The following is a 71020-nucleotide window of genomic DNA, read 5'->3' as shown; positions in this document are numbered from 1 at the left end:
AAGCAAGTGACCCCCTCCACAATAGGGCATATTAAGTACGGTTCTGCTACCCTTTAGTTATACAATAAGGATAACAACATTTCATTACTCCTGCATTCAACCTACAGTGGATTTTAACCCAAAATAGCTGAAATTGATCACTTTAAAAAAGCAGGCCTGTCTGCTGATCATCTAAGCAGAGTAGGTGTGTTCATGCAAATCTAATAGCAACAGACCCGAGGTGTCAGCAGGCAGGATTGAACCCGGGACTTCTGAAGCTTAGTGCATAAGCCTCTACTGCATGAGCTAAAAGTCACATGGCATTTAGCCAATGCTGTAGCAGACTCAACAATCTCTAGCTGGGCTAGGTGCCACTTGAGAGGGACAGTGCCATACCAAGCAGGCATGTGTTACACAAATACAGTCTGGTCCTGAGGTCTTTCCCAGGGCCGGCTCCAGACCCCAGCGTGACAAGCATGCGCGTGGGGCGGCACTTGCCGGCAGGGGCGGCAGATTGGGCCGGCGGACCTGCCGCAGTCACGCCTGCGGGAGGTCCACCGGAGCCCTGGGACGACCGGACCTGCCGCAGGCATGACTGCGGAGGGGGCGCTCCTCCCGCGGCTCCAGTGGACCTCCCGCAGGCGTCACTGCGGACGGTTCGCTGGTCGCGTGGGTCGGCTGGACCTCCCGCAGGCATGACTGCGGCAGCTCAACCAGCCGTCGGACCAGCGAACCGCCCGCAGCTGCGGGAGGTCCAGCCGAGCCGCGGACCCTCACCAGTCAAGCCCGCGGGAGGTCCGCTGCTTCCGGGGCTCCGGGGCGCCTCCCGCGCATGACTGCTTGGGGCGGCGGAATATGTAGAGCCGGCCCTGGTCTTTCCTCCCAATTCATCAATAGATGTCTGGGGAGAGGTCGGTCAGATGCTGGCTGATAGATATGCTAAGGCAGTCTGACACCCATTTTGAGAGTTTTTGTGTTGGATTTATTAGCAAAAGATACAAATAGTTTTGGTGATTTATAAAATGTTTTTGTCCTATTGAGGTACTACAAGATAGCTATTCAATCATCCAAAGTGTGGAGTTTAGCCTCTGCCGAGGACGAGTGAGGTCTTGGAAAGAACACAGGTAACTGAATACATTGATTTAAGTGAAAGTCTGAGACCACTTCAGACAGAAGTTTAAGATGAGGGTGAAAAGTAACTACTTATGGAAGGTGGCATAAATAGTCCTGCCATCAGTGCTTGGATTTTTCTCATTCTGAGAGTAGAGGTAGTAGCTGAATAGATAAAAATGCTGTCTTAATAGACAAATGATACACAGAACATGAGGGCATGTATTCAAACAGAGGTTCCATCAGAGATAGGACTATGCTTAAGTCCCAAGAAGGGGAAAAATTCTTTTCTGGAAGAAAATAAGGCATTAGCCCCTTCAAAATTTTGGTTACTCTAGGATGGGATGATAGAAATAGATGTGTCCACAGGGTAAGAAGCTGTGATGTTTTGGGGTTCACCTAGGCCAGTAAGGGGTCAGGTCACCATGTGCCTTGTAACCCTGGGTGTCTTGTGGCTGTGCTGTTTTAGGCTAGAGCTCTGACCCCAACAGCATCCCAGCAGTTCCCTGTGCTGAGTCTGCCCTGGCCCAGGCTGGCTGTCCTGCATCCCGCAGGGACTCAAGGCAACTGGTGCTGCAGACACTGCAGCCATGCCGCCCAGTGCTCTGGGGCTGGGGACGGTGCCGCCCGGCGCTCTGGGGCTGGCCACCCGGCACACTGGGGCTGGGAGTGCTGTGCTGGGGCCGAGGGCTGCAGGAGGGGTGCTCTGGGCTCCTGCAGGGGTGTGAGGGGGGGAGAGGGAGGGGGGGGGCCTCTGGCACAAGAAGAGAGGCCAGCAGCTAGCTCCTCCAATGGCTGGGTCACTGGCTGTACAAGCTTACACAGCACTGATGATTTATAATGAAAGCAAAATGAGTTTATTACAAAAGAACTTGGAACCAGTGATACCAAGTAAAAGGGAAAAAAGTAAAAATGGTTACACGCAAACAAACGTGAAAACACACATCTAAAAGAGTCTTTGTTCAAGAGGATTTCTTTCACCCACAGTTGCCTTTCCAGCTCTTACTGGCCAGGATCCATCACAGTGATCAAATTGCCTGATTCTTTTGTCTCCTAAAATGAAGGATAATCCACAGGTTCTTTGCCCCTCTCTTTCATAAGCCATGACTGTGCTGCTTCCGCCGCCCTGATGACTGCTACAGTGCAAATTGATCTGTTCCTGCAACCTCTGATATGCAAATGAATAACAAATTGACTTTGATTTCACCTGGATGGAGGTGTCAGTCTTTCCTTTGTCTGGGAAAAACCTGTTTACCAGACTTGTCTGGTTTAACACATTTCAGGCCATGTCTACACTGGCACTTTCCTCGTTAAAACTTTTGTTGCTCAGGGGTGTGAAAAAACAACTCTGAACAACACACGTTTTAACAATGAAAAACACCAGTGTGGACAATACTTCCAGCAACAAAGCTACCACCCCTTGCTCGAGGTGGTTTTATTTTGTCACTAGGAGAGCTCTCTCCCAGCGATAAAGAGCGGCTATACAGTGCGCCTTACAATGGTGCAGCTGCAGCGGCACAGCTGTGCCATTGTAAAGTGCACAGTGTAGACATAGCCTTAGTTCCATATTTCCAGCACAACTGTACAGTCCTATGTGGTTTACTGTGCATACACCATGCAAGAATATTAATGATCCATGTGTTATTAGTTTTCCAGTGATACCTTACATAACACCTATTGGATACAGATTATGACATTAGTGAGTTGGGGTATACTGGACTGGTTTGGTCAGCTGAAATTCACTGCTAGATAACAGGGAGCCCCTTGCCCTCTAGCACTGGAATGCTGTTAGGAACACAGAAGTCCATATTGAAAATTGTTTCCACGTGGCTTTGTAAATAAACCTTGTTGATTGTTTCAGCTCTCAATGAGAATGTTCTGCACCTCTTCAGAGCAACAGCTATCTTCCAGGCTTAACCAGCTAGTGTCCAAGCTGTGAGATGTAGAAACACTGGGCCCAGGGTGTAGAATCAGACCTTGATCCTGTGATATAATGTCTGGAGTAACCAGTAGCTTGAATTGTGATTGACCTGATAGCTGTACCATGTCTGAATACCAAGGTTGTTGTGTCCATGTGTGATGGGGCATCCACCCCACACTGGAGCCCTGGGGAGGCTGCACGGAAATCAGCCAATAGGAGAAGGGCTGCGAGAAGCAACCAATCAGGGCCAGGCAAACCCATATAAGAAGAGCTGCAGGGCAGAGCAGGTTGCTCCCTGGAGCTTGAGGAGGGAGAACTGGCTGCCTTGCAGGAGGAAGAAAGTTAGCACCTTGGACAGAACAGTTCTGGGCAGGATCAGGGGAGTGACAGCAAGCTCCTGGCTGACTGCTGACATGCTGAGGCCCTGAGATAAGGGTGGAGATGATGCTGGAGCTGCGGGGAAGTGGCCCAAAGAAGTAGATTGAGAGGTTGGAGGGGACACAGTGCATGGCTGCCATCTACAGGGTCCCTGGGCCAGGACTCGGAGTAGTGAGCAGGACTGGGTCATCGTCCCCACCCCAGTCACCACTGAGGAAGTGACTGGACAGTTGGACTGCAGTACTGTCCTCCGGAAGTGGGGAGCAGAGTGTGTGGCACAGCCTGAGAGCTGTGTCCTGAAGAGGACACCGTGGCTTTTGGAGTGACACAGGTCCAGGAGCAGAAGTGACAAAGGGTGAGGCACCACCTGAAGAGGGCACATTGGCTAGCAGTGCTGATGCCTGGGATGGCCAGAAGGAGGTGCCAAAGTAGTGAGTCGCACCCCGTCACACCATGCCAGTCTTATTTTTCTGAGTGCTCTAGGGATTAGGAGAAACAAGAAGAGAAGATTCCTGTCTCAACAAATCACAAATGCATCTGAAAAGAAACTTGGACTCATTCCTTCCATGGAGCAAAAAATGTGACATTTGTTGTTTACATTGGTTGCAAAGAGGTCTATGATGCGGTGGGGCCCACTTCTGAAAGGGGATGATCTTGTTCGTCCTTGTCTGTTTATGTAGTGCATTGCTGTAGTATTGTTTGTCAAAACTTGAACAGTGATGCCCTGAATCAGAGGTTAAAATGCCCTGCAAGCTAGATGAATGTTTCTGACTTCTGGTGTGTCTATATGTAGTTGGGATTCCATCAGGGACCTGGGTATGCAGGTGAGCCAGATGTGCTCCCCAGCCCTCTTTGTAGGCATCTGTCACCAGGATGTTTGTGGGAGTTGGAGAGGCAAACATCACTCCCGACAGACATTCTGAGGATCATTCCACCAGAGTAGTGATGAAAGGACATTCCTGGGAACAATTACTGGCAAATCCATGCTTTGTTTGGCTCATTGACTGACTTCAGCCAGCCTTGGAAAGGAAGAAGATGCAATCTGGCACATGGCATCACATAAGTGCAAGAGCCCATATGACCCAACACATTGAGACAGACCTTCACTGATGTAATTGGATGAGTCTAAAGCTCCAGTATAACTCATGGTGTCAAATCTGTTGCAAAGAAGGTGTGCACTTGCTGACCTTGCATCTAAAAGTGCTCCAGAGAACTCTATTGATTGAGTGGAAGTAAGGACTGAGAGCGGCTAGCTTCAGCTCCATCCTGCTCCCCACCCAGGCCCAGCTGCCAGGGGCAGTGGCCAAACAAGCTGGGGGGGGGGGAGCGCAGTGGGAGGAGGACAGAGGCCTCCACCTTGCAGGTAACGTGGAGCGGGGAGAGTGCAGAGGCCTTGGGCTGAGCACAGGACGAGGGAGGAGACACATGGGGCAGTCACATGTCCTCCCTTTTAGATTGTGCTCCCCAGTACGGGGAGGCACAAGTTGTCTAAGGCCTGATCTACACTGGTGGGGGGGTGTCGAACTAAGGTACGCAAGTTCAGCTACGCGAATAGCGTAGCTGAAGTCGAACTACCTTAGTTTGAACTACTTACCCATCCTCATGGCGCGGGATCGACATCCGCGGCTCCCCCGTCGACTCCGCCACCGCCGTTCGCGGTAGTGGAGTTCCGGAGTCGACGGGAGCGCGTTCGGAGTTCGATATATCATGTCTAGATGAGACGCAATATATCGAACTCCGAGAAGTCGATTGCTACCCGCCGATCCGGGCAGGTAGTATGGACGTACCCTAAGACTTGGTGAATTCTCTTGGAACTGTAGAAAGGCCAAAGGGTAACAGTCTGAATGGCTAACGAGTGTCTTTCACTATGAATCTTAGGTTCTTCCTTGGGACAGAAGGATGGAAATATAGAAGTACACATCCTGCAAGTCAAGAGTTGCAAACCAATCCATGGGACCCAGGGAGGGGATTATAGAAGCAAGTGTACCCATTGTGAACCAAAACAAATGAATGCCCCAGCAACAGGCATGCTCACCTCAGGTTCCCCTTCAGTGGTTCCCAGGAATATTCCACAAATGCTTTGCAAGTACAAATAGCCCTTGCAAGGTGATTTACTCCACACCTATCTTCAGAGCCAGTAACCACCCCAAACACACCAAGAAATCGGTTATCTACAGCAATAGTTCTCGACCAGGGACACGTGTACCCCTGGGAGTACACACAGGGCCTCCAGGGGGTACTCAACTCATCTAGATTGGTGTTTCTCAACCTGGGGATTGTGACCCCAGGGGAATCACAGGACGGGTTTAGAGGGTCACAAGTGCAGGGCTGCATTAGGGGCTGGCAAGCAGGGAACCTGCAAGGGGCCCCATGCCACAGGGAGCCCTGCAGAGCTAAGTTACATGCTTCAGCCCTGGGCAGTGGGGCTTCAGCCCTGCCGCCTGGGGCTCTTGCTTCAGACAAGGCTCACAAGTAAAAAACAGGCTCAAGTATCATGCTGAAGTATAAGTACAATAGTTATATTCCAATTGATTTTTTTATAATTATATGGTAAAAATGAGAAAGTAAGCATTTTTTCAGTAATAGTGCGCTGTGACACTTTTGTATTTTTATGTCTGATTTTGTAAGCAAGTAGTTTTTAAGTGAGGTGAAACTTGGGGTACACAGGGCAAATCAGACTCCTGAAAGGGGTACAGTAGTCTGGAAAAGTTGAGAACCACTGATCTATAGCCAGGCACTCAGATACAACAGAATATCTACCAAGGAGAAAGTCTGGGATATACATTTTAACACACTTAAAACCACTTTCACCAAACAAGGACAGTCCCCTGGAAAAGTAGATCACGTCATGGAATGGGCCATCCAAATATCCCAAGAGTCCCTGCTTCAATACAGAAATAAACCCAACCTCCAACGACACACCCCTAGTTGTAACCTAGCACCCCACGCTGGAACCCACCCGGGGTATCATCAAACAATTACAACCCATACTCAAAGGGGACCACATCCTGAAAGAAATCTTTCTTGAACCCCCCCCCCTTCTGGCCTTCAAACTGCCCCCCAATCTCTCCAAACTCATCAACAGAAGCAAGCTCCCCACAGTCCAGGCCCCCATCAATTCAAAGTGGCACCAGACCTTGCTAGAGCAACAGATGCAGAACCTGTAGACATATCCCCACTGCTACAATGATTGACACCCGCCACAACACACCTTTCAAGATCCCTGGGGCCTACACATGCCTATCACACCATGTGGTGTACCTCATCCAATGCAGTAAATGCCCCGATAACAACTACGTGGGTGATACCAGACAATCACTATGCTCGCAAATGAATGTACACAGGAAAATGATAAAAGACAAAAACACCATAGCACCTGTGGGTGAATACTTTTCACAAAGCGATCACGCTGCATCTGACCTCTCAATCCTCATCCTCAAAGGAAACCCGCACAACACTTTCAAAAGATGAGCCTGGGAGCTTAAATGCATAACTTTGCTAGACACCAAAAATCATGGACTGGATAGATACGCTGGCTTTATGGCTTATTACAACAATCTATTAGCCACTAAACCTCCCACTCCAGCTTAATTTTTTTTTCTTTGACTGGAGAGGTGTTAATGGGCCACATCACCTTGAATGATCCCTTGAAATCTGCTAATTATTTCTGTTAAACAATCTGTTCCATGTTGTGTTTATTTAGCTGTAACACCCTGAGTACATTTCCCAGACCTGAAGAAGAGCTCCATGTGAAAGCTTGCCTCTCTCACCAACAGAAGTTGGTTCAATAAAAGATATTACCTCACCCACCTTGTCTCTTTACTATGCCTGGAACCAACATGGCTACAATACTGCATGTAACTATAGAGTGTCAGCCAGTCATTGATGGTTAGTTGTGTGGCAGTTGAGGATAGTTCATGTTATTCATTTATTTATTTTAATTAAGATGATTTGGATATATCAGGTTCCATTAAATTACACAATAGTCGATCAATGTGTAACCAATTGATCTTATTTTTGTTATTCTGATCTCCCCCCTCCAATGCCTTCCTTTTATTTATCACAGACACTTGTTAAATTTGGTCTCAAATTAAACAAATCAGGGGACTGTACCTATGATTTATACAGCACCAAACATAACAAGGCTTCAATCTTGACTGGAGCTTCTGGGCACTAAGGCAATATAAACAATTACTGCTCTTAACAGTGCTCAGAACATATTCAAATCTTTGTTAGATGTAGGATCTAAAAAAAAGTAAAGTAAAACAAAAACGGTTGCCCTCTTGTTATATGCATTCCTTTTTTTATAGGCAGGCTGGGTTTTCGGTTTGTTTCTTGAACAAAGTTGAAGTGCAGAGAGCAAATGTAGTGAAGTATTCTGATTTAACTGTCATTGCCAAAAAATTCAGTATTCCAATTTATAATATTTTAAATGTGATTAATGCTCCGGTTAGTGATAGAGAATAAACTCGGGTCAATACACTGAAGCATTTGTGGTGTGCAGAAAATTGCTCTGACATTTACTAATGTGATTTAGGTTTCATTTTTCTATAGTTTTGAATCAAAAAGTAACTCCTAATACAGCTTCCAGACGTACAAAGCAGTCAGCACATTAAGGGGAAGTGTAGGGAGCCAGGACTTCTTTGATTTTTTAAATGCAGTTATGTTTAGACTAAAAAAGTTCAAGGCTTGTATAACGAGTCTTTTATTCTATCTGAAAAAAATAAGAAAGAGGGTGAACGAGATGAAGGGGAAACAAGAAAGCAAGCATCAATACAAAACCAGCTACAGCAGAAAGGAACATTTTATCTTGTGAGATTCTAAACCATGACTCACCTTTGGTGCCAGTCCTCTAAGTTTTTGCTAATACCAGAGGCTAGTATTGGCAAGGAGTTTTACTAATAAACACAGCCAAACAAAGAGCAGCTTGACACCTTCAAAGCACTATTGAGCACAGCAACTAGTGCCAGTGAACGGATGTGTGGCTTTATGAGATGGTCTGGTGAGAGTGGGTGGTCAGACTTCAAAGAGAAATTTGATTCCTCATTCCATTCAGCTCCTGCAGTCTTCAGTGCTTTGTAGAAAGCTAGGGTTTGCTTTTTTAGTTTTACTTAAGAAGTTGAATTGGGAACATTTAAACAATTCCTGATTTAGTTTTGTACTCAACTAAAAGGTGGCCTGGCTGCCTATGAAGCACTGGTGAGTTCGGTGACTATAAAAGAGGAAGGACCTGCATTTCCCTGTGAAGCAACTGACCAAATTTCAAACTAAAACCACACAATGAGATCTCAACTGTCTCTTCCCACTCAGCCCAGGAGTGCTTTCCAAATGGTCAGGCTCCTTGTAAATTTAAAAGGATAGTATAAAACTACAGATCATATGCAGTTGTTTTTCTTACCAAATTTACTAACATCACCTTAAAAGTATTACAAGTCGGAGAATTAAAAAACTATTTAATTTATTTTTTGCCATTTGCTGGTTTACTTTTTACATTTCACCACTAAGTTAGCTCCAAAACTAGATGATTTCCAGTTAGTTTATATATCCTACAGCATTATTTTGTATTGCAACTTTTTGGTAAACTTCATCCCAAAACTCTCTAAAAAGATAAATAAAAAAAGGAAAGTAAAATAGAGTATACAGAAAATACATTGTTGCAAAACTAACTGAAGGACTGCTAATTTAGCAGGTTGTATCACACAAGAGTTATTACACTATTCTTTTTTTAAAGTCTTGGCCTTTGAAATTTATATCACATGTGACCTAGGAGCGAATTGTAATGCACTTTTAAAGTGTTCTATCATGGAGATTCACTTTGCGTAAACTTAAAAAAATAGAGAGCAGCATCATGATGTATTGCAGGGGGCTCGCAGATTATAAAACCAGATGGGATTATTATCATTATCTAGTCCAGGGGTGGGCAAACTTTTAGGCCCAAGGGCCACATTTGGATCTGGAAATTGTATGGCGGGCCCCGAAATTGGGGTTGGGGTGCAGGATGGGGTGAGGGCTCTGGCTGGAGGTGTGGTCTCTTGGATGGGGCTGAGGGATTTCAGGTGCAGGAGGGTGCTTTGGGCACGGACTGAGGAGTTCAGAGGATGAGAGGGGAAATGAGGGCTGGGGCCGGGGGATGGGGCATGGGAGAGGGTCAGGGGTGCAGGCTCCGGGTGGCGCTTACCTCAAGCAGCTCCCGGAAGCAGCGGCATGTCCCTTCTCTGGCTCCTACACAGAGGCACGGCCAGGTGGTTCTGCAAACTGCCCCATCCGCAGGTGCTGCCCCTGCAGCTCCCATTGGCCCCAGAACCCAGCCAATGGGAGCTGCAGAGGCAGTGCATGGAGCCCCCTGGCTGCCTCTAAATGTTGGAGTTGGAGGGCAACATACCACTGCTTCTGGTAGCTGTGGCTCATGCGGAGCGAGCCCCAACCCTGCTCCCCGGCTGGAGTGCAGGAGCAGGGCAAGCCCCAGACCCCACTCCCCAGTGGGAACTCGAGGGCCAGATTAAATTGGCTGACGGGCCGGATGTGTCCCAGGGGCCATAGTTTGTCCACCCCTGATCCAGTGTGACCTACCTAATATAGGCCAAGTGTTCTCCACCTTTCTCTTTCTGAGCCCCACCCCACCCCCCCACAATGTGCTAGAAAATCTCCAGGGCCTAGTGTGTGTGTGGTGTGGGGGGGTTGGGGAGCTTGGGGCTTTAGCCCTGAAGGGTGCCGGGCCGGGAGGGGTGGCACCATAGGTGTAGTTTGACTTCTATTTTGTAGGGTCAAATCTGCATGGTGGGCCCCAGCGAGGGACCACCAGCTCCACCCCCTGACTAACCTCAGCAGGCCACCCAGCTTGTCTGGGTTGGGGTGGGGAGGAGGGCTGCAAGCAAAAATTATATCTCAAAGTGGGGGGTGCTCAGCTCCAAGTTTGAAAACTGCTCAGGGTTCAGGAAAGGGGTAGCTAGGGGCTGTGCACAGTGAGGAGTGTAGCTCAGGGTGCGGGTAGCTAGGGGCTGTGCACAGTAAGGGGTGTAGCTCAGGGTGCAGGGAGGGGGTAGCTGGGGCTGTGCAGGCAGTGGGTAGCTGGGGCTGTGTGCAAGGAGAGGGTAGCTAGGGGCTGTGCACAATAAGGGGTGTAGTTCAGGGTGTAGGGAGAGGGTAGCTAGGGGCTGTGCAGTGAGGGGTGTAGCTCAGGGTGCAGGGAGGGGGTAGCTGGGGCTGTGCACAGTGAGGGGGTGTAGTTCAGGGTGCAGGGAGAGGGTAGCTAGGGGCTGTGCATAGTGAGAGGGTGTAGTTCAGGGTGTAGGGAGGGGGTGGCTGGGGCTGTGCACAGTGAGGGGGTGTAGCTCAGGGTGCAGGGAGGGGGTAGCTGGGGCTGTGCACAGTGAGGGGTGTAGCTCAGGGTGCAGGGAGGGGGTAGCTAGGAGCTGTGTGCAGGCAGAGGGGTAGCTCAGGGTGCAGGCAGTGGGTAGCCGGGGCTGTGTGCAGGCAGAGGGTAGCTCAGGGTGCAGGCAGTGGGTAGCCGGGGCTGTGTGCAAGCAGGGGAGTAGCTCGGGGTGCAGGCAGTGGGTAGCTGGGGCTGTCCGGGCTCGGTGGCCCTGCCCAGGCATGCCGGCAGGAGCTCAACTGGAGCAGGAAGAGGGTACCCGCCGCGACTGGGAAGGCTGCGCTCTGCTTGGGGCAGCCCGATTTCTAGAGCCGCCCCTGCAGGCAGGGGAATAGCTAGGGGCTGTGTGATTTGAGGGAGCCTTTCACAGTGAGGTAGGTTTTCCAGACCTTGAATAATTCTTGTAGCTCTTTTCTGAAGCCTCTCCAGAAAGGATGTTGAAAAATTGAAGCGTGGACACCAGACATGGACACAGTATTCCAGTAATAGTCTAACTAATGCCATAATACTACCTCCCTACCGCTATTTGATATTCCCCTGATTATATATCCAAGGATCATGTCGTCATCTTAGCTACAGCATTGCACTAGGAGCTCATGTTCAACTGGTTGTGTCATGGCGGGGGTCTAAAATATGGCTCTACTATTGACTTGCTGAGATTCTGTCTTGAGCAAGTCACTTATTTTACAGATGGAGAATCAGACACAGAAAGTAAGAATACATACAATACCTCAAAAGGTGTGACTATTAATTCGTTAACATTTGTACAGTGCTTTGAGAATGCAGTGTAATACAAATCCAAAGTATTTACTATACTCAACATTTTAGTGCTTTTTTAGTCCTTTTTCTATTTTTTTAAATGAGTATTACAAGAAAAGAAAAGCATCTCAAGTCAAACTACTGACATGTACTTGTGCACTGACAGAACACTACACCGATATGACACTATGTGAGTACATATTTACTGTACTCTAAAGGAGGCCTTTGATTAGGACCAGAGAGAAGAAGAATGGTCCAGTGGTTAGGATAAATTCTGCTCCACCACACGTTTACAGTTAACTTGGGCAAGTCACTTTGTTTCTCTATCCTTCATTTCCCCACCTACAAAATGGGGATAATAATAGTTCTCTCTCTCACAGAAGTGTTGTCAGGACAAACACACTGGGGACTGTGAGGTGCTCAGATACTGACAATAGGGGAAATAAAGCCAACTAAGTATTAACAAAAAAATCAACTCAGGAGCTCCTATTGTACAATATAATCTTTTATTACTAACAAAGATAGTAAAAACAAAACTATTAAAAATATATATAAAGTTTTCAGTTTACAAACAGAACAAGAGAATAAAGAATATTTAGTGTGTTTCTTCACAGAGGGTATTTCAGATTTTTCTCATTCTCTATCTCAGCAGCAAGAATATTGTGTGCTAAAAATAAAAAGGGAACACTAAAAAAAGAACATCCCTTATTTAAGGCAATAAATTACAAATTATAAAATGCAGAAGACACAATATAACATAAACACGTTCAAATTTCAATATACGTTGGATGTAACAAGTAACTTTGGTTTATCAGAACTACAATTTCTTATTCAATGAGTATTTACATGACCTTTCTGTTATGCCATTTTGCTTGAGTGTTCAAACCACTCCCCCAAAAATCTGTTCAAAGTGGAATGTAACAGCCTCACTGTACATTATCAAAGTGGATATGTCACACTAAGAGCCCTCCTGTTAACAGTACGGCAAAATGCAGAAGAGCCCTATAGAATGTATCAACATTAGTGTTACAGATGGAAGGTGAAATCCTGGCTCCACTGAAACAGCAAAACTCCCACTGACTTCATTGGAGACAGAATTTCACCCAAAGGGCTCTGTCCTGCAACCTTTATCCACACCAGTCATCTTACTCATGTGCATTGTCCCACTGAAAACAACAGGACTACCTACGGTAGTAAGGACTACTCTGAGCTGGGGACTTGGGCCCGAATACCAAAAAAATCTAAAGAAAACGTGGCATTTCTATATATACAAACATTAAAGCATGAAAAAAATTATGGCATGTGGAAAATGCATTATTGTCCTGTTTTAAGTGAAAACCTCATCTGATGGATTTGCACGTTAATATTCAAAAGTTGCTTTTTCTGCAAGATCATACTTCTCTACAGAGAATCTTTAATATTGGATTTTTAGAAAAATGAGCATTAGAACATGCTGTCCTTGTATACTTAGAGCTTTGTTGTGCCTCCTCACTGGGGGTGAGTGGAACACCACTCCAGCAGAAACTCTGGGAAGCATCCTTTCTGAAGTGGAGCTGCACCTCCTGCACCATTCCTGTACAGAATGCACAAAGGATGCATCTTTTTGAGGAGAACGGTCAGTGAAACAAATCTCTCCCACTCCTGCTATCCCTTAGCTCAGCCCTTGTGTAGTGATAGCAGAGATTTTTGAACTACTCTATTCTGTTTTCTCAGCACAGCCCTGGGTGGGCATCATTTTGCCACCATTAGCTGAAAATAGGGGGGGAAATTAGGTAGGATTAACTAAATTGGCAGGGAAATATAGTGGCAACAGCAGACCATAATATTGAGGTTAATAAACTGACAATTGGAATGTGCTCATGCGAACTGAAATCTGGGGGTGGGTCTGACCCGGCACCGGATGCCTTGCAGAGGAAGAGGAAGTCCCGTCCTCCCCAGCTCAGCCAGGCCTAGCACGGTAGGAGCCATGACCGTGTCTTCCACAGTCCTGCTCCCACCCCACAGTGATTTACCTCTCTGCCGGCTGCCCAGGGCACCTGAAACATACTCCTGGGAGGGCTACATGACTGCTTTCGTGGCTTCCCTTTGCTTACCAGTCAGAAAGTCATTTTTCTGTGGGGAAACAAAGAAATCTGCAGAGGACATAAATTCTGCGCATGCACAGTGGCGCAGAATTCCCCCAGGAGTAATTATTGTATTAGGGAATATAATTTAGGATAAATAAAAAATACTTTGTTTTAGAAAAGGTATTGCCTGTGTGTCAATTAGTTAGAATGGAAGGCCGTATCCATGTCCTCCCAGAGATAACAGGTCTAAGCTATTCTGGGGAGTTTCTTGAAGAGAACCTGGTGAACCCAAGTAGTTCCTCTAGGGCAGGCCCACTTTTTACCTTGCAGAAATAGAGTAACAGGTTAGTAGGTTACCTTAGGGGTCACCAAATGAAATTAATAGGCAGCAGGTTTAAAACAAATAAAAGGAAGTTCTTCACGCAGTGCACAGTCAACTTGTGGAACTCCTTACCTGAGGAGGTTGTGAAGGCTAGGACTATAACAGCATTTAAAAGAGAACTGGATAAATTCATGGTGGTTAAGTCCATAAATGGCTATTAGCCAGGATGGGTAAGGAATGGTGTCCCTAGCCTCTGTTTGTCAGACGATGGAGATGGATGGCAGGAGAGAGATCACTTGATCATTGCCTGTTAGGTTCACTCCCTCTGGGGCACCTGGCATTGGCCACTGTCAGTAGACAGGATACTGGGCTAGATGGACCTTTGGTCTGACCCGGTACAGCCGTTCTTATGTTCTTTTGTTCTTATGTTGAAAGGAACTCTGGTAAACTTGGGAATGGGAAAATAGATGGGTACCCTGGGTCTGTTTTGGGGGTAACAGTAGGTGTGCAAAAGTAAAAGTGTCTCTCCTTTCTCATTTGTGGAAGGACCAGACACAATCTTGCTCTAGATGTGGAGGTTATATTAATGCTTATATTATCCCGTAATGACTATTGCTCAGAAGGAAATGATGTCTCTTATCAGCACAATATTTTTGATCTTATTGGTATGAGAAGGAAGCACCTTAATTATCAGATTTGTGCAACATAAACAAAACAGTAGTTCTTAATGTTGAGTTTATAAAAATAAGTTATTTACAAGATTCATTTTTAACTACAAAATAAATCACTATAATTCCAGAGTCCTTTTCAGATTCAGTGTAGAAACAACCATAATACAGTGCTAAGATTAGTACATCATGAGACATTTACACATTAAAGATATCCATAGATTTGTGTAACTTCTACTTATTCTAAAGGACACAGCTGTTTAAGATGTAGTTACTTTAAAAAGAAATGTTAATAGGAAGACTGAAAGATGCCAGTGAAGCAAATTAAATTTTTATGTTTCAAAATAACGCAACCATCTTCCATCAATTATTTTACTGTTATTTAACAGCATGTTCATGTATTGGAAGAGAAAAAGATTTATTTCTCTCATTTCTTTTTCTCTTAAATTACTGCTGACCTGCCCAGTTGAGTGCTATTAGAACTTCAGTTTCCATTACTCTCTTATGAGGTTAAATACAGTGGTTATTGCTAGACCAGCCCACTATGTAGTGTAACTTTTAAGTGCAAAACAAGGGATATGTATGTGGTATTTTTACAAGGCACAGAGCATCAGTAATCTCCAGTGTAATACAAACCCATAACAGTTTCATAAACTGAAATCATTCATATAGAAATTGTAATCTTTCAAGGATTTGAACTGTTTCCAGAATCCTGATCTTTTCTAGTGTCTGAAGCTGAGTGGACAAGCATTGATATGGAGCCGCTGGTACTGCCTGGTTGTGAAACACTGGGTAGCTGTGAATTACTGACTTGTAGTGGATGAGTTTCAGTAAAATCACTTTTAGGAGATACCCTATATGTAATTAAAAACAAAAACAAAACACACTGAAACAATTTTAAGCATATAATGTTTTAGACTGAAACACAAACACATTTAGCAACAAAATGGTAATATACATTGAACTTACAACACTCCTTTTAAAAGACAATAATACAGTTCTGAATACTCTTTCCTTAGCCATTTAATAGGCCTTTGTGTTCCTGAGTCCAGATGGTCATCACTAATGTTTTTTATGCCAGCCACCCATCCAAAGAAGCTGTATGGCAGCCACAGACATCTTGGCAAACATTGGATAGGGAATGCTTTTCAAAGCCTTGCAGTGCTGTTCCTTTATTTGTCTTAGAGGTCACTATTCAGCGATATAAGTAGGGTTCTACCAAATTCATAGTCCATTCTGGTCAATTTCATGGCCATAGGATTTGAAATTTGGTAAATTTCACATTTTCAGATGCTTACATTTCGCAGTGTTGTAACTATGGGGGTCCCAACCCAAAATGGGGTTGTGGGAGGTCATAAAGCTGTTGTAGGGGAGTCATAGGATTGCCACCCTCACTTCTGCGCTGCCTTCAGCAACCACAGAGCTTCCTGCAGCCGCAGGAGTCTTCCAAAGGTGGAGGTGGGTCTGATCTCCCCCTTGCTGCTGGGAGTGTCCCAGCCAGGGACTCCTAGCTGCGAGTCCCGGCCGGGCTGAAAAGGGACAGGACTTGTCCTTCCTCTGCATAGTCGCTCTCGGTGGGGGATCAGACCAACCTCCACAAATCTCCTCTGGCTGCAGGAACCTCCGGGGCTACTACCCAGTCCCAGAGCTTCCTGCAGCAGGGGGAGACACTCAGAGGTGGGTCTGATCTCCTCCCAAGAGCGGTTGTGCAGGGGAAGGACAAGTCCTGTCCCTTTTCAGCCCAGCCGGGACTCACAGCTAGGAGCCGCTGGCTGGGGTGCTTCCAGCAGCCCGGGGGAGATCAGATTTCAAGGGGAAGGGATTAGCTCACGGTCCGGGACACGTTTTTCATGGCCGTGAAATTGGTGGGGCCCTAAATATAAGGCAGATCCTATCCCAAGATAATAGCTCTAGTGCGTCAAACCTCTGCCCGAAACCGCCCCCCAAACCATCTATCCTCCTATAGAAACACATCATCGGCATGGCCAGGTGGCAGGCCGTTCATAAGAATTACTTTTTCCTTGCAGCTATTGTTAGTTATTGGACAATCTGTCTTCAAAGGAAAAGGACACAAAAATATACCATAGTATTGGTAGTATGAACATACACCAGAAAACTGAAGTCCAAAATTAGATAAAAAATACGAATCTTACCTTCCTTCACACATTCTTTTCACACTCTCAGATAAGCTAATCATATCAACTGTGTTGTCTGCCTTGCTGCTCTTTTCCACCTGTTCCATAGCCAGTTTAGAAGTAGATAATATTTGTAGGACATGTTCACCACCAGCATTCTCCCCCTCCTCCACTTTCTGGGTGGATGTTCCATCTGCCTCCAGCTCCTTCTCAGAAGTTTCTCGAGGGGTTTTAATTTCTGTGAAGTTCTCTTGGCTTAAGTAATCAAGGTTAGTAATAGCCACTGCAGAAGTTCCATGATTTGTTGTAGCACCTGTACTAGTCCCCATAGACTTAGAAATAACCTTCAGTTTGTGTGAACTGGACTTGTAGTGCTTCTTTTTATGTTTAACTTTAGAATTGTGCTTCAAGAAAAATTCACATGATTCTTGCAACACTCTTCGGCTCTCACTGATTGGACTGAAAAACAAAAGCATATGACTAGTTCATCAAAGATCATTTAGACTCAGCGGAAGATTGCTTCTTATTCCAAAATGTGAAGGAAGTAACAAAGGGGGTGGCTCTAATGCAACAAACCTGGCGCTAATGTTAACCAATTCTGATGATTGGGAGGAAATCTGGGGTGTGTGGCTACTAGGTAATTATATATGTGGAGCAATTAAATTTACAGAAACAGAGCAAAATCCTACATGCCTCATTCTTGCAAATAGTTCCAATAACTTGAATGAGATTAACCACGTGAGAAAGGAGAGCAGGATTAGCTCATAGGTAGCTATGTCACCAAATTAAGTTTTCCTAAAGCAAACTTTGTTAAAAGTGAAATAAAAATGGTAAATATTATGAAATGGGCAACATTTTTAAAATCACTTAGCTGAAAGAAGTTTACAGCTGAACCATAAGAAAGACTTATACAGGAAATGGAAAAGTAGGGAGATGGAAATGAAGCTATAAGCTCACCATCCTGGAATGCAGACTTAACATAAAAGGAGCTAAAGAAAACCAAAGTAATGTGGGCTGGGCAAGTCCACAGAAATAAAGAGTTCTAAAAATACATTCGCAGTTTAGGAAGAATATAGGAAATCTAAAGAAAAATAAATCAGGGGAAAAGAAAAGGATACAATAATTACAAGGGATGAGACCTACACTTATAGTCTGCTTATACTGAAAAGGATATGGCCCATGCATCTCCTACAAAAGAGAACTCTAGGTAAGTTTAAATAAAGGAATGGAATTACTCTTGTGCAGAAGGGGACAGAAGATGACACAGTGGTCTGAAACAATAGAAGAAAAAATTGAGGTAGGACATTAGAAATAGTAAGAGAATTAGGGCAGCAGAGTAAGCTACTAAGAAAAATGGTAGAGGGACTATCACCGCAAGATAAGGTTAAAGCATTAGTGAAAATGATGTAAGCAGCAGACCTGGAAAATGAAAGGAGTCAGAGTTGATGGGCCAAGCGGTCTTCCCTAATTTAAGTGAAAGCTACAGCCATGTTAGTCAGTGTTGAAAGCAGCAAATCCCTTTTGCTCAATTTAAAGGACCAAATCAGTAGGAAAGTATGTTTTCTACATTATTAGGGCCTAATCATGTAGTCATTGCACAGATAAAACTTGAATTGACTCCAGTGGGAATTTTACTTATGTCCAACTGCAGGATTGGGCCCTGAGTAAACAACAATATTTTTTCTATATTACCTGACATATATTTAAAGGGACACATTACAAATACATTTTTTTAAAGCTTATCAGTACCACATACAAAGAGTTGCTCTTACTCTCTCTTGCGATTTCTGTTGAAGAAACTGGCCCATTCAGAACAGGTCTTTTTACTTCCTACCCAGAATACTGGAGAGATGCCAACAATTAACGTCATCAGGTACTTCATGAGAAACAAAAATATTTCTGGTCTAGCTAATGCCTTTGCCTGGAAGATAACAAAGTTTAATAAACAAACACGCACACCCAGACACACGCACACTTTGACTCTTGACAAAGTGCAGAAAATGAACAGAAAGCATGTACAAGAGCATACTGAAGTACTTTCCATTTTACACCAACTATGCTATACTGCATTCAGACGCACTATGGACTGAACTAAAACATGCACAGTCAAGTCAGATCTGGTTAATCTTTGCTTATGGAGATGTAGCTGAAGATGTGGACAGGAGGTGAGGCATAAGGGGAGAATTTTTAAAAAACTGGAAGAAATGATTATTTGGAGGGGGGAACAGTATTATTAAGCAGTTTCTCCAGCGACACACTGCATATTTGGGAGCTTCCTCTGGATACAGAGGAGATGATGGAGTGGATGAGTTAGAGTTAATTACATGAATCAGGATCTTCAGAGAGCCTCAGGACAGTATACAGAGGTGAAAGTAAGCCAGTCCAGTTCGGTCCGGTGTACTGGCAAGAGATGGCACACAGCCAACTGTACCAGCAGGGGGCAGCTTCCCCAGGCCAGCAATCTAAAAGGGCCCTGGGCTCCTGGCAGCAGCTGGAGCCCCATGCCCTTTAAATCACCACCGGAGCCCTGGGGCTCCCAGCCGCCGCCACAGCTACCACTACCATGGGGCTCCGGCAGTGATTTAAAGGGCCCGGGGCTCCCGGCCCCTGCTACCACAGCCGGAGCCCCGGGCCCTTTAAATTGCTGCCAGAGCCCCGGGGTAGTGGTGGTGATTTAAAGAGGCCGGTGATTTAAAGGCCCTGCCTCTTCCGCCTGAGGCCCTGCCCTTTCCAGTTGAGGTCTCCCACCCTTGCTCAGGACCCTGGCCCTGCGTAGACAAGGGAAATGCGGTGGATCTAATATATCTTGATTTCAGTAAGGCGTTTGATACGGTACCGCATGAGGAATTACTGGTTAAATTGGAAAAGATGGGGATCGAAATGAAAATCCAGAGGTGGATAAGGAGCTGGTTAAAGGGGAGACTGCAGAGGGTCGTATTGAAGGGTGATCTGTCAGGTTGGAGGGGGGTTACCAGTGGAGTTCCTCAAGGTTCGGTTTTGGGTCCGATTTTATTTAATCTATTTATCGCTGACCTCGGAACCAAAAGTAGGAGTGGGCTGATAAAGTTTGCAGATGACACCAAGTTGGGAGGTATTGCCAATTCGGAAAAGGATCGGGATATCCTCCAGGGAGATTTGGATGACCTTGTAAACTGGAGTATTAGTAACAGGATGAAATTCAATAATGAGAAGTGTAAGGTTATGCATTTAGGGATGACTAACAAGAATTTTAGTTATAAGCTGGGGACGCACCAGTTGGAAGTAACGGAGGAGGAGAAGGACCTAGGAGTCCTGGTTGATCGTAGGATGACTATGAGTAGGCAATGTGATGTGGCGTTAAAAAGCTAATGCGGTCTTGGGATGCATTAGGCGAGGTATTTCTAGTAGAGATAAGGAGGTGCTAGTCCCGTTATATAAGGCGCTGGTGAGACCTCATTTGGAGTATTGTGTGCAGTTTTGGTCTCCCATGTTTAAGAAGGATGAATTCAAACTGGAACGGGTACAAAGAAGGGCCACTAGAATGATCCGAGGAATGGAAAGCCTGTCGTATGGAAGGAGACTTGAGGAGCTCGGTTTGTTTTCCTTAACCAAAAGGAGGATAAGAGGAGATATGATTGCACTCTTTAAATATATCAGAGGGATAAATATCAGGGAAGGAGAGGAATTATTTCAGCTCAGTGCTAATGTGGACACGAGGACAAACGGATATAAATTGTCAGTCAGGAAATTTAGGCTTGAAATTAGACGAAGGTTTCTAACCATCAGAGGAGTGCAATTCTGGAACAGCCTACCGAGGGAAACAGTGGGGGCGAAGGACCTCCATCACTTTAAGATTAAGCTGGATAAGTTTATGGAGGGGATGGTATGATAGGATAACGGGTTTAGTCAATAGGTCAATAACGTGCCACACTGGTAATTAGTACAAAGGGTCAACGTTGGGATATTGTTAGCCTTTTCCAGAGGGTCTGGCTGGAGAGTCTTGCCCACATGCTCGGGGTTCAGCTGATCGCCATATTTGGGGTCGGGAAGGAATTTTCCTCCAGGGTAGATTGGCAGTGGTCCTGGAGGTTTTTCGCCTTCCTCCGAAGCATGGGGCAGGGGTCGCTTGCTGGTGGATTATCTGCTACTTGAAATCTTTAAATCATGATTTGGAGCATTCAACAGCAGAGTCAAGGGAGAGAATTAGTTCAGGAGTGGGTGGATCGGCTTATGTGGCCTGCATCTTGCAGGAGGTCAGACTAGATGATCATAATGGTCCCGTCTGATCTTGAATTCTATGATTCTACCGGTAAGTCCCTTCAGTTACTTTCACCCCTGACCATATACCAGCGTTTTCTGCCATTTATTGCAACATTAATCCACCTGTGTGCAGAACAGGGTCACAGTTGCTGAGACATTTAACTCATTAAGTGGTTATTTAACTTCCTCTCCCATACCCCAAATTTAATTTATGTTTTCTTGATTAATCCACTTGTCTCTGTATCCTGGCCTTCAAAGCACTAGTCACTCTTTTTGTTAGTTAGGAACCAATAATTGTTGAAGCTGAAGCTTTTGGTTTTGTTTTGAACTAATCAGAGTAAAAATAGAAGCCACTCTGTAATTAATAGGCTTTTGTCACTGGAAAACAACAAGTACAACACAAAGGAACAGATCCAATTGTAATATTTTTTGGTGTAATATTTGATTGCATATGTTTGTTCTGTTGCTATTTACTCTCTCCAATAAGCTAAATAATCCTTGATAATTATGTCATTAATTTCTTATTACCTGTGCTGCTATATTTAAGCATTGCAAGGCAAATTTGTTAAAGAAGGAATAGATACCTCAGCTCTGAACTTCCTTACTTTGGAAGGTTTAAGTTTAAGTTGACAAGGGGCTCAATGCTTTATCCTCTGAAGACAGTGGATATTTTGTCACTGACTTTAAATGGGAGCAAGAATAAGAATTAAGGACCCAGTCCTATGAGGGGCTGTACTCAACTCTTATTGACTTCAATATGAGTAGACGGTACTCAGAAACTTGCAGGATCAGGGCCTAACGTTCTAAGAATTTTGTGTTTATTTTCCTTGTTTTTATGGTAGCTCATTACGGTATAAACATTAATGGTGGGGTGCAAGGCAACTGAAGTTTGTAACTTGACATGAAAAACTAACAGTTTTCTTACTGATATTTCCTTCTTAAACACCAGCTCATAAATAGAGAGGCATAAACCCAAAATTACTTGACATGATAGAATTTTATGCATTAGAAACAAAATAAATCCGTAGAGAGTACTGCATATGTGCAGTTGGTATGCACATTAAAGTCTTTCTGAAGACAATTTTAAAATCAAAAGTCAAATTTTAAACCTGAACATCTCAGCAATTTAAGATATATGTTTTCAAAATTTCTAAAACTTAAGTCCACATAACCAAAAATCAGCTAGCACATATGTAGTCATAGTTGTGAGAAATAGAGTGAAAAGCTCAGTATTTTGTACTTGTACAATTTAAGAAAAGACAAAACTGATTTTAATCAAATGTGGCTCTGACCAAAATGTTCTAATTCGAATGGTTAGTTGCTTAAATCCATATTTAGGTACATATTTCAAGGCAGCCTCATTTTCAGAAATGCTGAGTAACTTTAGGCACCTAAATTAGAAAATTTGGGGCAGTAGTTTTTAGGAATAGCTGCTATTATGCAGAAAGTTTCTACCATGAACAATTTTTTTATAATTAAGTTCAAATAACTTAAAATTTTAAAATTTAAACTCATTACTCTAAAAAGATTTTAAGTGCTAAGTGCCACCAACCTGATTAGCTGGAGATTTCAACATAAATATTGGTTGTCAGTTTATTTAAATGTTAACTGGTCTATGAATTTTATATTTTGTGTATTTCATTGGCTTTCTTAACCTACAGTCTACCCACTAAATGTTGTTACAAATATCATAATGCATCTCAGTGTCTTTTTTATGTTAACACAATATGAATTATACAAAACATTACTCCTTACCTGGTAAGGACAGGGAATATGGTACTGATCACAATGGTCAAAGACCCAAGTGGTCTCCCAGATTCTCCTATACATCTGCTCATAAACATAACAGCCAAGAAGTGCCACCAGTGGTACCAGGTATAAGCCACTAAAGACTCCAATTCGAATCATAAATTTCTTTAGCTTCTCTTGGTTTCTGCCATCATGCTGTATGACTTGCCGCACATGATTTAAAGAAATAATTCCAGCTAAAAGGAGAGAGAGACCAACAAAAACACAAAAGCACAAAGGCAAAAGGACAAAGTATCGAGATGCATCCAGGTCATAGAGACCAACAAAGCAAACTCCACTGATATTGTCCCCTTCAACTTTGTTCATTGCAAGAAGCATAATGGTGAGAAAACCAGGTATGCCCCATGCAACTGCATGGAACCACATTGCCTTTTGTTCAATAGCTTCACAGCTCCATTTTCTTCCTGCTGCTAGGAACCAAGTGATCGTAAGAATCACCCACCATATCGTTCCTGCCATAGTGAAAAAATACAAAACCATAAAAAGGACAGTGCAGGCTTTGTTTTGAGAGCCAAGAACGACTGTTTCACCAATTTCTAACTTTTCATCTGCCTTGTTACAAGCAGTTCTATTTCCCAGCAAAAAGCCAAAGAAGTACATCAGAGACACTATACTGTAACAGACTGAATAATATATGATTGGCCTCTCTGGGTATCTGAACCTTTTAACATCAATCAGAAAAGTTAAGAATGTGAAGAGAGTAGCACAAAGGCAAAAAATTGAAACTATTCCAATGAAGCTTTTGGCAACATCCAGCTCATAATTTTTGAAGTACATATTGGGACATGGGGGTGCACACTGATCAATTCCCAAAAACTTGTAGCCTTGTCCATTGGAGGTCTGCAGATGCCGTGGACACCAAAATCCATAGTCCCTTCGAGCCTGCCCTGGGGTCTTCTGTGTTCCATGGACCTTTGTGGTTACAGCAGCAGTGACAGGAGCAGTTTCATCACAATCCTCAAGTCTACACAGATTAAGAAAAGTGCATGAACATTAATACTCTTCCACTATCAAGTGTTCCCTTATTTTACTGCTATTCTTCCTAAGTGTGAAAAAAACTGTTTCCGAGTAATATATTTTTATACATGATCCAAAACTTAGCTTAGGAGATCAAAATCAGGTGGCACTTAGAAAAAACTTTTAGCAGAGTCAAATAAAATCTTTAATGTTAAGTTTAGAAGAACAGTTGAACACAAGCTAACTATTCTTTAGAAAACCTTGGTTTTGTATTCAGTTGGTTATGAACAGGGCCGCCCCTGGAATTGTGCCGTCCCAAGCATGTGCTTGGTTTGATGGTGCCTAAAGCTGGTCCTGGTTATGAAACACTTCAGATTCTTAAATTTAAAAAAAGACATTTTTCAGTTGTTTCTTTACTGGTCTTATTCCACATCAAAATTGTTTATATATATATATGTAAACTCATGAAAAACACCCATCATAGATTTTTATATCTGGTTGACAAATTATTGATTGAGATTCACAAGCTCCAATCTGAATATAGGAGTAGAATATTGAACATCTGGGATATACAGATGGAAATATTATTGCTTTTATTGGACCAGCCCAATGTTTAACTGCTGACAACAGTGGTTTGATTGTGTTTCAAATCACCTGCTCTCAGAAAGCTCTCTTCCCATGATACCCAGTGGCTCCACACTTCTTCCTGCTCTTGTTCTCAGCTCTGTAAGGCCCCTTCCTGTGCTAATTAATTTGAAATCGAGAGATCAAGACTATGAGATCAAAGAAGGAATAAACAATTCAGGCTAGTGGGAATTTAGAACATTCTGTAGAAATCCCACAATAACAGCAGTGTAAATCCATTCAAAAAGGAAAAGACTCATTATTAGAAATGGAGAGATGACCTTTTTAACATTAACTCTGCCTTCACTAATGGATTTGCTTGGTTTTATATCAGTTGATAACACTTTACCTCAGGGGAAAAATATTTACAGAAGCAGTCAAACTGTGAGGACTGTCTGTCATAGAACTCATAAGGACTTTGATATTCATAATACATTACTGGAAATTACCTAACTGAAAGAAACAGGAAAAATAAAAGGAGAGCTAGTATAAAAGTTGAACACAATTGTAATTATTTTTTCTTCTAACTTTAAAAAAAGTTAATTTAAATATAGCTTGTGACATTTAGAATTTGATTGGACAAAATAACTTAATCTGTTTTATAATGACTATTTCTCCATTAGCAGGTGATGGACATTATGTTTTGGCTAGATTACGCAATCTTTACTCGAGTAGGAACACACTTATTCAGAATGGGTCTACTCATGTGTGCCACTACTCACCAATGAGTCTGAGTTCCACAATTTATCCATGAGAGTGAGATTAGATTAAGAGTGCCTCTGTAAAAATGACATGGTGGAGTTCCATGATCATGATTTCTCAGTGATTTCCATAACAAATGTGCTCAGTTTAAAAGTAGAAAGGGTTTTTTCCCCGAAATGCCAGATGGACAAACTCAACTTGGGCTCTTTGTTTCATCACCACCATTAATAAAGGTTCTTTTGGACAAATTAGATTGGCCTGAGAATTAGAATCATAGATTATTAGGGTTGGAAGGGACCTCAGGAGATCATCTAGTCCAAACCCCTGCTCAAAGCAGGACCAATCCCCAAATCCCCCCCTCAAGGATTGAACTCTACAACCCTGGGTTTAGCAGGCTGATGCTCAAACCACTGAGTTCTCCCTCCCTCCTGTAGAGACTGAGTCCTTTTTAACCATACAGCGGACACCAGTACAAGCTTATCTCACCAACATACCAACTTGCTTTATCCTTGTTCTGGTGGAGTCATCTCTAAGGAGTCAGGAGTGTCTATCTTAGGGTTCTCATTAGTGCCTGTCTTTCTTAATACTCTCTAGGCTCATTCAGTCTTTGGCCTTTCTGAGGCTGCCAACAACAGTGCCAGTTACTGCTGACTCCAAGGGTATTTTTTGTGCTATGGACTCTGTGGTAAGAACTGGACAGAATGTGTCACTTCACATATGAGCAGTAGAAAGTGTTAATTTTAAGTCACTATTGTCAGTAATAAAATAATTTAGAGATGCAATGGTTCCTGGAAAAAACTGAATATTTGATTTTAAAATATAATTTAGAAAATATACTGAACCTCTGAATAAGATTCTAAGATGGCTAATTCTACAGAACAATTCTGAGAGAGGTTTGTAGTTCTGCAGAGAGGCAGGGGTGAGAGTGTGAAATGCTGCAGAGCCTGAATATCCCATGGGCCTCCATACCATGTTTCCATGCTACTGCTCAACCTGTCTCCTGCCCTTGGATCCATACTATCACAGACTCTCTTCCCTGTGGCTATGCACAGTAAAGAGGAGACTTATCATAGTCTACAAGTGCCTAAATGGGGAAGAGATTTCTGATAATAGATGGCCCTTTAATCTAGTAGAAAAAGGCATAACGAGCCAATGACTGGAAACTGAATCTAGATAATTCAGACTTAGAAATAAAATATGCACCTTATTTAACAGTAAGAGTAATTAACCATTGGAACATCTTACCTAAGGATGTGGTGCATTCTCAATCACTTGAAGTCTTAAATCAAAACTGGATACCTTTCAAAAACACATTCTATAGTTGCCAAAAGAAATTACTGGGTGAGGTTCAATTTCCTGTACTATGCAGGAGTTCAGACTAAATGATAATAATTCCTTCAGGCCCTAAAATCTATGAATTTATGATTTTCTCTCTGGGGGCTAAAAGAAACAGACAAAGATAAGATTTTTGTGAAATACTGAATATTGGCATGCAGCATAGATAAAGTAATGGGAGGTTTAATTTGTTCAGCTAAGTGGTTAAGATTAAAATAAAAGCCTTCTGGTACTTAGTGATGTATAGACAGAGTGATTTATATTTCATAGTACTGTATAGTTACTCTTTGGGGGCTGTAATACTTTGGTCTAATTTCAGTTGTTGGGTTTAGTGTGTGTATGTGTGTGCTGGGTGGTGTTGATGATCTGGGATATAAGGAGGTTAAGCCTGGGGAGTTCTGCACCACTGCATATGTGCAGAATTTATGTCCCCCGCAGATTTCTTTGCTTCCCTGCAGAAAAGTTATTTTCTAACAGGGAAGCAAAGGGAAGCTGCAAGAGTGGTCACATGCCCCTCTCCAGCAGAGCGGGCGCGTCGTTTCAGGCACCCAGAGCAGCTGGCTAAGAGGTAAATCACTGCAGGGGGTGGGGCTGGGTACTCCCCAGCCAGTGACTCCTACCCTACGCTGGGCCCAGTTGCTAATCCCAGCTGGGCTGGGGAAGGATGGGACTTCTTCTTCTCCTGCAAGGAGCAGCCAGAACCGGGTCAAACTCACCTCCAAAAACCTCCCCTGGCTGCAGAAAACTCCTTACACACACCCTATTTCCTGCCACATTGCTCCTCAGCTGTGTGGGTAGAGATCACTACCCACACAGCTATGGGAGCTACTCCCACTGCCCACAACCTGTGCATCTAGCCCCCACCATACACAGACTCCTGTCAAGCCTCACCACACCCCCCCCCCATCCAAATCCCCACCCTTCCAAGCCCCATCCCCTCCACACCCAGACACTCCCTGCTAAACTTCAACCACCTTCACCTGGACCCCTCTGCAGAGTTCAATTACTTCTGAACCTGGAACCCGTGCCCAACAAGCCCCTGTGCATCCAATCCCCCCCACACCTAGACTCCCCCAGAGCTGCCCACACACAAACTGCCCCACATAGAACCCTCTCAACCCACACCTGGATTCCCCCCACATTTGGATTGGCCAGGCTGAACCTGCCTGCCCCATACCTGGTGCATCTGGCATGGAGAGGCAGGGCCCTGTGGTGTTTCTGGGGCAGAACTGGCCCTTGTTTTGTGCCAGGGTCAGGTGCTGCCTCCTGCTGAGTCTGTGTCCTGGGGGAGGGGCTGCAGTGTGATCTTCCACCTCCATGCAACCAGTGACCTGTGCTCCCCACTGCCATGTTGCAGCCTCCATATTTATTTATTGACAAATGCAATTTGCAGAATTTTATCAAATTTTAAAATATTGTGCGCAGAATTTTTAATTTTTTTTGGGTGCAGAATTCCCTCAGGAGTAAGTAGGTCACACTGGATGATATGGTGGTCCCTTTTGACCTTAAACTCTATAATTCTTCATAAAACCTCTGAAGTAGGTAAGTACTATTATCCCATTTTACAGATAAGGAAGCAGACAGAAATATATGTTTTAAGCATGCTGTACTGAGAGAAAATCACTAACAGGAAATCCAGGAGATCAGTTTAATAAAGTGTGAAGAGAAATTTCTCTCTTGCTCAGGTAACCTCTCAGGGTCCCCACTGATGTGGGGACTACTCTGAAGCAGATATTAACACATTCTCTGTCTTAGACTTTCAGTTCAGCTGTTGGTCAAATCTGGAGTGTTTGAAAATGTCATCTTCATTGCCTGTCAGATTAAAAGGTACTACACCTGTTACATTCCAGTTCCTCCGGCCAGGTGATCCCAAAAGTGTCTAACAACTGTTTACAGTCGGAGTACACTCTCTCACAAAGTCTTCGACAAGGGTGAATCACATGAATTTGCTTCACGCAGGCAGGCACAAATGCTTTACACAGAAATGTGTGGAAATCTGGAGAACAGTTGAGATTCACCAGAGGAAGAAAAGGCTTTACAAAAAAAAAAAGAATGATTTTGATTAGAAATTTTTAAAAGAAACGGATCAACAAATTTAAAAACCATGGACTTAACAGAGACATTGGTTTTATGGATTTGTAACACACCTTACAGCAGGGGTAGTCAAATATTTTTTGTGAAGGTCCAAATTTCTTGGTCAAGATATAGTCAAGGCCCGGACTTCAGTGGGAAGGGCTCCAGCCTGGCAGAGCTCCATTTAGGGAAGGCAGATGGGGGGGCACACCCCCACCCCGAGTTATGTGTCAGCCCTGGCTGCCTGCCGTGGCTCCCTCTGTCAGCCCTGGGCACTGGCCAGGGCTCCATTTAGGGAGGGTGGGGGGGCATCTGCCCCCCTCAGTTACATGTCTGTCCTGGGCACCTTCTGGGGCAGTGGGAGCCCTGGCCACCCAGGGGTGACACGAAACCGGCGGGGGGGGGGGGCAGGTGCAGCCCCTGCCCTCCCTAAATGGCACCCCCTTTGACCAGGGGCACACAAAGCACGGTTGCCACAGTTGGGCTAAACTACAGGCAAGACTGAGCTGCAGTTGTGCCTTCTGGCCACTTGAGCACGCTGTGGCCCCTGTGGAGCAGGCAGTCGGGTGCCTTCACTCCTGCTCCACAGTCACATGCGGTGGTGGCCAAAGGAGGGTGGAAGTGGCAGCAGCAAGGTGAGTGTTGGTGCAGGCTCCTCCACCTTACCCTGCAGCCCCAGCTGTCCCAAGCGCAAGCACACAGCCAGTCACTCTTCTACCCACACTACTCCCCCCCCCCGCCCCCCAGAGTTGCACAGTTCAGTTAAAAGCCTTTGGCAGTCTGGATTTGGCCTGCAGTCCACCTATTGACTACTCCTGCCCTACGGCCTGCTAACCCTTAATTGTCCACTTCATTTTAAGTGGTCTCCTACAGAATGTGTGAACCCCTTGTGTTTAACAATCTGTCCCACCTTGTATTTTAGCTCAGACACGCAGGTTACCTTTTCCAGACCTGAAGAAGAGCTATGTGTAGCTTGAAAGCTTATCCCTTCCACCAACAGAAGTTGGCCTAATAAAATATATTACCTCACCTACTTGGACTCTCTCATATCCTGGAACCAACATGGCTACAACAATACTGCAAATAATTTTAATCACTATGGTTCACATTATACTTTCATGTGGATTTGAAAAGATATTATGAAAAAAGATTACTTGTTTGACAGTTATAAAAAAGGATTGTAACTAGTGATCTGAATGACTGGAACAAAGGACTTCGGAGTTCTATTAACATTGCTAACCGTAACTCTATTCTGGAATCTTAGCCCAGTGGCAACCTCTCTAATTCAATTTCCCCATCTGTGAAATGAGGATAGTACTATACCCCTACAAGTGTTTTCTAAGACTAAGATTTTCAAAATTAGGATCCTAATTTCATAGTTAGGCACCTAAATAAGTGGCCTGGTTTTAAGAACTGCTGACAACCTAGCAGCTCCCATTTACTTAAAAATCTTGGCCATGATATATCACATCATGGGATCTGAATGTCTGAGAATTGTTATGATTAATGTAATTAAGTAACATTATTGATTTTCTATATAATATATTCCAAAACTCAAAAACAGGCCAGCGTTCCTCTGTCAAAGCGTTCCGAGTTTATATCTTCACTACATAAAGTAAGACATTGAATTACTGGTAACCACTTTTACCTAGCAACTACTAGCATAAAATTAAATACAACTTTAGTAATAGCTTAATGCACTGTTTTCAGGCAGATGGGCCTAGCAGATGAAAAAATAACTTCTTATTTTTGTTATACCAAATTGATTACTAGGTAAAAACATGGTTTAACTTAGACTGCAGACACATCCACTAGTTACTGCTAATTCTGAGGGTCTATTTGCCATTATACTGACAATATATACCAAGTAACATACCTAAACTAGGACAGCTACTTGATTAAATACATCTGTTTTTGTGTTACTGTAAAAAAACAAAAACAAAACAAAAAAAACACACCCTCCAAGATTCAGGTAATATTTGTACTAAGTTATGTCTCCAACTAATAGTCAAATATATATAGCAGGAAAGTTGAAATAATATATGACCCATATGAAAATCTGTAGATAAATCGGATGAATATGAGGAGTTCTCACAGTGGAGCAGAATTTATGGTATAAGCAAATGTGGACAGAAAGGAAAAATTGTTACCTAGCTATTTCTTTCCAATTAATGGCTATGTCTCCTAATCCTTATTATACCTTTTGGCAGCTAGAAACAATTCTAAAGCTGTCAGTCAGTGATTAGGATAGGGAGAAGTCAATTTTTGACTCTGCAATGGAAACAAACATTCACAAGCTGCTTTTCAAACCAAGATGCTTTAACATTCAACAGTAAAGATCACCTGAGGGAGAATGGGATTGGTGGACATGCTATTTAAGATAAAATAAATTGACAAATAAATACATTTTTTTCTCAGGGAAAGGTAATAATTGGAGATATACCAATCTCCTAGAACTGGAAGGGACCTTGAAAGGTCATCGAGTCCAGCCCCCTGCCTTCACTAGCAGGACCAATTTTCTGCCCCAGATCCCTAAGTGGCCCCCTCAAGGATTGAACTCACAACCCTGGGTTTAACACAAAACTATATGTCCAACAATCTTCATAGTACATAAGTAATAAAATTTAGAGGTGTGTTTGGGATGGGGAAGATAAAGTAAGAATAACAGAGAAGCCCCTCATTAAAAATAAAAAATGTTAAGCTGGCACTATGCCATGGAACAGTCTGGCTGTGCGCTTCATCTGCAGATTCCATTACAGAAAATAATGCTTTATGAAAGTATGTGCACTTGACCAGCTGTCTTTGCAATTGTCTTCTGTTGAAACCCTAAGACTTGAGCACTTTCTGCTGAGGAGGCAGGCACAACTCTGGTAAAATGTGCAGCAAGCAAAAAACCCCAGAATATCCAATAGCTTGGTGGAATGCTAGAAACCCAGGTTCAAATCCCTGCTCCAGATCAGTGTCTCCCACCTCCTAGGTGAGTATCCTAACCACCAGGCTATTGGATTTTCCGGGGTTTCTCTTAATTTTGTCGAAAACTTCGAAAGATCTTGATTTTGTCCCAATACAAGGGACAGAGAAAAATCATTTCTCATCCAGCTCCAGCTGGGCTCCTGGCTCCTGGCTCCGAGGGCAGAGCCAGAAATGAGGTTCAGGGTGCGGGAGGGGGTTCCAGGCAGGGGCAGGGGGTTGGAATCGGGAGGGGGTGAGGGCTCCAGCTGGGGGTATGACCAGGGATGAGGGGTTTGGAGTGCAGGAGGGGCCGGGCTCAGACTGAGGGGTTGGTGTGCGGGCTCCGGGAGGGAGTTAGGGTGCGGGAGGGGGGTTCCGACCTGGGGCAGGGGGTTGGAGTGCAGGAGAGGATAGAAACATAGAATCATAGGACTGGAAGGGACCTTGAGAGGTCATCTAGTCCAATCCCCTGCACTTATGGCAGGATGTGGGCTCTGGAAGGGCGGTGCTTACCTTAGGCGGCTCCTGGAAGCAGCCGCCATGTCTGGCTCCTAAGTGGAGTGGCCAGGGGGCTCTGCATGCTACCTGTGCTCACAGGCACCACCCCCATAGCTCCCATAGGCTGTGGTTCCCAGCCAATGGGAGCTGCGGAGCTGGCACTCAGGGCAGGGGCAGAGTCCCCGTGGCCACCCCTGCGCCTAGGAGCTGGACATGCCAGCCACTTCCGGGAGCCACACAGAGCCAAGGCAGGCAGGGAGCCTGCCTTAGCCCCTCTGCGCCGCCAACCAGCCTTTTAGCGGCCCGGTCAGCAGTGCTGACCAGAGCTGTCAAGGTCCCTTTTCGACTGGGTGTTCCAGTTTAAAACCAGACACCTCGCAACCCTAAAGTGCCACCATTTTAATTACACTCTATTCCAAGGGCTCCCTGCAATCCTCTGACTCCCTCCCTCCTTCCCTCATGCCACAGACTCTGTCATCTCCCCATTCCAGAGACTGTGTGTATCTCCATAACCCCCCTCCCATACCAAGATCCCCCATTCTCCACCCTGTCAGGGGCGCTAAGTGCCCTCCCATTTCACCCCCTGCAACATGCCAGAGGCTGTTTGCATGTTCCTATCAGGGCCTGTAATGTGAGCAGTCTGACCCATGGTCAGAGCCTCAAGGAGAGTCAGAGTCGTGGTCAGGAGTCATGCCAAGGGTCAAACGGAAGTCAGTAACTGAAGTTAGGGAAAGGAAACAGGAACAATCAGGCAAGGTAACAGGAACCAGGCAAGGAGAAAGGAACTTGGTGTCAGGGATCTGGTCAGCAGTAGGCGTAGCAACTACTTGCTCAGACAAGGAGCATAGCAGGAACAGGAATCTTTACGCTAAGAGGTGTCCAATCAGCAGTCTGCTGCTAGTCAGTCAATCCCATTGAATCAACAGTTGCAGCCCACTTGCAGGTTATCAGCTACAGTTTGCTTACCTGCCCTTGCAGCACAGTGGTGCAGAGGATATGGTTCCTGGCTTGGTACACCCACAGGCCTGGGCTTGAAACCTATGGCATATGACAGTCCCCCATTTGCTCCTATGCTACATGCCAGGGTGTCACTATAGCCCCCTCCCATGCAATTCCTCCCACCCCATAGGAGGGGTTCCGTGTGGGCCCCCCTTTCTGGGTCCATTATTTCTTCCCTGCCATGCCAGGGGTTCTGTATGAGTCCTCATTCCCTCCTTGTATTCTTATTTCAACCAGTTCTTTGAACTATTGAGAATTACTAAGGCTAAAATTTAGTCATGGGTATTTTTAGTAAAAGTCATGGACAGGTCACAGGCAATAAACAAAAATGCATGGCCCGTGACCTGTCCATGACTTTTACTATAAATACCCCTAAGTCTTAGCTGCTTGTGGGAGGGCGGGGGGGGGAGGGGAAAGCCTTAGGGTACCACTGCTTCGGGACAGCTGCTCCAGGGCCACCCCCAGGACTGCTGCTGCAACTGCAGAAGTCATGGAGGTCCCAGAAAGTCACAGAATATGGGTTTATGGAAAACAGATCCTATTAAACTAACCCGGTATCTTTTTTTCATGCGATTACAAGTTTGGTTGATAAAGGTAACACTGTTGATGTAATATCTCTAACATAAATTTTTTCCTATCCACCCACACACAGCTAAAGCTCTTGTCCAGCCATCATCTTATATCTTGATTACTACAGTATTTTCTCTGGTCCTGACAAATGCAATCTGGCCTCGCTGAGATCCATTCAGAATACTGTTGCAAAGATCATTTTCCTACGCATAGCTTTGACCATGTCTTGAATCCTCTCTTTGCATCAGTCCACTGGCTCCCTCTTCTCTAGCGTATCAAACAAACTATTTTTGTTAATCTTCAAAGCCCTTCACAGCCTATTCCCACCCTACCTTCATCTCTCATTCAGTACAGAAAGGTTGACTCTTGTCTTCGATCAGTCCATCATGTCAGCCTCCTTTGCCCACTTGATAAATTTTCAAACAAGTACCTCCCATGATGTCTCTCATGCCTGGAGAAGCTAGCATACTAAAAACAGAGTGTAGCTGTGGCAGTATCAGCAGTGGTACAGGCTAGCCATCCTGAGAACATGCCTAGGGTCTCATATGGGCATGTACTCGAGTTGACTGGCTCATCCTGCAGCTCATGCAGCTGTGGCTACATTCTATTTTTAATGCACTCGCTCAATGAGACCTAGCATGAGTATGTTTACTTGTGTTGCCCTGGATTTGAGGGGTATTTGTACCCCAGGATTTGATCAAGCTAACTGCAACCATATTATATGTATTCAGCCACCATGAATTAATAAATAGAACACCACATAGTTAAGGGTTAAATTGAAAGCAGGTTTAGAAGCAAGGTCAAAACTAACTGGCAGTTTCTGCTAATCAGAATGGGAGGAGGGGAAAGAAAAGTCAACAGACTGAAAACCTTGGTGGATGAAAATCTTGGATTTGCGCACCTTTGATATAGAAGTTTATGATGTTAGGAATGTTTGTTGATAAGTAGTTTATTGAAAGTTAGGAAAAGTGCTGATTGAGTAGAGGTCACTATGACCTATGAATTTTGTAGAAGTTAGTTATACAAGACTAGCTAATGCAGCGTACCTTGGAGCAGTCCTCTGAAGCCATCTTAAGAGATGTTTTTCCTGATGCCAGCAGGTGAGCAACTGGCCCCTGTGAACCTGCTATTAATTACTCAATACTGTTCCAGATTTTAGGTAAATATTTGGGATGTTCTAAACCTATTTTTTATGTCTCTGTGTGTTTAAATCTAATAAACTGCAGTATTAGATAGAGCACACTTACTTGCATTAATCTTTTATCAGACAGAATTGCTGTGTTCCCATTGATTTATTCCTGACACCGCCTAGAGCGAAACAGTTAAGTTACTACTGCTGTGGGTTCTGAAAAACTCTGGGTAGCAGTTGAGCTGGGAATCACACCCTCAGCTCAAAGTGTAGACATATCCGTTGTTTCCTTGTATTTTCCTGTTGGTCTGGCTGTATCCCTCTGTTGTCTCTGGTCTTATACTTAGATTGTAAGTTCTTTGGGGCAGGGACTGTCTTTTTGTTCGCTGTCTGTATAGCGCCTAGCACAATGGTCTGTAAGGCATTTGAGTTAGTACAGCACAACTTTTTGATTAAAAATTAGAATGATACAAATTATCATGGCACATTAAATGGATTAAAAACTGTCTGACAGGTCTCAAAATGTAAAATATATGCTCTAGTTCAAACAAGTTAATTCAGGGAAGTGCTATGGCTTGTGTTAAATAGAAGGTCAGACAGCATTATTATAGCAGTCCCTTTTGGTCCTCTAACCTATGACTAAGGTTGCCAACTTTCTAATTGCACAAAACGGAACACTCCTTTCCCGTCCCTTCCCCAAAGTCCCACCCCTTTTCACTCCATCCCCCCCCCCCCCGTTGCTTGCTCTCCCCCACCCTCACTCACTTTCACCGGGCTGTGGCAGGGGGTTGGGGTGCAGGAGGGGGGTGAGGACTCCAGCTGGAGGTGCAGACTCTGGGGTGGGGCCAGGGATGAAGGGTTTGGGGTGTGGGCATGGGCTCTGGGTGTGGGCTCCGGGTGTGGGCTCCAGGTGGGGCAAGAAATGAGGGGTTCCGGGCTGTGGGTTGGAGTGGAGGGGGGGGTGAGGACTCTGGCCAGGGGTACAGGCTCTAGGGTAGGGCTGGGAATGAGGGATTTGGGGTGCAGGAGGGGGCTCAGGGCTAGATCAGGGTGTTGGGGTGGGTGGGTTCTGGGACAGTTTGAATGCGGGAGGGGACTCTGGCTAGGACAGGGGATTGGGGTGCGGGATGGGGTTCAGGGTCCCAGCTGTGCTTTCTGCGGCTCCCAGGAAGTGGCTGCTAGGTTCCTGCAGCCCCATGGTGCATAGGCAGCCAGGGAGACTCCGCATGCTGTCGCCCGGGTCCCTTTTCGACCAGGCATTCCAGTCGAAAACCAGATGGCTGGCAACCCTACCTATGACTCTATCATTACTGTAACTATGAGTGTTAACAGTTCCATTCAAATCCCAATCTTTCATTAGTCAGAATTCCAACCAGAAGGGAGCAAAGCACCTGGGAAAAGATTTTAAAGCCACAAAGGGCAGTTAGATGCTTAACTCCTAATGAAGGCCAATAGGAGTTGGCCACTTAACTGACTTGTGCCTCTGAAAACACACACACATGCACGAAGGCAGGTTGTTTTGCTTTATATTTCTCTAAACTTTGGCCTGTTGCAGTTATTTTACACATAGTAGTAAGAGTAGGAGCTTTAAAATAATTTAATTGTTGTCAAGATGCCCTCCCTATTATACTTCTTCCAAGTATAAATTTTTTTATAAACTGTCACAAAGTTTAGAAACAGTATAAATATGAAATCATCATTTTAATCTTAATAAAAGTAGCTGCTGTGAAACAAACTGAAGTACCGTGATTTAAAATCCCAGCTTTCCCAAATGGCTTACAAAAACAAAACAAAAACCCACCACACTGTATTTTGAGGTCTGAACCTAAATTATAGATGTCACTATCTGTAATTTACAATTCAAAACAATCATAACAGAATGCTTCTATTCTAAGCACTACAGATCTGAAATCTTTGTGCAAAACTTTCAGTTATATATATATAGTTCTCTCCATGTAGATTATACAGAGCATAAATGTGAGACAAAAATAAAAACACACTGTAGACCTTCAAATAACTTTATTATATACCCTAGATACACAGATTTTAAGGCTCAAAGGGAACACTATGATCATCTAATCTGACCTCCTGCATAACACAGCCCATAGGACTTCCCTGAATTAATTCCTGCTTCAAGTCCAAAGGCTATGGTTGAACTAGAGCACATCTTTTAGAAAAACATCTAATCGCCATTCAGAAATTTCCAGTGACCCATCACAACCTTATAAATTGCTCCAATGGGAGGGCAAACCTCAACTAGCTGATGATAAAACTAATTCAGGGTTCAAGTGCTATGTCCTTCTTCATATATTTGTATTTATATCCATACTATAATAAATGGATATAGCTGGTAGAGCTCTATGCTTTTTGCAAATACAAAACAACATAAAACAATGTATAAAATAAAATAAAATCACTCCAGCACGCCAGGTCAGAGTGCCACTTACTTAGGTGGGCATTGCTGGGGGGGGAGTGTTTCAGGGGGGCTGGGCGGCGCTGGGGGCGGGGCCGGCCCTCAGCTGTTTTCTTTGGAGTAATATGGCCCAGGAATTCTGAGGCAGCAGGCAGAGGAACTGAGGAACAGCTGCACCCCATGATATACTCTATTCCACCTGTCACGGTCTTTGGGGTACCCGGGACTGAGAGTCACATTACCTCCTTACTCTAGCAAGAAGTAGTCTGTGCATGGTGGCTATCAGCTCCCTAACACCATCAGCCTGTTAGCCCAGAGGAGAGTGCTTGAGGGGCTATGCCAGCCCTATCTTTGTTTAGGTGCCTAACAATAGATGCACCCCAGCCCTGAGTTCATTTGAAGCATTTCCCTGTGATATCCAGCCTGTGACCCTGGTCACTCACATAAATTCCAGATCCTTTGCCTCCAAAGGAGCAGCATACCCCATTTTACTAGTTTTACTTTAAATCACCACTCCTACATGACACACTGCGCTTGTAATAAAATTAATGGTTTATTTAAGAAAGAATAGAGATTCAACTAGAAACAAGACACTGATTGAAACAAATGATTATAATACAAAACAAAATAATAAAATACAAACTAGGACCTACACTTATTAATAGTTTCCTTTCCTATCTAATAAAGTAGGTTTTCCTCCAAAGTTCAGTCTGTTATAGAGCTTGCTGGGTTCACAGGAACCAAGATCCAAACTATTATGAAAATACCCCTGCCCCATAAGATATTTCCTCAGTGAATGGATGCAGAGTGCCTCTCCCCACCTTGTTTACTAAAACAGTCTTTTGTCTTTATTCATAGGTAGGGCAAGAATCCAATTAGAGAGCTGGCAATCAATGTTCCTTTTTTGCCTGGAAGTGATTTCAATTATTTACAGTTGTGTCTGATGGTTTTCTACTGATAGTCGTGGGATGGAGCAAAGCTAGAAAACTGAGGGGAAGCTAACCAAGGAGTGATGCCAACTCGGTCCTGCTTGAATGGGCAATCACCAAGACATATTATCCCCAGGTAACTAACTTTTAAAGGTCCATAAAGCATACCTTTAATATAGTTACATTATTTCTTAAATATTACTCATTCATACATCTTGTAATGATTATTAGTCTTGATAAGTTATGAGCTTTCAATAGATACCGTACACATTACCCCTTACAGCTAAATACCTACAAGAGGCGTGTGGCATAGTGAGTTTGTCAGGTCTGAGACAAAAGTTGTTTGCAAAGAACATGGGACCCATTACCAAAGGGCCTACTTGTCACATACACACCCTAACAAAACTAAACACTTATACCTTCACTGCTGCCCAGATGAGGAAAAGGTATGAACAGGTGTGGGGGTGCGAGGGAGAGAAGTCAGGCATTGGTGGGAAGAAGTACTGAACCCCATATATAAACTAGAAGATCCTCTGGTTTAGGAGGCTGAATCCCATCACCGATGGGTTTGAGTTTGAGGCGCAAGTGGTGTTCTCGTCTATCCTCCCTGTGGCAGGAAAAGGCCAGGGTAGAGACCGTCGAATCGTGGAAATCAACGAATGGCTACGCAGATGGTGTCGGAGAGAAGGGTTTGGATTCTTTGACAATGGGATGGTCTTCCAAGAAGAAGGATTGCTAGGCAGAGACGGGCTTCACCTCACGAAGAGAGGGAAGAGCATCTTTGCAAGCAGGCTGGCTAACCTAGTGAGGAGGGCTTTAAACTAGATTCATCGGGGGAAGGAGACCAAAGCCCCGAGGTAAGTGGGGATGTGGGATACCGGGAGGAAGCACAAGCAGGAGATTACAAGAGGGGAGGACTCCTCTCTCAGACCGAGAAAGCGGGACAATCAGCGGGTTATCTTAAATGCCTATACACTAATGCAAGAAGCCTGGGGAACAAGCAGGGAGAACTAGAAGTCCTGGCACAGTCAGGGAATTATGATGTAATTGGAATAACAGAGACTTGGTGGGATAAGTCACATGATTGGAGTACTGTCATGGATGGATATAAACTGTTCAGGAAGGACAGGCAGGGCAGAAAAGGTGGGGGAGTTGCGTTGTACGTAAGAGAGCAGTATGACTGCTCAGAGCTCCAGTATGAAACTGCAGAAAAACCTGAGTGTCTCTGGATTAAATTTAGAAGTATGAACAACAAGGGTAATGTCGTGGTGGGAGTCTGCTACAGACCACCAGACCAGGGGGATGAGGTGGACGAGGCTTTCTTCCAGCAACTAATAGAAGTTGCTAGATCACTGGCCCTGGTTCTCATGGGTGACTTTAATCACCCCGAAATCTGCTGGGAGACAATCTAGGAAGTTTCTGGAAAGTGTAGGGGACACAGACAATCTAGGAAGTTTCTGGAAAGTGTAGGGGACAATTTCCTGGTGCAAGTGCTGGAGGAACCAACTAGGGGAAAAGCTCTTCTTGACCTGCTGCTCACAAACAGGGAAGAAATAGTAGAGGAAGCAATAGTGGATGGGAACCTGGGAGGCAGTGACCATGAGATGGTCGAGTTCAGGATCCTGACACAAGGAAAAAGGGAAAGCAGTAGAACAGAGACCCTGGACTTCAGAAAAGCAGACTTCGACTCCCTCAGGGAACTGATGGGCAAGGTCCCCTGGGAGAATAACATGACGGGGAAAGGAGTCGAGGAAAGCTGGCTGTATTTCAAAGAAACCTTATTGAGGTTGCAGGAACAAACCATCCCGATGTGTAGGAAGAAAAGTAAATATGGCAGGCGACCAGCTTGGCTTAACAGTGAAATCCTTGCTCGTCTTAAACACAAAAGAACAGCTTACAAGAAGTGGAAGATTGGACAAATAACCAGGGAGGAGTATAAAAGTATTGTTCAGGCATGCAGGTGTGAAATCAGGAAGGCCAAATCACACTTGGAGTTGCAGCTAGCCGGAGATGTTAGGAGTAACAAGAAGGGTTTCTTCAGGTATGTTAGCAACAGGAAGAAAGTCAAGGAAAATGTGGGCCCCTTGCTGAATGAGGGAGGGAACCTAGTGACAGAGGATGTGGAGAAAGCTAGTGTACTCAATGCTTTTTTTGCCTCTGTCTTCACAGACAAGGTCAGCTCCCAGACAGCTGCACTCTGCAGCACGGTATGGGGAGGAGGTGACCAGCTCTCTGTGGAGAAAGAAGTAGTTCGGGGCTATTTAGGAAAGCTGGACGAGCACAAGTCCATGGGGCCGGATGCCCTGCATCCGAGGGTGCTAAAGGAGTTGGCCGATGAGATTGCAGAGCCATTGGCCATTATCTTTGAAAAATCATGGCGATCGGGGGAGGTCCCGGATGACTGGAAAAAAGCTAATGTAGTGCCCATCTTTAAAAAAGGGAAGAAGGAAGATCCAGGGAACTACAGGCCAGTCAGTCTCACCTCAGTCCCTGGAAAAATCATGGAACAGGTCCTCAAGGAATCAATCCTGAACCACTTAAAGGAGGGGAAAGTGATCAGGAACAGTCAGCGAGGATTCACCAAGGGCAAGTCATGCCTGACTAACCTAATTGCCTTCTATGACGAGATAACCGGCTCTGTGGATGAGGGGAAAGCAGTGGATGTACTATTTCTGGATTTTAGCAAAGCTTTTGATACAGTCTCCCACAGTATTCTTGCCAGCAAGTTAAAGAAGTCTGGGCTGGATGAATGGACGGTAAGGTGGATAGAAAACTGGCTAGATGGTCGGGCTCAACGGGTAGTGATCAATGGTTCCATGTCTAGTTGGCAGCCGGTATCAAGTGGAGTGCCCCAAGGGTCGGTGCTGGGGCCGGTTTTGTTCAATATCTTCATTAACGATCTGGAGGATGGTGTGGACTGCACCCTTAGCAAGTTTGCAGATGACACTAAACTGGGAGGAGTGGTTGATACGCTGGAGGGTAGGGATAGGATACAGAGGGACCTAGACAAATTAGAGGATTGGGCCAAAAGAAATATGATGAGGTTCAACAAGGACAAGTGCAGAGTCCTGCACTTAGGACGGAAGAATCCCATGCACTGCTACAGACTAGGGACCGAATGGCTGGGCAGCAGTTCTGCAGAAAAGGACCTAGGGGTTACGGTGGACGAAAAGCTGAATATGAGTCAACAGTGTGCCCTTGTTGCCAAGAAGGCTAATGGCATATTGGGTTGTATAAGTAGGGGCATTTCCAGCAGATCAAGGGATGTGATCATTCCCCTCTACTCAGCACTGGTGAGGCCTCATTTGGAGTACTGTGTCCAGTTTTAGGCCCCACACTACAAGAAGGATGTGGATAAATTGGAGAGAGTCCAGCGGAGGGCAACAAAAATGATTAGGGGGCTGGAGCACATGACTTATGAGGAGAGGCTGAGGGAACTGGGATTGTTTAGTCTGCAGAAGAGAAGAATGACGGGGGATTTGATAGCTGCTTTCAACTACCTGAAAGGGGGTTCCAAAGAGGATGGATCTAGACTGTTCTCAGTGGTAGAAGATGACAGAACAAGGAGTAATGGTCTCAAGTTGCAGAGGGGGAGGTTTAGGTTGGATATTAGGAAAAACTTTTTCACTAGTAGGGTGGTGAAGAACTGGAATGGGTTACCTAGGGAGGTAGTGGAATCTCCTTCCTTAGAGGTTTTTAAGGTCAGGCTTGACAAAGCCCTGGCTGGGATGATTTAGTTGGGTTTGGTCCTGCTTTGAGCAGGGGGTTGGACTTGATGACCTCCTGAGGTCCCTTCCAACCCTGAGATTCTATGATTCTATGATCAAGTACAGAGATAAACGCTGAAACCTGTCCTCAACCCACCCAACAAAATGAAGACCAGAAATCACAAGAGTTGAAATTCAAGGAATTTCTGACCCTCTCTAGAAAAAAAAAAAGAGAGAACATGGACTTTAGGTTAATTAAGAGTCTGTCATGTCACAAAGTAAAATTGGCTAGGTTAGCTACAAGTCTACAGAAACTCTGATCAATCTAGAAAGACTACTCACAAAGCATATCACAGCCATAATGCAATTTGCATAAAGATTATTTGACTCATTTTGGTTCATACAAAGAGAATAACCTAACTGGTCTTAATAAAAGTATAGGAATTTAATAGCCTATTTTCTGGAGATATATAGTGAATTTTACCCAAACTACGAAGTAACTTTAAAAGAATCCAATTAGAGAGCTGGCAATCAAGTTACGCTGAAGACAATTCCCATTGCTGATCAGAGAGATGAGGGACTATATCAATTTTTCTAAAACTCATGGAATAATTAAAGTTGGCACAGAAGTTTTCAATGTTAGGTTTCAGAGTTAACAATTTAGATCATCAAAATAAATGGCTACTTTAGCAGAATGATAATTAAAATTTTCTCATGCTCTGTCCTCTTAAATGAAAGAATATTGTCTAACCTAAAAAATACATTTTTCTAATTCAGAAGCACTGAATAAATAAGGGTAACTAGAAAGGTTTTACCAATCAAGTTTCAAAAAATGAAGCACTAACAGGGACCAACCTATTTGGAAGATGTAATAACACCCCAGCATGATGGCCTACTTAATAATAAGGAAACTTGATGTCCGCTAATTAGCTAAATATTGACAGATCTTACAGGGTATGTCTACACAATATAATGAAGCAAGCTTCCCAGCATGGGTCAACAGATTCAGGCTCGCGGGACTCACACTAGCACTCTAAAAATAGCTGAATCGATAGTGCTTTGAAGTTGTGGCTTAAGCTAGAGTTTGGGCTCTGAAGCCCACCCCCCCCCCACACCCCTTCAACCTTCAGAGCCTGAGATCCAGCCCAAGCTGCAACTTCAAAGTGCTATCTATACAACTATTTTTAGAGTGCTAGTGCAAACCCAGCTAACCCACATCTGTCAAACTGGGAGACTCGCTCCAAAATGCTGTGTAGACATATCCATAGAGACCTGACAATAGACTGTTCACCTATGGAGTAGAGTTCTACTTACTTCAGATACTGTACCTCAAGCATTAAGACTGACACCTACTTTTGAAATGGCAATAGAAGGATCTCAAAGCAGCAAACATCTTGCCCTAAGTGAAGTGTTTATGATTTGACAAGGAATGACAGAAAATAAATCTGGAGGTTTGAGAAAGCAAAACCAATAACAACAGGTTTCAGAGTAGCAGCTGTGTTAGCCTGTATCCGCAAAAAGAACAGGAGTACTTGTGGCACCTTAGAGAGACTAACATTTATTTGAGCATAAGCTTTCGTGGGCTACAGCCCACCTCATCGGATGCATGCAGTGGAAAATACAGCAGGAAGACAGACAGACAGACAGACACACACACACACACACTAAGGAGAGTGATCAGTTAAGGTGAGCTATTATCAGCAGGAGAGAAAAAGAACTGTTTGTACTGGTAATGAAAATACAAATAACTGAAACTAATCAACATAGTTTTCCTTAACAAGTGGATGATCTAATGGGCCAAATTCATCCCTGCATTTAGGTAATTGGTTTTTCTTCTGAGATAATTTGGTTTATTGTGTCTTCCAAGCAAGTAGAATCATAGGACTGGAAGGGACCTTGAAAGGTTATCTAGTCTAGTCCCCTGCACTCATGGCAGGATTAAGTATTATCTAGACCAAAGGTTCTCAAACTGTGGTCCGTGGACCACTAGTGGTCTGCGAGCTCCAGTTAGGTGGTCCGCGGATAGTTCCCCCTAAGGTGCGTGCCTGGGCAGCCACACATGAGAGAATGAAGGGCAGGCGTGGTTCCACTAATTAGGCGCCTGGACCCTGGAGAAGATGCACAGGTAAGGTGAGCTGGTGGCCTTGGGAGAGTAGGGGGTAAGGGCGCAAGAACAGGGGGCTGGGGGGCAATTTGGGATGTGCAGGATTGCGGCGGCTGGGAGAAAGGTGACTTTCCCAAGGTCCAGGGCTGCGGCTTCTGGGGGGAAATCCCCTCCTTCCCAGCCCCAGCTTGGGGGCTGCCGTGGCAGGGGAAAGAGGGCACATCATTTTATTAGAAAGGTAAGACTAGTGATATTAAAATGAGTTGTGTGCTTTTATTTGTAGAACAAAAAAAAATGTATTAAGGTGTTTTTTTTTATATCCAAAGCACTTTATAATAGTTAGCTAATGGTACAAACAACATTTGGAAAGATTATTAAGTGGTCCGCCAAGACCCTCAGCACTTTTCAAGTGGTCCACGGGGAAAAAAAAGTTTGAGAACCACTGAGCTAGACCATCCCTGACAGGTGTTTGTCTAATCTGCTCATAAAAATCTCTGATGATGGAGATTCAACAACCTCAATAGGCAATTTATTCCAGTGCTTAACCATCCTGTTAAGAAGTTTTTCTTAATGTCCAACCTAAACTGCTCTTGCTGTAATTTAAGCCCACTGCTTCTTATGCTATCCTCAGAGGTTAAGGATAACAATTTTTCTCCCTCCTCTGTGTATCAACCTTTTATGTACTTGAAAACTATCATCATGTCCCCGCTCAGTCAGCTCTTCTCCAACTTGTGAGTAACTTCACTAACATTTAACCAGTGAAGTGAAATAGTTATTCTTTAAACAAATTTAGTAGAATTAAAGAACATGAAAGTGAATAATTAATAAATTGAACTCCTCTGGTTAGTCTCTTGAACTATGCTGGCACTGTACTTGTGTTTTTGGAGTAATCTTTCTCTAGTGGTTTGTAAAGTCTGCCTAGCTCCTCTCACCCTCTCCCCCAAACCCCAGCCACTCCTCTTGAAGAATGTTTGTTTGAAATGTTGATCTTTAATATGGGGTGAGGTGGGGGGGAAAGAGGAGGTCTGTGTATTAGGAACATATGCAAGTCTTATCTAGATTTGGATTCCTTTAGAATCTGATGTGTCTTGGTGGTCTTACTCAGCTTTTTTTAAATGGAAGTCAAAAGTATAAATTCAGATTAGTTTACACTAATTCTGATTTAAAAATGTAAACCATTTTGTATATGAGGGTGGTGAAAGATTGTAAAATCAAGACTTCTAGCTCCAAAGTTCACATTAGGTATAGCACTGAAATATTTTAAGAGTTGTAGGAAAGGAAAGTACAGCAACATTATAAAACTCTACCCTAAAGAGAAAAATTAACTCTCTTTCATGCTGGTGCTTGTATAGATATTTGCTCATCTCCTGAACTTTCAGAATGATTCTAAGGAGATACAGCCAACAACTTTTCCCTGGAGAAAGCAAACTACTTTGCCATACTAATAGCAAGCAGTCCAGTCTTGAAGCTAGCCTTATTAGACGCATGTAGGATAATTTGGACAGTATTTCTCAGTTTTATATTTATAATTCAATTTTTCTCACCTTCTGGTGGAGCTTCACCTTATTACATTAATGTCTTAAATTACAAGTACACTAAAGAATTTGTATAAGCATCTTACATCGGTGGTGTGCCACTATTATTTGTGAGCACTATGCTATACTGTTCTTTAAGACAATCTGCAAAATCTTTCTATTTTAGTCCATGATCTCCTTTGTCTTCTTCCAGATAATTTGCACTTAAAGTTTTAAAGAATTATCTATCCACATTTCAGTGTGTCAATATTCTGAGACAGTCATCTTACAGATTTCCCAACACTCCCCATTTGTAGCCACTGCATTTCCTTTCTCCTACCAACCCCCTCCATGTGCTGAAGATATACGGTAACTTAAAAACAGATGTCAATGTTTACCATTGCATGGGTTTGTTGTTTAAATGTTGAACTAATCATGAAAGATTTATTTCTTCCAACTCCACTGTTTTCTTCATTTTACAATCTATTATGTCAATAGATAAATTAAATTGATTCAGTTTACAGAAGGGAAAAATACAGAAGTGTTTTTTGGTACAGAAGTGTTGTCCTTATTTTCTACCAGTGCTTCAATAATTTAAGTGAGATTATTTTTGGTACATTTTAGAAGAATTAAAGTCAGTCACTTTATTTTTTCCTGCTGCAGCTAGATTCATTTAGTACTCCACTGTAAGCATAGATAACAGACACATGAACACCTGCATCAGAATTCAGAAATGGAAAATACCAGATTAGATCATTTTTTCCATTCCTGAGCAGGGCAGGATTGTTCTCTATACAAAACAGTAGAAAATATCCTATAGTCTAATTTTAAAATACTTTGGAAATGGCCTTACATCATTTCCTTCTATAAAACTATTAAAATCTAATGAATCTTACAGCCAGGAAGTTTTCCTGATATTGAGCCTAAGAACTATATTGGAATTGATAAAAGGTACAGAAAAGGGCAACAAAATGATTAAAGGTATGGACCACTTCCATATTAGGAGATTAATAAGACTGGGACTTTTCAGCTTAGAAGAGAGATGAATAAGGGATATGATAGAGGTCTATAAAATCATGACTGGTGTGGAGAAAGGAAATAAGGAAGTGTTAGTTACTCCTCATAACAAGAACCAGGGGTCACCCAATGAAATTAATAAGCAGCAGGTTTAAAACCAACAAAAAGAAGGACTTCTTCACACAACACAGTCAACTTGTGGAACTCTTTGCCAGAGAAGACTATAACAGGGTTCAAAAAAAGAACTTGATGAATTCATGGAGGCTAGGTCTATCAATGGCTACTAGCCAGGATGGGCAGTGATGGCATTCCTAGCCTCTGTTTGCCAGAAGCTGGGAATGGGCAACAGAGGATGGATCACAATGATCACCTGTTCTGTTCATTCCCTCTCATGCACCTGGCATTGGCCACTGTCGAAAGATAGGCTACTGGGCTGGATGGACTTGTCTGACCCAGTATGGCCGTTCTTATGTTGCTGTTTTAGCATAAGCAGTTAACACATTTCAGTGGACCATTCAAGGAGAAGGGGAAAAGCTGGGGGTGGGGGTGGAGAAGTAAGTGGGTTATACAGATTGCTATAGTAAGCAATAAATCCAGAACATCTATTGTTGATGATTTTCAGTATCTAGCAGTTATTAATTTAAGCTTGTCTTTTGTTAAAACACCAGATCACCTGTGGGTGAACATTTTTCACGAAGCCATCACTCTATCTGACCTCTGGTCTCCTCCTCAAAGAAAACCTGCACAACACTTTTGAAAGATGAGCCTAGGAGCTTAAATTTATAACTGTGCTCTATACTAAAAATCATGGACTGAGTAGACACACTGGATTTATTGCTTATTACAACAATCTACAACCCACTTAACCCTTCTTCCCAGCTCCCCCCTCCTCCCTTTAAATCCTTTCAAATCATAGGAGGGAAGCAGGCCACTCCACCCTGAATGGTCCTTTGAAATGTGTTTACTTGTTCTAAACCATCTGTTCTATCTTTTATTTAGCTGTGGCACTAAGTACATTTCCCACACCTGAAGAACAGCTCTGTGTAAGACGGAAAGCTTGTCTCTCCCACCAACAGAAGTTAGTCCAACAAAAGATATTACCTCACCGACCTTGTCTCTCTAAAAGTAATGTTCCCAATGTCAGACTATCAGCACATAGACATTGACAAACTGAAGAGAGTTCAAAGAAGAAAACCAAAAGTGATGGATTAGCAGGAAGGATCAATTTACATATATCTCAACTTACCAAAAAGTAAAGACTAGAAAAAAAATTTATAGATATCTTAAGGATGCACATACTATGAAGGCTGAAAAATTGTGCAGGCTATTGCCAGTAATCAGGTGACCTGGGAAAACTAAAGATTTAGGGCTTGTCTACACAGGGAAATTGACCATCATAGCTGTAGTAGATTAGTTTATTCCATCTTTATAATAGTTTATTCTGGCTGAATAATACAGTCTGCTATAGCTATGATGGACACTTTCCCTGTTGTTGACAAGTCATCAGAACGGCCATACTAAGTCAGACCAAAAGATCCATCTAGCCCAGTATCCTGTCTTCCAACAGTAGCCAATGCTAGATACATCAGTGGGAATGAACAGAACAAGTAATCAAGTGATCCAACCTGTCACCCATTCCCAGCTTCTCAAACAGGAACTAGGGACATCATTGCTGCCCATCCTGGCTAATAGCGATTGATGAACCTATCCTCCAAGCATTTATCTAGTTCTTTTTCAAACCCTGTTAGTGTCTTGGCCTTCACAACATCCTGTGGCAAAGAGTTCCACAGGCTGATTGTGCATTGTGTGAAGAAGTCCTTTCTTTTGTTTGTTTTAAACCTGCTGCCTATTAATTTCATTTGGTGACCTCTGGTTCTTGTGTTATGAGGAGTAACTAACACTTCCTTATTTCCTTTCTCCACACCAGTCATGATTTTATAGACCTCTAGCATATCCCCCTTAGTCATCTCTTTTCCAAGCTGAAAAGTCCCAGTCTTATTAATCTTTCCTCATATAGAAGCTGTTCCACACCCTAATCATTTTTGTTGCCCTTTTCTAATTCCAATATATCTTTTTTGAGAGGGGGTGACCAGATCTGCACGCAGTATTCAAGGTGTGGGTGTACCATGAATTTATAGAGGCAATATGATAATTTCTGTCTTAATATTATAAGACTCTGCGTCTGTCACGGAGGTCACAGAAGTCATGGATTCTGTGACTTTCCACAACCTCTATGACTTCTGCAGGGGCCAATGTGGCTGACCCCAGGACTACCCTAGCAGATGGCTCCAGGGCCAGCTGCTCGATGGCCCCCAGGACAGCCACACCAGTTGCTGTTCCAGCCGGGGCAGCCGCTGGTACTGCTGGCCCCCGACACCAGCTCCTGGCCAGCCTGGGGAGCTGCTGGCCCCCAGCACCACTCCTCCTCCTCCACACACAACCCACAGCAATGCCCCTTTGCCCCTCCCAACAACCCCCCAGCAGCCCCCGCCTCCTAGTGCCCCCAACAATCCCTCAGCACTCCCCCCCAAAAAAAGATTTAATCATAGGTATTTTTAGTAAAAGTCATAGACAGGCCCTGGGATGTGAATGTGTGTTTATTACCCATGACCTGTCCATGACTTTTACTAAAAATACCAGTGACTAAATCCTAGCCTTACTTATTATGTACCCCTTTCTTAATGATCCCCAACACTGTTAGCTTCTTTGACTGCCACTGCACATTGAGGGGATGTTTTCAGAGAACTATCCACATTGACTCTGAGATCTTTCTTGAGTAGTAACAGCTAATTCAGACCCCATAATTTTATATGCCCATTACTTTGCATTCATCAACATTGAATTTCATCTGCCACTTTGTTGCCCGCTCACCTGGTTTTGTGATATCCTTTTTTTTTAAACTCTTTGTGGTCTGCAGTGGATGTAACTATCATGAGTAGTTTTGTGTCATCTGCAGATCTTGCTACCTCACTGTTTACCCCTTTTTTCAGATCATTTATGAGTACATTGAACAGTACAGGTCCCAGCACAGACCCCTGTGGGCCACAACTATTTACCACTCTGCATTCTGAAAACTGACCATTTACTACTTTATTTCCTGTGTCTTAACCAGTTACTGATCCAGGAGAGGACCTTCCCTTCCCTCTTATTCCATGACAGCTTAATTTGCTTAAGAGCCTTTGGTGGGGGACCTTTCTGAAAAATCTAAGTACACTATATCCACTGGATCATCCATGTGGACATTCTTGTTGACCCCCCTCAAAGAATTCTATTAGATGCGTGAGGCATGATTTCCCTTCACAAAAGCCACACTGACTCTTCCCCAAAAATCACATTTATCTATGTATCTGACAATTTTGTTCTTTATTATAGTTTCAACTAGTTTGTTCAGTACTGACATTAGCCTTACTAGCCTATAATTGCTGAGATTGCCTCTGGAGCCTTTTTTGTTCCATGCTGTACTCAGAGTCACACCTAAATACAATTCCCAGATGTGAAAAGGAGCTCTGTGTAACCTAGAAAGCTTGTCTCTCTCACCAACAGAAGTCGGTCCATTACCTCACCTGCCTTGCTTCTCTAATATCCTGAGAGCAACATAGCTATACCACCACAGCATCAGGGCTTTGGAGCAGAGCCCGGAGTTGGCGCACGGAGCAGCTCCGGAGCAGTGGAGCTGCAGGTTTTTGCCTGGAGCTGGAGCGGAGCCGGAGCACAGCTCTAAAGCTCTGCACAGCATAGAACATTATTTTTGTAAGATGGTGACATTGTTTTCTCTACTGAGTCTGAGCTGAAACAACTTCATTTGTTCAACAGACCTAAACTAAGAAATATAAGACCAAAATAGCCTGAGAGAAGTCCAACAATCCAAAAGTTCGGAAGGAAAAATGAAAAATAAAATCAATGTTTTTTGAAAAATAATTACAATTGATATTTCTGGGCTTCCTATTCTTAGACTGTAAGGCTATTATGCGCTAGCCTGACCTCCTGAATAACACAGGCCAGAGGACTTCCCTGAATTAATTTGTGTTTGAACTAGAGCATCTCTTTCAGAAAAGCACCCAATCTTGATTTTAAAATTACCACTGACTGAGAATCCACAACAATCCTAGGTAAGCTGTTCCACTGATTATTCTCACTGTTAAAAATTTACCTTATTTCTAGTCTGAATTTGTCTAGCTTCAACTTTCAGCCTTCAACCACTGAATCTTGTTATACCTTTGATAATGGGTTTTCTATCTAGCAGACAAATTTCTGATCGTCACAAAGGCATTTATAACTTGTGATCAAGTCACCTCTTAACATTCCCTTTGTTAATATAAACAAAGTGAAAAATTCAAGCAGCAAAGAATCCTGTGGCACCTTATAGACTAACAGACGTTTTGCAGCATGAGCTTTCGTGGGTGAATACCCACTTCGTCGGATGTCTTGCATTCGACGAAGTGGGTATTCACCCACGAAAGCTCATGCTGCAAAACGCCTGTTAGTCTATAAGGTGCCACAGGATTCTTTGCTGCTTTTACAGATCCAGACTAACACAGCTACCCCTCTGATAGAGTTCCTTGAATTTTTCAAGTAACTATCTGGCATGTTTTCCAATCCTGTAACCATTCTTGAGGCCCTCCTCTAAACCCTGTACAATTTTTCCAACATCCCTCTTGAATAGTGGGCACCAGATGTAATCACAGTATTCCAATAGCAGTTGCACAAGCACCAGACAGAGATAATATAACCGCCCTGATCTTATCCTGTTTACACATCCAAGAATCCTATTAGCATTTTTGCCACAGAGTTGCATTGGGAGCTCATGTTCAGCTGATTATCCACCATGACTGCTACATTCTTTTCAGAGTCACTGCTTCTCAGGATAGAGTACCCTATCCTCTAAGTGCAGCCTTCATTCTTTTTTCCTAGATTGTTCCCATTGCTGGTGGCCACCTGAAAAGTGGTATCACTTGTGATGCTAGCCACAGAATACTGTGCATTTTTTCTTGGATTATGAGCTTTACAGTAGCCCCTCAGAGTTACGAATACCAGTGTTATGAACTGATCAGTCAATCACACACCTCATTTGGAACCAAAGTACACAATCAGGCTGCAGCACAGTCACACAAAAAACCCCACCACAAATACAGTGCAGTACTGTGTTAAACTACAAAAAAAAAAAAGGGAAAGCAGCATTTTCTTCTGCACAGTGAAGTTTCAAAACTTTATTAAGTCAATGTTCAGTTGTAAACTTTTAAAAGAACAGTTTAGTCTGTTTTCATAGTGATTTAAGAAGAGGGGGGGAATCTTTAGGGCCCAATTCTGTATCAATTTATTAATGGGCTTTGCTATGTCACTTGTCACAGCATACAAACTCCTCACATATATTAATGAATTTAGCCATACAACTCTGTTGCAAAGTAGGGAAGTGGCATGCCCATTCACAGATAGTGAACTAAGGCAGAGCACCCTCACATCATCTCTTTTGGGAGAAAGGTCTGAAGAAAGAAAGAAAGAATACTACCGTGGAATACACCCCACATCACCCTGTCAAAGGAGTGGATAAGACAAAGGGGAAAGGTAGAGCCACCTGTACAGAGGCCCTTTGCCTCAGCACTAGCTTTGCCCCCCTAGTACACCTCCCTGGCTCCCGTGAAGCTATACAAGAAACTTCCTCTCCCACTGTAGGTGGCCATGGAAAAGTCAAGCTGGGCTATATAGATAAGGTAATAGAGCCTGTGGCTCTATTATCTGTACCACAGATTTTTCATAAAGCCAGAGAGAATTATATGCACCCTTGGACCACCTCACTTCTCCTCACTGGCCTGCCAAGTCCCCATTCATTATTCTGAAGCAGGACCTGTGTGGAGGCCTCCACAAGCCAAAAGCAATGAAAGAAAACAAAATGGTGCCAACAAGGGAGACCAGACCCCCCTTCTGCACACAAAGCTGGGAACAGCTGTATATAGCGTGTTCCTTCCATGCACAAACTTATCCAAGGTCACACAAGTCTGTGGCAAAGTCAGGATTAGACCCTGAATCAGACCCTAAACCCTTAATTTAGGTCCAGTGCCTTAAACATTCCTGCTTTCTGGGTCTTGAAAAATCCAAATAGCTATGCATAAGGATCGTTTTCATGGCAAGTAGTGGTTGGGACAAAGACAAGTTCCTGCAGAATTTAAGCTTTAATTTAAAAATAATTGGTTTCTACCTCTTATGGTTGCAAAGATAACCATTCAAGCATTAACTTATGCACAACTCCAAGGTCTCTGCTACTATACAGAACTGTCTCCAAGCAGCAGCAGAATCAACCTTAAACTCTGGTCAGTTTCAGTGCTGCCATGCAGAACTACTGGAAACTATTGAGGGACTGGGACTCTGCTGCTCTATCCTTCTTCCAGCAGCCATTATTGCGTCTTCATCTGGAGAAAAGCTCCAGAGACTAGCACCAGTAAGGAACTGACATGATTGGGCAGTAGTGGAACTGACAAAGGGTTCAACATAGCTGACCAGAAGCTGGAGGATGGTCATGGTCTCCAATTTACTGGAAAAACAAAAGAGCTTTTTCTTCCCACCTTATTGCTTCAGTTACTCAATCCCTCAATCAGCCTGCTGGTAGCATGCATTATTGGGTCCTCAGCCCCTGATAAAAAGCACTTCATTTTTTCCTTGTGCCCCTCTGCCACCTCCATCTTTTGCATTAGCCTCTGGCAAGTACATCTGGTAAGCATTTCAAGCCCTGTATTAGGAGGGTTTTTCCCTCCCGTTAAGCCATTATTAAAACAGGTTTGAAACTTGTTCTACAAGTCTTTCAGCAAGAACTTTCCTGCTACAATCACAACTGAATGTTTGTCTGCAGATGGCAAGCTCCCAGAAAAACTAAGTGTGTTATAAGTTTTCAGAAAATTTATTTGGGTGTACGAAGTGCTTCTTTTCATCAACTCTCAAAACAGATGCAAGTTTTTTTTTTGTTTTTGTTTTTTTTAAAAGTTCAGTCAGGAAACATCAGGAAACAAACAATGGGAAGTAGGATGAGACTATGGGCTCGGTTTCCTTGATGCAGAGCACACAACAAAGCTTCTTGGGAGGGGTGGGAAAGGCTACTTTTATAGCCTTTGGATTCTGGACTGATCAAGGTTCTACTTGCCACTGGACATAATTTAGGCATTTCAGGGAGTTGCTCTAAGTTCTGACAACCCTGGCTGTGCAACCCAGAGAGGCCCAGAATAACCACAGTAGTATGCACTATTGTCTCCTATAGGCATGCCCACTCCTTCCTCAGGCACCCTCCTTGCACACCTTCCACTCACACCTTCCACACAGAGGCTTGTAAGGGTCTGCATAAGACAGCCTACAGCTGCCATACACCCTATCTGCACATCCAGGAGGCTGCAACAGGGTGGAGAAGCACTTCCTAGGTGTTCAAGTGGGCAGTTAGTTGTTTTACATTCCCTACCTTCCCTTCTAAGTATTACAGGATGGCAGAAAGATCTATCAGTTTACAAATCATTCCTTTCCAATTGCTCCCAGTTATATTACTCAAATGCAACAAATATTACAAAACAGGGAGGGGTAACTCACCTCAATTTGGACAGCAGCAGTATCCTGGTCATAATGTCCCATCATATTTGGAAAAAATGTCATATTGTATGTCATTCCTGTACACCTGGAAACAGTAATTGGTTCACAGGTGAACAGACTGTGCCCTTGTATCAGGGTTAAAATTAAACTGTAAATCACAAAAAACACAAATATTCCCATTTTTGTCAAGATTTCTGATTTTAACACATAGTTTTGGTCAGCGGTTACAGAGATTATTTTTTCATAAGGAAATCAATCTTCATCTTTTCTTCTTCCAGAAGAACATGGAGGAAGAGCACTGAAAAACTGATCAAACTCCTTGCTTCTCATGGGACTTTCCCATTCTGTACAATCTTGATTCCTTGAAAAATCTTTTTCTCCTTATTTGTGAACTGTAAAAACAAAAAGACATAGCACCGCAGCTGTAATTATCTGTACAAAGGCCAGTAAATGACATTAAATAGTAGACTTTCCAGCAAAGAAAACAGGTTTTTAGAAATCTGTAAAATGAAAAAACAACTTTTCCTAGGCCTCCCTCTCCTCTCACTCGATACTGGTGTAAATGAAGAGTAATGCCACTGAATCACAGAAATGTAAGGCTGGAAGCAGGGGCGGGGAGTTGTATGGGCCCGTGGTGCCTAGGATCCAGCAATATTCCGGGCCTGGGGGCCCGGCTCCACCAATGTTTGGGGCTTGGTCTCTCCCCTGCCTGCCGCCCCCAAAGTCCCTCCCAGGGCCTGTACCTCAGACCTCCTCCTCCCAGCCAAGCTCCCTCCCAGAGCCTTAGGTGGGGGGGGGGGCAGAGTTGGGGGGGGGGCAGGTTCTGTGCACCACCAAAATTTCTACAAACCTGCCACCTCTTGCTGGAAGGGGGGAACTCAATAAGTCATCAAGTCCAGCCCCTATGCTTTGGCAGGACTAAAGCAAACTGCTAGCTCATCCCTAACAGAAAGTGTCTGTCTCCCTTTCTTTGTCAACACTGAGTTTTTTAAATCTTTCACAATGGGTCTTTCACAATCTTCAATCACACCCGGTACCTGTCCAATGGCTCTAGGCAGGCAAGGGGCTTCCCAGGCAAGGGCTGACTTTCCCCACCTCCAGCAGCCGGGCAGCCGTTCAGCAGACAGGCGTCCCGGCGCGGGCTCCCCGCTCACGCCGCTCCGCCCGTGACTCCCCTGGCCCGCCGGGACTAGCCGCGCGTGACTCCCCTCCCGCGCTGGGTTCGCTTCGGCCCAGCTCAGCCGCCGCCTTGCCCCGGAGCTACAGCTGCGGACTCCGCCCGGCGCCGGGGCTTGGTTCCCGGCCCCTCCCTGGGAAGCGGCCCCTGGGGCGGGACCGAGGAACTAGCTCCGTGTCCCCGCTCCAGGCTGCCCCGGCCGGCACGGACACAGCCCCACCCCCACCGGTTCGGGGACCCCAGGCCCCTCAGGCGGCCTCCCCCGGGCCCCGCCCCGTCACCACCGCTCGCGCTCGCGAGGCGTGACGCAGTGTTGCGGGGGCGGGGCCACCCTCCCTGCCGCTGTACAGGCGGAAGCCCCCTGCTCCCCCCGCCCCGGGAAACAACCGCCGGGGAGGGGCGGCTCAGCCCTTAAGGGCGCAGAAGCCTGTTGTTCACCTCAGCCACGCGGGGCGGGAGAAAGGCGGTGGCGGCGGTGGTGGCTCTTCCCCCTCCAATGGCCGCTGCGATTCGTGCGAAGCACCAACAGGACGTGGCGTCTCAACACCTGGCCGCAGACTCGCGCGATATTTGAAAGCCGGCGGGCAGGAGAGTGAGGGGGCGGTGGCCGCACCTCCGCGTGGCACCCGCAGCCAGCCGCGAGGCGGCCCGCCCGCCTGTCGCGAGCCGCTGCCCGTCAGCGCCAGCCAGGCCCAGCCCCAGCCGCATGGCGGGGCAGTACTGGGCCTGGCTGCCTGGGAACCAGCGATGCACAGGGATGGTTTAAATCGGATTTTAAATCTATAATAGTTGAACCAGTGCAAGCGCCCATGTGAACACTGCAACTGGGTGTGAGGATGGCTTACTGCCCTGTAGTTCAGTTAAACCTGCCCCTAGGCTACCCAGAAATGAGCCAGGCTTTCACTGAACTAAGAATGTCAACAATCTGCTGCACTGGTTTAATTGCCCACTAAATTATACCAGAGCAACTTTCTCATGGCGATAAACCCTAATACTGGAAATCAGGACTCCTGGGTTCCATTTCCTCGCGTGCCACTGATCTGTTGCATGGCTTTGAGCAAATCACGTAACCACTTGTTGCATTTGTAAAATGGGGATAAAAATACCTTACAAATGTCTTGTGAAGCTTGCTTCCTTTGCATACCGAAAGTGCATTGAGACATCAAATAGAGGGGCCTGAAAGAAGATCATTACAAAGTGGAGTGTGATGCTGATAACTGTAGGGTGACCAGACAGCAATTGTGAAAAATCGGGACAGGGGCTGAGGGGGTAATAGGAGTCTATATAAGAAAAATACTCCAAAATTGGGACTGTCCCTATAAAATCGGGACACCTGGTCACCCTAGATAACTGAGAAAAAGGAAAGGTGCTCATAGGTGACCAGATGTCCCGATTTTATAGGGACAGGTCTGGTATTTGGGGTTTTGTCTTATATAAGCACCTATTACCCCCCCCCATCTCCGTCCTGATTTTTCACACTTGCTGTCTGGTCACCCTAGGTGCTCTTGTCATGCCAGTCTTTTGAGAGTCAGTTCAGGATACTGCACTGAACACATGTAAAATAATTTGTAAGTGTCGCATGAATACAGGAAATTTCCTAACTGCAAAGTGTTCTCTCCCTCAGAAGGTTTTTCATGCCTATATGAAAATGGAAAAAAGAATAATTTGCTCACATACTGCATGTACATCTCTTGTCCTGGAACAGTATATGCAATGAAATTTTAGAGAAGTGTGTCCCTGCCCCAAACAACTTAAAATATGAAAGACCATGTATAAAATTTTAAAGCTGAATTAGACTCCAGTCCTGCAAAGTCTTATGCACATGTTTAACTTTATGCACCATGAGTAGTCCCATTCCAGTGCATGAGACTCTCAGCACATAAAGTTAAGCATGTGCATAAGTCTTTGCAGGATCAGGGCCTTAGATATTGGCCTAGATCCACAAAGGGACTTAGACATCCAGAAAATCACTGAAATGAACAAAGCCTGAGTTAGGCACCTAGGATCCCAATACATGGAAAGAGATAGGCACCTGAGAATGAGATTCACAAAAGCCAGCATGCTAGGCAGTGAGCTACCTAAGCTAACTAATAGCAGATGGCAATGATGGGTGTGTCCTAAACCATACCCCTCTCTGGGATTTAGGTGCCTAAATGCAGGTGGAGGGCACTGTTCCCTCTAATTTTTCACACCCATGTGCAGAATCAATTTTGTTATGTGCACCAATATGGTGCACATAACAAAATTCATGTGGTGAGGGTTGGGCTGAGGGGTTCGGAGTATGGGAGGGGGCTCAGGGCTGGGGCAGAAGGTTAGGGTATGGGGTGGGGGAGGACTCCAGCTGGAGGTGCGGGCTCTGGGGTGGGCCCAGGGATGAGGGACTTGGGGTGCAGGAGGGTGCTCTGGGACTACAGTGCTACAGGTGCCTATCCCCCCCAGCTCTCTCTCCCCACAGCAGCACCTGGGCTGGGGGGAATAGGTGCCTCTGCTGCGGCAGCTCTGGGATGGGCTGGGTTCAGGGAGGGGTGCCCTGGCTGTGACAGGTCTGAGCTGGGGCTGGGTTCAGGGGGAGGCACCCCATGACAGGTTCAGGCGGACCACCACAGCTGGGTCCAGGCTGGGCTGCCCGGGTTTGGGCTGGGCCTCCCCGGCCATGGCTGGGTACGGGCCATGCCATGCTCCCAGACTAGGTCCAGGCTCCACTGCTCCAGCTGCATCTGGGTCTGGGCCACACCACGCTGCCCTAGCTGGGTCCAGTTTGGGCCGCCCGGATTCAGGCTGGGCCGGACCCAGGCCACCCCAGCCATGGCTGGGGTTGAGGCAGACCACCCAGGGTCGGGGCCGGGCCACCCAGCGTAGGGGTGCCCCAGCTGTGGCAGGTCTGGGCCGCAGTATAGTTTGGGCTAGGGGGCTGCCCCGGTCGTTACAGGTTGGAGGCTGGGCTAGGTTGGGGCCGGGTGCCCCTCCCCTGGCCACAGCCAGGGCCGGTGCAAGGATGTTTCGCACCCTAGGAGAAATTTCCGCCTTGCGCCCTCCCTGAGCCCCTGCCCTGAGGCACCCCCATTGCAGTAGCTCCCTCCCTCTGCCCTGAGGCGCCCCACCCACGGCAGCTCCCCACCTCCGCCCTGAGGCGCTCCCCCCCCCCGCGGCAGCTCCCCACCTCCACCCTGAGGCGCCCCCCCACAGCAGCTCCCCACCCCCCCACCCCAGCTCACCCCTGCTCCACCTCCTCCCTGAGCACGCCGTCGCTGCTTCACTTCTCCCGCTTAGCATAGGCACTTCAGCTTAGGCGCCGCAAGCCTGGAAGGTGGGAGAAGTGAAGCAGCCACGATGTGCTTGGGGAGGAGGCGGGGCAGGGGTGAGCTGGGGCGGGGATTTCCCCTGCGTGCCACACCCCGCCCCTTACTTGCTGCAGGTGGCCCTCCCCGTGCTCCCCTGCCCCAGCTCCCTCCGCCTAAATGCCGGCAGCGACCAGGGCAGTCGAAGATCCGGCCACCGCGGTTGCTGCCAAAGAAAATGCCGCCCCCCCAAATCCTAGTGCTCTAGGCGACCACCGAGGTCACCTAAATGGTTGCACTGGCCCTGGCCACAGCAGGTCCCAGTTGGGTTTCCTGTGTGCTTGCGCAGCACTAAGTAGGCAGCTGCACAGCTTACAGGGAACTTAGGGTGGAGGGAGACACCTGTCTGCTTGGGATCCACAACCACGAACCCTGTCTTGGAGTTAGTCACCTCAGCTACTTTTCTTAAGAAATGCTGGAGGAGAAAGGAGTGGTGCCTCCCTTATAACTTTTAGTCCAGTGATTACAGCACTCACCTGGTATGTGGGACACCTGGATTCAATTCTCATGATGGGAGAAGGGGTTTGAACATGGTCCTCCAACTTCTCAGGAGAGTGTGCTAACCACTGGAGGGGCATCTGTCTTCTTCTGCTTGAGGAGTCCACAGGGCATATGGTATAAGATAGGCATGTGGACGCTGGCCCTAGAGTGAGGAGTTGAGTCAGAAACTAAGAGACTCTCACAGCAAAATTTAGGTACTGAGTGAGTTTAGTGCCTACAGGGTTAGGTGGCAGCTAAGCGAAGTGCCTAAATTTTGGCCTTAAGTGCCAAAAGTGGGGAGTTATGCTCCTAAATCCTTGTGTATCTGGTCCATTAACACTGCCAAGGAACAATTTTAAAGCCTCAGTCCTGAAAAAATGTGTATGCTTTACTACAATAATTGTAGTAAAGTTAAGCATGTGCATAAGTGTTTGAAGCATCGAGGCATAAATGTGCAACACGCAGAACTTAACAACAGAGGGAGTAGTGTGGAAACCTGATATATTGCTTTATATGGGAATATGAGAAGGGTGGTAGTTGTTTTTGATAATAGCTTTTGAAATAAAGTATATATTGGATTATTTGTTAGTCCTTTAAAAGTTAATTGGTGCAGGGAGTTTGTAACATATTTTAGTGTCTGCCATGGTCAGAACAAAAATCATTAAAGGTATGTGAGTATAATTACATCATCCAAAAACTTCTTAAAAGAACATTAAATTTGCAAAATCAAGCACTCAGGAATAGTAAGAGACAAAATTAAGATTGCCTGTTCAGACCCTTGTGCATATGCATTATGATACAGGTTTTAATTACATGATCACATACTGTATTTTCCAGAGGATCCTTTCCTCAATTCATTGCATGGGATGGATGGCACCTAATTTAAGATGCCTATGTCCTGATTTTTCAGAATATTTAACATTTATACATTCAGAGCAGATATTGCAGAATACTGTGTGCAGATGTAGTCACCCCATCTCAAAAAAGGTATATTGGAATTGGAAAAAGTTCAGAAAAAGACAACAAAAATGATTAGGGGTATGAAACAGCTTCCATATTAGGAGAGATTAATAAGATTGGGACTTTTCAGTTTGGAAAAGAGACGACTAAGTGAGGATATGATAGAGGTCTATAAAATCATGACCGGTGTGGAGAAAGTAAATAAGGAAGCGTTATTTACTCCTCATAACATAAGAACTAGGGGTCACCAAATGAAATTAATAGGCTGCAGATTTAAAACAAACTAAAGGAGTACAGCTTCACACAACACATAGTCAACTTATGGAACTCTTTGCTAGAGGATGCTGTGAAGGCCAAGACTATAACAGGGTTAAAAAAAGAACTAGATAAATTCATGGAGGATAGGTCCATCAATGGCTACTAGCCAGGATGGGCAGGGATGGTGTCCCTAGCCTCTGTTCTGTAATCTGATGATTATTCTGTTCATTTCTTCTGGGGCACCTGGCATTGGCCACTCTCAGAAGACAGGATACTGGGCTAGATAGACCTTTGGTCTGACCCAGTATGGCTGTTCTTATCCCATTGAATTAAGTTGCAGCTGTGAGCACACAACACTTCTGTAAATCAAGCCCAGGTGTGCCAAGTTGAACACAGAAATGTGTTACAGTTAGTGGCCACCCATGAAAAGTTCAGTGAGTTAAGTGATTTTCCCAGTATCACAGAGGAACTCTGGCAAAGGCAGGGACAGAGTCCAGTTCTCAAAATTTACTTTCAAGTGTCTAAAGCATGAGACCATTACTTCCCTTCCTGCAGTCTCCTGCTTCTCCACTACACACCTTTCAAGTTCTGAAACAAATGAGGCTAGGGCCCTACAAACAACAGTCTCATTCCCTATACAACCCTGACTCATTTCCTGAGCACTGTCCATTCTGTACACTGAAATAGGCAGGGCTCCTGTAGAAAAAAGAGAGTATGTAATCATGAAATTAATGATTATCATAATGCATATGCACAAAGGGACCAAATTCTGTGCAACCTTAATTTGGCATTTCCTGAGGGCGGGTCTACACTTAAAATGCTGGAGCGGTGCAGCTGCATCAGTGCAGTTGCACCGCTGGAGTGCTTCAGTGAAGATTTCTCCCATTGACATAGATAATCCACCTCCATGAGAGGCAGTAGCTATGTCGACCAGAGAAGACAACACTGTCTACAGTGAGGTTAGGTTGGTATAACTGTGTCACTCAGGAATGTGGATTTTTCACATTCCTAAGTGATGTATTTATACTGATATATGTTGATAGTGTAGACCTGGCCTAACCTTTAGTGCTTGGCTTTGTAACTAACATTCTTTTAATGTAACTTTTCTGTGTGTAATATCCTACGGTGTTTGTTTTTTTAAATCAAACTAAAACAAATTCCATCATGTGCAGCCAAACTGATATCCATTAGCAGGATTGGAATATTTAGGTTTAACACACCTTTGCCATTTGAGCTAACAGAATAACTGACAACAGTAATAGGTTGTTATCCTCAGTGGACCAGCCACTAGAGACATCTGAGATTCAAGTTTGATAGTGGATTCTATAGATGACAGAGGAAAGTTAAACATCCTGCAGGATAAATGACTCAAATTCAACCCTTAAAGATATATGGGGAGATAATGTTTGTGGTTTTGTATATTTAACATATATATTTGTAGTGGTTAACAATGTAATCAACAGTCCCTGTCTATGCTGTATTCTGTTAATTCAGAGATCAAAAGAATATCATAACATTTAAATGAACTATAAACAAGGATGTGGCTGTATTCATCTCTTTTCAAAATGTATATCTACGAATTGTGGAAAAACAGGCAATTGCCTTATGTTAATTCGTGTAGCTAAGTACTGGTGATGGACCTACTTCAAAGTTGACCTGATAACCTATTGTAAGCCAAGGGACTCCAACTTGTCAAAGAAGGCTTGAAATTGTATAAAAGATCCTTGGGTCCTGATCCTGTCATCTCAGATCTGCTTGAGGTTTCATGCAGGGGAAACCTAAGGCTTCAGGACTGAGATCCCAGTTCTGACCGGACCGCCCTGAAGATAAACACTGGACTATAACCTATGGACTAAATTCTAAAAGAACTCTTTGCAACTACAAAGCTTACCATCTCTGCTATGAATCTGTATCCCAAGATTGACTCATGTCTGTATGTATATTGATCTTTTAACCATATTCTCTCTCCCTTTTTTTTAAATAAATGTTAGTTTAGTTAATGACTGACTAAGCATATATTTGGGTAAGATCTGAAATATTCATTAACCTGGGAGAACCTTTTCTTTTATATGATAAATAAGATTTTCAGTAATCATCATTCTTGACTTGGGTATCTGGGTGAAGGCTGAAGCTGGGTTACTTTAAGGGAGCTGTGTTTTGGACTTCTGAGTAACCAGTAAGGTATAACAGAAGCTGTTTAGTGCTGACTTGGTAAATCTAAGTATTAAAATATCCACCAGCTTTGGGGATTGTCTGCCCTATTCTTCGCTGTTCACCCTAATTGAGTGATGGCAGGTGGCTCCTCCTGGGCCTCCGGTCACAAATGTAAAGACCGAACAATCCTGCGTTCAATTCCAGGTTCTAGCAAGGAGTGTGCCTAATGTTTGCAGACCCATCCACCTCTGTGCTCTTCTATTCCTGTCCTCTTTGCCTTGTCTCTGTCCCAATTCTTCTCCCCTACCAGCTCTTATCCCAATCTTCTCTTCCCTGCCCCCCCAAGATCCTTACCCCTTTGCATTCCAGGAAGGGTGCATCCTTCTCCTCCTGGATTTCAACAGTCTCCTGCTGCGTGGGCTCCAGCAGTGGGGTCAGTGAGAGAGAGTCTCTCTGCTCTCTTTTCTGATGCCTGGCTGCCAGGAGAAACAATTGCAGGTCTTGCTCAGCCCCTGTCACCCCACGATGGAGGATGCTCAATCATTTTATGGGCATAGCACATGCTCAGTCTGGCCAGCACACAGGAGCTGTGTGGGGATGAAGCATACTCAGTGCCATTGGAATCTTAGGAGAATTTAGCTGCAAAACTCTAACTGGCCTCTTCTGAGAATATGCAAACTCCAGTTTTCAGATGCTTATACCTTGACTGAATGTGGGTAGATTTTCATGGGAACCAATGCAGGCACATCCCTGACATTAGAGTGTCCCCTGGCCAAATGTCAAGTATCTTCTCCAAAGAATGGAGGTGCTAGAGCTTCTCAATGAAACAGATGGACATATTTTTTTTAACATGGATAAAATGACGTATTTTCCTGTACTTTCATTCTCTAAAACACCTGATCTTTTTTTCAGCCTGAGGAATGGAAAAATTCAGCCAAAATGTTTGGTAAAGTTCTAAACAACTGAAAACGGTCTTATATTGGAAAATGTTAGGCAAGTTGTTCATCATCATTAAGCATCTCTGCCATCACTGGCTACACTATAGTATTTATATGTAGTGATACATAACTTAGTTGCTATTGTCAGTATGAATAAGGAAGCATATTCTTCACGTCACTATCAAAAGTATATCTAGAAATGTCTATATAATTTTTAATAAATTATTTCTGACTAATATTTATAATACTTTTTGTATATTAGGACTGATGTCCTAGTGTTGCTTCTTGGGAATGTGTGAATGAGTTAGTGTGGTGGGGCGGCTGCCCCACACAAGCAGAAGGGTAAGGCAGCCTTGGAGAGGCTGGACAGAACCCCACCAGTCAGGAAAGGGCTCATTGGGAGAGTCAATCAGGAGAAGGCTTGCTGGAGCAGCCCATATATAAAGGACTGCTCAGCAGAGCAAAAGGCAGTCTCTCTCTGGAGGGCAAGGGGGAAGGAAGGGTAGTGGAGCAATCGGGGAGCTCTTGGCTGACCATGGCCAGGCTGAGGCCCTGAAGCCAGGGCAGGGAAGGTGCTAGAGCTACAGGGGAAGTGGCCCAGGGAAAGTAGGCAGCAGGAATAGGAGGATGGGCAGTAAGTAATATGCCAGCTATAGGGTTCCTGGGCCAGGACCCAGGGGAGTGGGCGGGTCTGCCCCCTCCCCTCTTTACCCCTACTTGCCAATGAGGAGAGTGGCCTAAATCCAGACTGCAATTTGGCCCTAAAGCCAGAGGCTAGACTAGAGACTGCAGTTGGCTGCTGAGGCAAGTGGAAGGACTAAGGACCGCTTGTCTCTCAAAAGCGGGGAGACAGCGGGCTGGGGCAGAGCCAGAGGGCCATGTCCTGAAGAGGACACTGTAGTCTGGGAATGACATGGGTCCAGATGGTCAAGACAATGGAGGAAGTGAAAATAAGGGTGAGTGAGACACTGCTAGTAAAAGGCGCCCTGGTGGTCCAAAAGAGTCAATTCCCAGCACGACCAGCAGGAGGCGCTGTGGCAGTGAGTCGGCACTGCTACATTTAGATGTTGTAAAATTGCTATAACCCTACTGTGATGAGTTCGATTACAGAAACCCCCTTGGGACTGCACCCTGATCTGCTGAGACTACCTCTGAGCCTGTTTTCCCTGCAAGGTTGGGACTTCAGAACCCTGTCTTGTTGATCCAGACACGCTTGACTGCTGCAAACACAGACCCAGGTCTGAACCACGTCCCCCAAAGCTGCAGACTTAACTGAAAACAGCTTAAGAAGTGCTCCTGTCTCTAGCACCCAGACACCCAACTCCCAGTGGGATCCAAACCCCAAATAAATCTGTTTTACTCTGTATAAAGCTTATACAGGGTAAACTCATAAATTGTCTGCCCTCTATAACACTGATAGAGAGATATGCACAGCTTTTTGCTCCCCCTGGTATGAATTGCTTACTCTGGGTTAATTAATAAGCAAAAGTGATTTTATTAAGTATAAAAAGTAGGATTTAAGTGGTTCCAAGTAATAACAGACAGAACAAAGTAAGTTACCAAGCAAAATAAAACAGAACACGCAAGTCTAGGCCTAATACATTTAAGAGACTGAATACAGGTAAATCTCACCCTCAGAGATGTTCCAATAAGCTTCTTTCACAGACTAGACTCCTTTCTAGTCTGGGTCCAATCCTTTCCCCTGGTACAGTCCTTGTTCCAGCTCAGGTGGTAGCTAGGTGATTTCTCATGACTGCAGCCTCCTTTGTTCTGTTCCACACCCTTATATAGCTTTGGCACAAGGTGGGAATCTTTTATCTCTCTGGGTCCCCAATCCTCCTTCTATATGGAAAAGCACCAGATTTAAGATGGATTCCAGTACCAGGTGAAATGGTCACATGTCCTGTGAAACCTGCTAAGCCTTCATTCTTCCTGGCCTGACTCACAGGAAGGCTTGCAAGTAAACAGAGCCATTTACAGTCAATTGTCCTAGTTGATAGGAGCCATCAAGATTCCAAACCACCATTAATGGCCCACACTTTGCATAATTACCATAAGACCTCAGAGTTATATTTCATATTTCTAGCTTTAGATACAGGAATGATACATTTGTACAAATAGGATGACCACACTCAGTAGATTATAAGCTTTGTAATGATATCTTACAAGTGACCTTTTGCATGAAGCATATTCCAGTTACATTATATTCACACTCATATTAGCAGGTAAATATGCCCAATGGTCTGTGATGGGATGTTAGATGGGGTGGGATCTGAGTTACTACAGCAAATTCTTTCCTGGGTGCTAGCTGGTGAGTCTTGCCCACATGCTCAGGGTTTAACTGATCGCCATATTTGGAGTCGGGAAGGAATTTTCCTCCAAGGCAGATTGGCAGAGGCCCTGGAGGTTTTTCGCCTTCCTCTGCAGCATGGGACACAAGTCACTTGCTGGAGGATTGTCTGCACCTTGAGGTCTTTACACCACTCTTTGGTGTAAAGACCTAACTCTTAGGTTAGGGGTTTGTTCCAGGAGAGGGTGGGTGAGATTATGTGGCCTGCATTGTGCAGGAGGTCAGACTAGATGACCATAATGGTGCCTTCTGACCTTAAGTCTATGAGTCTATGAGCATATTTTCATAAAATCTTATGGAGTGCAACATCACACCTACTTTCTGCAGTGTGATGCCCTTTTCTTTTTGTGCTCATGTCATCACTATTTCCATTATTTATAGTGTCTTCAATATTTAACTGGCCAATTGTTTCAATCATTTAACACCTCTCAATATTGTAGTGAAGCACCCCAAATTAGGCCCTGATCCTGAAATTCATTAAACCCATGCAGAGCCCCACTGAAATCAATGGGGCTCCAGGTGGACACAGTGGTTCACTTGTGAAGATCCATTTGCAGGATCTAGCCCTTAGTAAAGCTTTCAATGGCAATTGTTGGAGTAATTTAAAATCCCATTTTTTTAGTGCACTTATACATATATCAGAATGGTAGCCATGTTAGTCTGTATCAGCAAAAACAACGAGAAGTACTTGTCTCTAAGGTGCCACAAGTACTCCTCGTTGTTTTTGCTTATACACATACTGTACTTATATATACTTGTAATGGCTTCCCTCATTTCCTTCTCAGGTGAATTTTTATACATAATTAACCCTTTTCATGGTCTAAGGCAAGAACATGTAGTTTTTTTTAACCAGGATTCTTGTGTTTCATATAGCATAATTGTCTACCAGAAAGACCAGACCATAAACCATTGTTCTGTCAGGTTATTATATTTAATTTCACCAAAACCTAATCATTTAGAAAACTATTAACAGAGCCAAGATTCTCAGAATCATGATCTAAGAGGTTTGGGTTCTAGCCAGGGGCGGCTCTAGACCCCAGCGCACCAAGCAGGCGCTTGGGGCGGCCGTTTCCCGGGGGGCAGCATTTGGCTCCGGTGGAGCTCCCGCCATCATGCCTGCGGCAGGTCCACCGGAGCCCGGGACGAGTGGACCTGCCGCAGGCATGACTGCGGCGGGTCCCGTCTTCCCGCGGCTCCGGTTGAGCTCCCGCAGGCATGACTGCGGCAGGTCCGCTGGTCCCGCCCGGGCTCCGGTGGACCTGCCGCAGGCACGTGGGCAGGAGCTCAACCGGAGCCGTGGGAAGAGGGGACCCGCCGCGGGACCGGGGAAGGGCGGCGCAGCGCTCCGCGCTGCTTGGGGCAGCCTGATTTGTAGAGCCGCCCCTGGTTCTAGCTATTTTAGGCTAAGCTAAGCGTGTGACTAAACTCATCTTTTTTCTGTAAAGACCTTAAGTATGTACTTAAATTTAATGTGCTTAAGTGCTTTGCTGAATAGGACCTAACCACATCAGCCACACCATCTGGGGCTCATTCACCTGCACATTTACCAATGTGATATAGGCCATCATGTGCCAGCAATGCCCCTCTGCCATGTACATTGGCCAAACTGGACAGTCTCTATGCAAAAGAATAAATGGACACAAATCTGACATCAGGAATCATAACATTCAAAAACCAGTAGGAGAACGCTTCAGTCTATCTGGTCACTCAATAACAGACCTCAAAGTGGCAATTCTTCAACAAAAAACCTTCAAAAACAGATTCCAACGTGAAGCTGCAGAACTGGAATTAATTTGCAAACTAGATATCATCAGATTAGGCCTGAATAAAGACTGGGAGTGGTTGGGTCATTACGAAACCTAAACTTAATTTCCCCAATACTAATTTCTCCCTACTGTTACTCACACCTTCTTGTCAACTATCTGTAATGGGCCACCCTCTTACCACTTCAGAAGTTATTTTTCCTCCTTTGGTATCCTGCTGTTAATTGATTTATCTCGTTAGACTGACCTCACACTTGGTAAAGCAACCCCCATCCTTTCATGTATTTCTACCTGCTTCTGTATTTTTCACTTCATGCATCTGATGAAGCGGGTTCTAGCCCACGGAAGCTTATGCCCAAATAAATCTGTTAGTCTTTAAGGTGCCACTGGACTCCTTGTTGGTTTTCATGGTGTAGAGAAGTTCCCACTCTACCGCTGGTATTTATGTGACCTCATCACTGTAGTATTTGGGCACCTCATATCACAGCCCCTTGGTGAGGTAGAGCAGTGCTGTTAACCTCACTGTACAGATGGGGCACTGAGGCACAGAGAGTCTAACAGCCAGATTTTCAAAAGCATTTAGGCACCTAATGGGATATTCAAAAGCGCCTAGAAAGTTAGGTGCTTTGTAAACCCCACTAGATGCCTAGCTACATCTTTGAGTGCCTAAAAACCTTTGAAACTCTGACCTCAGGAACATACAGGAAGTCCATGGAGGGTGGGACCTTGATCTCGCAGGGCTAGCTCCCTATCCAGTGGGCTAGCCTTTCTCTCTGCTGCATGCTGCAAAAAAGAGGCCTCTAATGGATGGGAGCAAAACCAAGACAATCAGTTCTGAGACTCCAGCACATGGTCCCAGATCATGGAGAACAATGTAATGGTTGACAGTATCAAAAGCAGCACAGAGATCAGGTAGGATGAAGAAAGAGAATGAGAGTCAGATGAGAGGAGAGCACTTAACTGCCAACGGGTGGCAGGTTCTGCCCCAGGCTGACTTGTACAGCCATGCCTGCTGGGCAATTTTAGATTTTAATTGAAACCCATTTTGTTTGTCATTTTTTGTTCTGGAAAGAAGGAATGAAAGAGTGTGGTATAAGTATCAGATGATTATACATCAAATTTTTAGGGTTTCAGCTGTATTCAGGCCAATTCCAGAACAAAGAACAGAAATTGCATCCACAGAGAACATAAAGTCACCATTATTGTCATGACTTGTGTTATTCACTGGGCATGATCTGTGTTCAGAATATGCCAGAAAATGTAATCCGTGAACCAATGCATATAAGATGAGTAACTTGGGATAAGATGGCTCAGATATTTAAGTATGAAGTGAACATGTTTGGTCAATAACTATAATTGCATGTTTACTGTGATGTTTATATCTATGAGCAGAGGCACAGATGGCAATAGAAGTTTTACTTGATTAAGGACTAGAAGATTTGACCCTCCAACTTTCTTTCAAGAGGAAGAGCTGCCCAGACCTCCTGAGCCTGTTTATTTCCCTTTTCTGCCTGCAGTGGCCCTGATATACCTCAGAAGTCTCATTTTTTCCCCAACTTTAAAATGTTGAATTTTCTTGGTGTTTAAAATATTCTCCTGTGAAAACTGCAACTCAGTCGCTGTAGTGTTGTGTATAAGAGCCCTCTGAAAAGTAACTAGCCTTTAAATAGAAGTGCAGTGTTGCCAACTCTCATGCTCTTGTCATGAGTGTCATGATAAATATTGTTTTCTTTAAAGCCCCAGCTCCTGGAGTCAAGGGATATGTGATGATTTCAGCCTTTATTCTTAAAGAAAAATGAAGTTTCTAGCCCTTGTGGCTGTGGAGAAAGCTTCAAAATGTGACCCCAGTGCACCTTAAAGTCTCAAAAAGCAGAATGTAAATAAAAAGAACACCAAATCTATGATTTTTACATAATCTCATTATTTTAAAGCCAGCCTCATGATTTTTGGTGAACCTGATTCTTGATTTTTTTGAACATTTGGGGTTGGCAATACTATGGAAGTGACTTGAAAGTGTCAGTTTCACTCCTATTTAAAGTCATGTTCTAGTCTATTATTTGCAGTGGGATAACACCCATAGAGCCCCAGGCAGGGGCAGTATAAACTCACGAGGCCCTAATAGGATGTTTCCAAAAGTTTAATGATCTATTCCAAGCTTGATGAACTGCAAAAAAGTAATAGAAAGCAATGTAGGTTTTTTCTACAATTGTTTCAATTGTTGTAGTCAAGAGTTAGTAACAAAGTAAGAATATACATTAATTTTTTTAACCTAACCAGTGTCCCTTAAGAGAACTGACACAAGATGTCAGTATTAGTATTAGAGCTGAGTGGGTCTAATATTAATTTAATTTTCTTTCTTTATATAGGAATTAGACATTATTATCTGACAGGTGCACTGTGTCTAAGTTATTATCTACCAAAAAACAAAAACATTTTCAGGTGCCCAACTAGCCTTTGGAATCATGGTTAAAGTCCCCGTTCCCCTCCTCCCCCTCCCAAAATCTGAAATGGTGCCCCTGGAATCAGGCTTGGTTTTTTTCTTTAGCCACTTTAAACAGTTTAGAGTTGCAGGTTGGTTCTGCTCCCCCCATCTTTTTTTTTTTAATTCCCCAGATTCCCACTCACACTGCTGATTACTCGTCCTGCCTCACTCTGTGCATGCACAGTGAGGAGGATACCATAGCCACAGCTGGGTGTGCATGTGTGCATGCACACACACACAGGTGGGGAGAGAACAAGCACACACACACCACGTGCAGCAGCAAGGGGGCAGGGAGCGGGCCAGAAAGCTGAAGAGGAGAAAGATCAACAAAGTAAGACAGTGGGGTGGGGGAGGAAGGAGGAGCTAGCTGATGGTGGGTGCTCCAGCCCCAGAGCACCCAAAGAGTTGGCACCTATGCATCGTGATGAAGCACATTGCAGTTCTGCATTTTAAGGACTTTTTATTAAGTGTTAATAATAGCTGCTAGTCAGCCTCTGAGAGAGAGAGTATCATACAATTTCTTAGGGTACGTCTATACTACCCGCCGGATCGGTGGGTAGTGTTCTATGTAACGGGGATCGATTTATCGCGTCTCATCTGGACGTGATAAATCGATCCGCTAATCGACGCCCATACTCCACCTCAGCAGGAGGAGTAAGCGGTGTCAACGGAGGAGCCGCGCCAATCGACTCCCCGCCATGATTTCGACTTCGACTTCAGCTACGCGAATAGCATAGCTGAAGTTGCGTATCTTAGTTCGAACCCCCCCGCTAGTGTAGCCCAGGCTTTAGTGAACAAACATTAAGTACATACACATTGGTAAGCAGTATTTGGAATACTTTTGAATAACTTCTTCAACAAAACTATTAGGTGGCAAATCTATTGGTGTTCCTTATACAGACTTCCCCACTTTGTTGCTGTTATACATTTTACAGTGCAAGGTTTCAGTAGAACACACACACTTTTATACTTTAGGGCACACAGACAGACACAATCCCTTCTAATCATCTCACAGGGATGATTTCTCAACTTCCGTAGTGTGACCTCAAAATGTATGTGTTTCACCTGAATTCTCCAGAACCCAAGGAGAACTGCAGCCTCTCAGGGTATGTCACTCTACACACTGCAGCTGGGAGTGAGCCTCCAAATCCAGGTAAACAGACTTCCATTAGAGCAGGGGTTGGCAACCTTCTGCATGCGGCTCGCCAGGGTAAGCACCCTAGCAGGCCAGGCCAGTTTGTTTACCTGCAGTGTCTGTGGGTGAGGCCGATCGTGG

General features: G+C 44.5%; 1 protein-coding gene across 5 annotated transcripts; it reads right to left on the bottom strand.

The window, feature by feature from the left end:
- Window positions 1–14625: 14625 nt before the first annotated feature.
- On the bottom strand, window positions 14626–55638 carry FZD6 (frizzled class receptor 6). 5 transcript variants are annotated; one of them, XM_039526330.1, is made up of 8 exons: window positions 55460–55638; window positions 53845–54236; window positions 28213–28409; window positions 24370–24459; window positions 22705–23722; window positions 18483–18631; window positions 16729–17169; window positions 14626–15429 (listed from the first exon to the last, which is right to left on the bottom strand). In XM_039526330.1, exons 2-8 carry the CDS (start codon window positions 54022–54024, stop codon window positions 15261–15263), a joined length of 2244 nt encoding a protein of 747 aa, XP_039382264.1. In that variant the 5' UTR covers window positions 54025–54236; window positions 55460–55638; the 3' UTR covers window positions 14626–15260. The 5 variants fall into 5 exon arrangements, with proteins under 5 accessions (XP_039382264.1, XP_039382263.1, XP_039382265.1 ...); XM_039526329.1 differs by lacking the exon at window positions 55460–55638 and adding an exon at window positions 54882–55281; XM_039526331.1 differs by lacking the exon at window positions 55460–55638 and adding an exon at window positions 54695–54861.
- Between the last annotated feature and the right edge of the window lie 15382 nt (window positions 55639–71020).

Source organism: Mauremys reevesii, linkage group 2, assembly GCF_016161935.1.
Source record: "Mauremys reevesii isolate NIE-2019 linkage group 2, ASM1616193v1, whole genome shotgun sequence".
In the NCBI taxonomy this organism is placed as follows: Eukaryota; Metazoa; Chordata; order Testudines; family Geoemydidae; genus Mauremys; species Mauremys reevesii.
The sequence above is the reverse complement of the archived record's forward strand: the minus strand, read 5'-3'. Positions and strand labels throughout refer to the sequence as shown.

Coding starts and splice junctions, on each gene's coding strand:
- FZD6 (XM_039526330.1), bottom strand. CDS start 54,024: ATGGGAATATTTGTGTTTTTTGTGATTTACAGTTTAATTTTAACCCTG. Junction 24,460..28,212: donor GAGGAACTGGAATGTAACAG/GTGTAGTACCTT, acceptor CAAATTAATTAG/CACAGGAAGGGGCCTTACAG. Junction 18,632..22,704: donor ATATTCCCTGTCCTTACCAG/GTAAGGAGTAAT, acceptor GTTATCTTCCAG/GCAAAGGCATTAGCTAGACC.